Source organism: Dasypus novemcinctus, chromosome 1 (genome assembly GCF_030445035.2).
Source record: "Dasypus novemcinctus isolate mDasNov1 chromosome 1, mDasNov1.1.hap2, whole genome shotgun sequence".
Classification (NCBI taxonomy): Eukaryota; Metazoa; Chordata; class Mammalia; order Cingulata; family Dasypodidae; genus Dasypus; species Dasypus novemcinctus.
The window spans coordinates 152,833,982-152,906,070 of NC_080673.1; the positions used below are offsets into that span (position 1 = coordinate 152,833,982).

At 40.2% G+C, this 72,089-nt stretch overlaps 1 protein-coding gene across 1 annotated transcript; it reads left to right on the top strand.

The window, feature by feature from the left end:
• Positions 1-14,600: 14,600 nt before the first annotated feature.
• On the top strand, positions 14,601-60,166 carry KDR (kinase insert domain receptor). Its single transcript, XM_004460599.5, has 30 exons — positions 14,601-14,947; positions 18,339-18,432; positions 20,401-20,597; positions 23,552-23,682; positions 23,926-24,094; positions 25,098-25,237; positions 25,823-26,000; positions 27,378-27,492; positions 27,579-27,742; positions 30,042-30,198; positions 31,132-31,255; positions 31,797-31,905; positions 33,113-33,454; positions 35,574-35,720; positions 36,048-36,179; positions 38,946-39,052; positions 39,471-39,606; positions 39,955-40,059; positions 42,546-42,659; positions 43,800-43,888; positions 44,483-44,636; positions 45,964-46,061; positions 48,511-48,633; positions 48,786-48,897; positions 49,141-49,240; positions 49,665-49,770; positions 50,841-50,992; positions 55,889-55,988; positions 56,474-56,559; positions 58,291-60,166. Exons 1-30 carry the CDS (start codon positions 14,881-14,883, stop codon positions 58,511-58,513), a joined length of 4,071 nt encoding a protein of 1,356 aa, XP_004460656.1. The 5' UTR covers positions 14,601-14,880; the 3' UTR covers positions 58,514-60,166.
• The last annotated feature ends 11,923 nt before the right edge of the window (positions 60,167-72,089 follow it).

Consider the following 72,089-nt stretch of genomic DNA (forward strand, 5'->3'; position numbering starts at 1 on the left):
ATTTCCTGATCATTTCACAATTTCTATTTCTTTCAATTCAAGGACACATGTTTGTGAAGCCAGGAAGAGCTAGGTTTAAATCATGGCTCTTCTATTTACTAACAGTGTGACCTGTTAAAGATACACACATTTTCTGAGCCACTTAGTATTATTGTGAGGCCTCAATGAGATAAGATATAGGAAAACATTTTGTAGAATAGAAGCTTAATGCATTATATAGTTTTTATAATGAACTACGAGTGATAATTTGTGACTTTTCTGAGGTTAATTAACATTCAGCTTTAGCACTACCATGAAACACATGAGGAAGCAGGGGGTTTACAAAGCACTTGCTTCATGCTTTCTAAGTAGAAGAATGGTAAGCATTTCTGTTCAAACTCTCTTTTCCACCTGGGCAAGTGAAATATTAATAAAGACACCTTCAATTAGAGGATGAATATGGCCTTTGCTGGATTTTAAAAATTCAAAATTCATTACCATGTGTTTATTATTATTTAAATTATGCTTACAAGTTATAAATTATCAATGAAAATGTTCAAACAATATGAAGGAGTATAAAGTAATACTTGAGATCTCGTTCACCTTACACCCCCCTACCTTGGTCCGCAGAGGTATTTATTATTATTAAGTTTCATGTGTGTCCTTTGAGACTTTTTTTCCTAGGCATAAAAAGCATTATGTGATTCTTGTAGAACATTTAGTCAACCATAATTTTTCTCACCTAGGGATAATCACTGTTAAATTATGGCATCTATCTCTTTAGTTCATATTTTGTACACAAGCACACACACACAGATTTGTTTTTACTTTAAATATTTATTTAAATAATTTATTGGCTCTTTGTGATATTGCTGAAATGCTTTTGTTCACATTTCTTTGTTAGTAAAATTGAAGACCTGGAAAATGAAATTGAAGAGTCAAAAATTGCTTTTGACATGAAAAGTCTTGCATTAGACAGGTAGTTATTATATTAAATATAAACATTGCAAACTGATTGCAAAATGAGTTTGGGGGTAAAGTGAAGGAAATATATTAACTAATTCAAATTATTTAGTTCAGTGAAATAATGGCTGGATAATAGTCACACAAATTCTGATCCTTAGAGAAAATTTGCATCATTCATTGATATCTTCATTTGAAGATGTTGCATGTGATTATAAGGAAATTTCAACAAAGACAAGAGAAATAATGAGTTTAAAACCGTTCTTTGTTACAAAGGATTACATGGATTCATTTATTCCAGTAACTAATAATCTAGTAAGAGAAATGTCATCAAGGACTTAAATATTTTTAATTGTAGGTTTTGCATATGTGCTTCTGTGCCTGCTATATCTTAAATTTTGTTCTAGGTGCGGGTGTACTGCTGTTAACAAGATAAACAGTCTCTAATAGACTTCAGATTTGAATTAATAATTTCAAACAAATGACTTATAGTTACTCCCTTGTATTCTGGCCTTCCTGATGAATTTCTCCATATATTCAGTTGAAAGGTATTTAAAACAGCTATTGCTTCTAGCAGTGAAACTTCCCTCCTCATTTCATATTGCTGGCTGACCAAATCAATTACATTTTTAAATTAAAGTGATTAGAACTACTAAGATATCTCTTTTATTGAGTTAATTTTTTTTAAAAGCCTTAGATTACATAAATGTTACATCAGAAATATAGGGGATTTTCATATATCTCACTCCCTCCCCTTCCTACTCTTTTCCCCATTAACAACATCTTTCATTAGTGTGGTACATTTATTACAACTGATGAACATATATTGAAGCATTGCCACTAATCATGGACTATAGTTTACATTATAGTTTACACTTTGCATTACACAATTTTATAGGTTTTGACAAAATGTATAATGGCCTGTATCCATCATTGCAACGTTGTGCGGGACAATTCCAATGTCCCTAAAGTACCCCATGTTACACCTATTCTTCCCTCTCCTTTCCCTCAGAACTTCTGTCTTGCTTGAAATTGTAGATACTCTCTGTTTTTTGGGATGGATTTGTCCATCATCATCTTTTTGTTAGTTGTCCTGGGCAAGTCCAGTGAACCGGAGAGTAAGTGTTGCAACTCTTGCTGAGATTCAAGGCAAATTGAATTCACTGGGGCATATATTTAATGAATATAGTGCTAACTATAGGTTCAAATAAAAGGGGCAGAAGAGTTCTGTGTAAGGAACTTGCAAATGAGTATAACTGTGTTACATTGGGGTTCATATATTCCAAAGTAAGGCCCACAGACAGGGTGCTGAATTTCTGAGATTATCTGCCCTGCTTATAGTATCTAGATGTCTCTAGAGCCCTCAGGAGCCCTGCTGTTTTAGGTGTTGTTTACTGTGGCAGTATAAGTATAACCTCTGGAATGACCTCCTGACTCACTTTGATCTCTTAGCCATAAAAACTCTTTTGTATTTAATACTTAACCATTTTGATCAAGTCTTTTTCCAAAGCATCACTAGTTGGTGCTTGATAATAATCCCTTGGTGCCAAGGAGGCTCATCCCTGGGAGTCATGTCCCATGTGGGGGTTGGGGAAGGTAATGCATTTATATGCTGAGTTTGGTTTAAAGAGAGGCCGTGTTTGAGCAACAATGAACCTTTCAGAAGGTAACTCTTAGGCAATGTATAATACTAGGCTAAGAAATTTGAGAAAAATTTCATAAGTAGAAGTTTCAATACTGAGGACCTAGTGTAATGGTCTGTCCCCCTTCACTAAGCACTGTCCATGTATTTGGCAATTCTTGCTTCTCGTTAGAGAATGTAGCAGGACTTCCCAGGATGGAAACTCAATATTCTTAGGTTATTGTGTGGGTCTCCTCACACAGAGATAATGCCCCATAACCACTTGAACATATTCATATACTATAGAGGCATGCCCCAGGTTCCCCCCTCCCTACACATCCCCCCACCACTGACACCCCACACCAGTGATTCTCACCTGCCACCACTGTGACCCTTCTGTGATCCAAAACCTCCTCAAAAACGAAGACAGAAAAAATAATAATAATAATAGCAAATAAAATACAAAAAATAAAAATAAAAGAGGTAAAAGTAAAACCAAAAAAAAGTACAAGAAATTTTTTTCCTCACAGATTCTTTCATTACTGTAAGCTCTGTTATCTTTTATGTTCATTGACAATTTCTTCCATATGTCCCTCAGTGTCTTATTTTTTTTCACTTTATCTTCAAAGAAGCAATAGGTTACAGAAAAGTCACATAGAAGATTTGGGGATTCCCATAATCCCAACCCATTCCCACTCTCCCCCTCTCCCTTATTAATAACATTTACACAGGTATAGTACATTTGTTACAATTGATGTACAAATATTGAAGCATTGCTATTAACCATGGTCAATGGTTTATATTATTGTTTACATTTTGCACCATATACTTTTACAATTTTTTACAAATTTAAAATGGCCCATACGGACATTTTAAAACTTTTTGAAACACAAACTCATAAAGAATGTTAAGGATGGTTATACATTTTTTATTTTTTAAGCTTTTTTATTTTTAATTTATTACTCTCCCCTTCCCCCTTGCCCTGTTGGCTGCTCTCTGCGTCTGTTCACTGTGTCCTCTTGCATTCTTTGTCCTCTTGCATTCTTGTCAGTGGCACGAAGAATCTGTGTCTCTTTTTGTTGCGTCATCTTGCTGTGTCAGCTCTCCATGTGTGTGGTGCCACTCCTGGGCAGGCTGCACTTTTTTTGCATGGGGGTGGCTCTCATTGAGGGGTGCACTCCTTGTGCATGGGGCTCCCCTATGTGGGGGACACTCTTGCATGGCAAGGCACTCCTTGCACACATCAGCACTGCGTGTGGGCCAGTTTGAACCCTAGATCTCCTATGTGGGAGGCGGATGCTCTATCAGTTGAGCCAAATCCGCTTCCCAGGATGGTTATATTTTGAGAGCCTTATTTTAGACCTTGAAGAATTTTTTTAACTACATTTAAGAACTTGATTGGAATTTGGCTCTTAACTTCAGGAGTGAGGAAGGGTGAAAGATGACATTATATATGACACTGAGTTCATCAGTATTTCTGGGCCAGAGAAACTGATTTATATTATTCTTGAAACTCATTTTTGGTGTTTTACTCCCACCCAGCCTCCTCCAGCTTCCCATAAAGAATTCTTCTTTTTTTCAGTATAACTTCAACCAAATCATAACTCAGAAATGATGGAAGAGTTGCCTCAAAGACATAAAAAGCTTATTTTCTCTATGAAACTAAGACCTGTAATTCTTTCTATAGAAAGAAATTGTTGTTACTAGACTGTTGATTTTAGACTATTTTACTTCCTTGATATTTTTCTGTAGTAGTTAGAAACATTTCATGCTGCAAATATTGAATTATAATTTGAAATACTCATGGGTACTTGAAGACTTTTCTGTACTATATGTGCTCTACTTTTGGAGGACTTACCTTGAATTATGGCAAACATGTTAAAATGCACTTGCATTAAGTACATTTTTGGGTTGAAAAATATTTAAGAATATTTTAATAGCTTCCAGTTTATTAAGAATAAATTAAGAATAAAATTCTGAATGACACATTTTCATTTCTCCCCTTTTTTAGTGCTCATTAAAAAACTAACTGAGACTATAGTATCCAATGGGCAAAAGAGTTCTAGAGCTATAATGTTTTCATTTCAAAGTTTTGGAAGGCTCTTTTATGTTCCTATGAACGAAAGTTTAACATGATGTTTCTCTATTCTGCTGTACACTAAGATCATTTTGGAACACACACACACACACATACAACCTGGTGTCCAGGCTTCTTTCCCAAAGATTCTGATTTAATTGATGTAAGATGGGACCAGGTTACCAGAGTTTTTTCAAAACTTATGACCAGGAGGAATTCGGTTGGGCAGTCAAGATTAAGAACCACTGGTTTAACCTTAAAAAGTCTTTAGGAAAAAACAAGAATGGTACATTTAGTGTGTAGACAAAATTTTTAAAAAGTATTCTGATGCTGGTGTTTGCATAGGATGTGACATAATTACTTTGTCATTAAAGAGTGAATTAAAATGTACTCAATGAACTGAAGTTGCTCAGAAATCTTGCACTTGCATTCAAGGTGTAGACCTGTGGCACTGCAGCAGCTTCCTGGGTATAGAGTGGGGGATGAAACCTCTTGGTGTAAATACCTTGGGATAACTCTGACAGTCTCTGCAGGGATTATATCCAAGAGTGTTTTGGAGAATCCCTGTGTTTCGGGCTGGGTGAAGGGGCCTGATCCAGGGAAGGGCATTGGCTGGATGGGCAGGAGAGGATAGCATCATGAGTGTCAAGGGAAGACAGACCTTCAAGGAAGGGGTAGAAAATGGGGTTGACATATGGAGATGTTGGTCAGGGTCAAGGCTGGGAAGAAAATACTGTATTTGAAGAGAGAAGGTGAGGGATGACTTCTTGTCTTTTAAGAGCTTTTCTAATGAAGGGAACGAAAAAGTAACAGATAACTAAGTAGGGAGAATCAAGGTCAAGTTTTTTTTTAAGATAAGGAAATTTAATGGTGTTAGTATAAATCTAAAGATAATTTTAATGTCTAATATTTTTGATGTGGTGCTTTGTTACTAGACTCATTTTCTGCACATCTGGAACTTCTGTTTATTATGTGGTCCGATGCATGAAATGACTCCCTTATGGCCTTTCATCTGCCTGTAACCAGCCTGACCAATTTTTGGATGATTAGCAATTAGACCTGAAGTTCTATGTTTTATTTTATTTAAAAATTTCTTTCTGTGTGAGGTGTTCCTTTAGTGAGTTTTTTGGTTTTATTATGTGCACCAAGGCAGTGATGTATTAGAAATGAGTTCAAAAACGGTGTTAGCTCAAAGAGAATTTTTATTTGTGCCTCAAGAGACTACTCACCAATGTTTTGGAAACTCTGGGAACTCAATTTACATACAAAGAACATAAAACTTTTCTTTTGTTATTGACTACCTCTGAATGCTGGTGAGGCAACAATACTGGGAAACAATCTTTTTTTTTCTGTAAAAATGTGAATAGTACTACAAACTAAAACAACTAAAGTGGAAGTGTATAGATCCTTCTTGTAAGGAATTGGTTGCTACTAACATTTCTATGGGAAACAAAAGCATTTTCTTTTTGCACTATTTAGTTCTATGAAAACCTGATAAGCTTTTGAGAGAAAAGATGGTATCAATTCACTGGAAAATAGTTTCAATCTGCAAATGGCACAGATGTAAAATTCAAAAGTCACACATTTCTTGTATAGTACATGCAACTCCTATAGACTCTGTTTTACTTTCTTCATTACTCAAAAATTTTTAAAAAGTCTCTAGTCTTCACTGCTTAATAAATTAAGAACTCTGTGTTGCTCACTGCATCTACACTGGCATTGTATAGACCTATTTATTTCAAGTAAGGTACTCTCTGTAAAGAAAACTGTGGGAGCATACAATTCTCATTTGGGGGTGTGGTGAGGATGAGGAGCAAAGGAAAAATAAAGAGCACAGAAATGGAGATGATAAAAATAATTTGAATTTCATTAATTTATTGAAATGTGACTGCACAAGGGACTCTGTTAGTCACTTGGAATACAAGATGGAATGGTTTAGTCTGCTAAGCTGCTGACAACAATATACCAGAAATGGGCTTACAGCTCCAAGGCTGAGAAAAATGTCCAAATCAAGGCCTTATCAGGTGACACTTTCTTCCCAAAGACCAGTTGCTGGTGCTCCTGGACTCTCTGTCACATGGCAGGGCACATGGCCATGTCTGCTGGGCTTTCCCTTCTCTTCCCAGCTTCCTTGCCTTCAGCTTCCTGTTTCATTGGCTCTTTCTCTTTCTCTTGCTATTCAACCTTTTATAAAGGACTCCAGCAAAAGGATTTAGACCGACCCTGGGCCATGCCTTACTGAAGTAACCTAATCAAAAGTCCTAACTACAATAGGTCCATACTCACCAGAATGGATTAAATTTAAGAGCATGATTTTCTGGGGTTCATCCAGCTTTAAACCATCACAGTGAGTTAGGCTTTGTCCTTGCTTTTGAGGGAGAAACATTTGCATAAACATATGACTATGCTATCTATCCTACATTGTATCATAGAAGTGAAAAGGGTGTATAGGAAAAGGAAAGTCATTTCCTAGTTACATTAATAAAATAGTACATATTCATATGTGTAGGATAAAGTATAAATTCAGTGTAACTTTGGGTAAATTTTTAAATGTGTGATTATTGTTTTAAAGAGAATTTTACATATCTAGAGCATGTAATTTTTTCTTTATTAGAGAAATTATGGGTTTACAGAACCATCACGCATAAAATACAGGATTCCCACATAACACCTTAATTTTTGCACCTTGTAGTGGTAACATGCATAGCTATTACAATTGATCATAGCACTTTAAAAATTTATACTATTAACTATATCTGTGGTTTAACTTAGGGGTCACTGTTTCTATAGTGTAGTTCTATGGATTTCTTTTAAAATTTTTATTCTGTGACTATATATACATCTAACATTTCCCTTTTTAATCACATTCAGACATATATTTCAGTGCTGTTGTGTTCTTAGTATTATACTACCATTGCCACCATCCATTACCAAAACATTTCCATCATTCCAAATAGGTACTCTATACATTTTAAGCCTTAACTTTCCATTCACTAACCTTGCCTGGCAACCTATATTCTAGACTCTGACTCTATGAATTTACTTACTCTAATTATTTCAAATCAGTGAGTAGAACATGTAATTTTAACCCCACCTCATCTTTGGCAATAACTCTACATATCACAAATCTATAGTGTAAAACATTTTTTATTAAATAAGCATTACCATCATCATGTATTTCACTATTCTTATTCTAACTTAACAACCACCCTTCTAAACTCCAACTACCTGCTCAGGTAGATTCAGCCGTTGCCTGTTTCTTCTGGGAAGGTCTTAATTGAAGAAGAAAGCTGAATAAAAAACTAAAATAAATCACTTGGGAAGGACATTTGTGCTTGGCTTTGAAGGATGAGTAAAAGTTTTCCAGGATGACAAAGGCCAAAAAATAACCCATGCTTGAAATGAAATGGCCAAAGCATGTAATTAATTTTCCTTCTAGAAGCACTTGCTTTTCTTTGTAGGTGGTTGGGTAGAAGGTGAAGATCCAGTCTGGCTAAGATTCCTGGGATGGGGATGGGAGATCAAATGACCTACCATTCATTTTCCCTTGGTCCTCTATCCAGAGTGACTCTGGACTCTCCTACGCACCCTCAGTTTTCCATCTGCTTAGCAGAATGGAAATGATAGTCGCAATAGTCATGGGAAGGCAGAGGAAGCCAGTGGCATCAATTCATCCAGCCTTGTCCTTTGAAAGAGACCAGTCCTGGAAAAGGAACTGTTTGCCTGTGTTTGGAGGGGGCTGTCTTGGATGTTCAATAACTTTGATTTTAAATCCCGACTCTCCCACTTCAGTTATGGAATATTGAGCAAGTTACTTAAACCTTCTTTCCTGACCCTTTGTTTTATGGGAATAATTATAGTTTTTTTTCTTTATAAAGTTATTATGAGCATTAAATAAGAGCATCCAAGGAAAATATCTGGCACATAATAGGTGCTCTGAAAATCTACTTTCTTTTTACTAAAAGTTTTAACAGCTAAGAGTGCCTTGACTTTTGTTATACCTCAAATAATGGCATTCACTGTTTGCAAACAGATATAAGAATTTTTGGGGAGGAATTTTAAGAAGCAAAGGAGCATTTACTTAGATTGCTCCTTCTTTACTTAGATTGCTCTTCTTTACTGAGGGTTAATAATAGAGCTAATAGAGCTATGTCATGCAGCATTGTGAGGATTAAGGGAGCAATGAAGTAAGCATTTAGAAGAGTGCCTGCTCCAAGGAGGTGCTCAAAAAATGTTGGCTATTTTTCTTGTTTACAAGCATCCTTTTTTGGTGCTCTGTGGATTTACAACCAATTATTTAAATTTCCTGCATGCTTTATACAGTTTTAAAATCATTATATTTACCCTTATATGAGATAACTCAGAAACTATATGAGGGAATCTGGGGAGGGAATATATACATACTTATTTATAGTAATTGAGATTTTTTCCTCTGCAGTTGGTAAGTAATGAAGTTCTGTTTAATCTGTTTCACAGAAAGATGGGGAGTTTGTGGACAAAAATGTCAATTTAAAGGAAACTAGAGAATATCTAGGGTATGTGTAACAGTGATTTCGGTGGTGGATGAAGATTGTGGCTAAGAGTATAAATGTAAGAATGTTCTTTTACAAAGTGTTAAGGATATGGTGATACATGGGAAAATTACAACTAGTGTAATTTAGGGATGATAGTTAACAGTAATATCGTAATATTTTTACAGCAATGACAAAGAGCATATATCAATTCTAAGAAACAACTAGAGAGGGGCATCATAAGGCATGGGATTTTTCTCTATGGAGTAATTAAAATGTTCTAAAATTGATTAAGGTGATGATAGCATAACTCTGGGATGAAAATGAGAGCCACTGAGTTTACACTTTGAATGAACAGTATGAAACATGGGGCTTTTTAACACGGAATCCAGTGGTGGAAGATGGACTATGGTTAGCAATACAAATATGAGAACGTTCTCGCATAACCTCTAACAAATGTATACTACTAACACAGGGTGTTAATAGTAGGGTGGGTTGGCAGAAAATACAGTAAATGTAAGATATAGTTAATAGTTTGTTTTGTAAGGTCACAACTTTTACTATATACTTATTGTTTATGTATGTTCATGGATGAATGATATACTTCAATAAAAGCTTATTTAAAAAGATGGGGAGTTTGTTATATATTTATTAGAATTAAGACTTTATGAATAAAACCGAACACCGATGATAACATCCAAGGCAAGCCTGGCTTTGTGGCGACATAATCATGATTTCCTTTAACATAAAAATATTTTCTAAGTAAAAAATGTAAATCAAAAGGGAATGAAATAAACTTGAGTGTTTAGAGAAGATGGATAGTGAAAGAGAGTTGCCGCTCCTGATCCCTGAAGACACAGTAGACTTGAACATGGAGGAACTATGAAACTGAGCTGACACCTGCAAAGGTGGTTCCAGGCTCTGCCAAGTGAGGAAATGAACAAATATTGGAAACAAATTAACCAAAAGAAACATGAGAAAATAACATGCGAATATATCATCAATAAATGATAATACTTGAAAATATAAGTCACCAAAAAGAGAGTTGATCAGATTGGTATTTTTTTATATGTTAAAGTAATATGTTCTTGTTGAAAATTGTCCTAAGAATACATGATTTAAAAAGTACAAACTCCCATCCACCTGCCTCTCTGTCTTAACCATTTCCCAGAGGTAGGCATTTGTTTGGTGTGTTTTCTTCTAGATATTTTCTACAAAATTTTCTATTATGAATGATCTCTTCTCTAGTGATATGTATATCTCTATAGCTACATCTTTATGTCAAAGAAAGATAGGAAATACTTTTGAATGACTGATATTCTTAGGGCCAAAAATAATTTTTGGGTGATGGGAATGTATGTAGAAAACATAATCATCTGGCTAATTAAAGGCTTTGTAACTAGTGCTTCTAAGAAAGAGATTAAACAGCTATTAAGTAAATCTTTATCACCACCACTATGGGCATAAAGAATTTTACAATTTACAGAGCACTTTTATGAGATTATCTCATTTGATTCTCATAATAATCCTTGAGGTAGACAGGGTAATAATTCTTTTCATTTACAAATAAGGACAATAATGCCTGAAGTGATGAAAAGATTTGCTCAATATCACTACAAACCCATGTTTCACCATATCAAGACTGACACTGGGGGAAGCGGATTTGGCTCAACTGATAGAGCCTCCGCCTACCACATGAGAAGACCAGGGTTCAAACCCAGGGCCTCCTGACCTGTGTGGTGAGCTGGCCCACACGCAGTGCTGATGCGCGCAGGGAGTGCTGTGCCACGCAGGGGTGTCCCCCGTGTAGGGGAGCCCCATGCGCAAGGAATGTGCCCCATAAGGAGTGCTGCCCTGCGTGAAAAAAACGCAGCCCACACACGAGTGGCGCCACACACACGGAGAGCTGACGCAGCAAAATGACGCAACAAAAAGAGACACAGATTCCTGGTGCTGCTGACAAGAATCCAAGTGGACACAGAAGAACACACAACAAATGGACACAGCATTCAATTGGGGGGGGCCATGGGGGGCCGTGGGCGGGGTGAGAGAAATAAAAAAAAGAAATCTTTAAAAAAAGAAAGAAAAAAAAATGACACTGGAAAAGCCAGTGGTATTATACTAAAATGAACCATGCATCTCTTTGATTATAGTTCCTTAAAACAGAATTTTTTTTTATCATGGAAAGTATCAAACCTGCAAAAGTAGAAGGAATAGTAAAATGAGCCCCTATGTACCCATTATCCTGCCTCCGCTATTATTAATCATTTGCCAATCTTCATACTTATTTTTGTGCTTTGGTGATATAAGCAATGTATATTCTGTGCATTTAAGTCTAAAGATGTAGCTGGAGATACACAGTACTTTGTGATTATGTTAAATTTGGCCTAGCCCTTGTGATGGCAGCTCATTTATGCTCATATTGCCTTTATTTTCACCATTGTAACCCCAGTTCCTAGTACAGTGCTCAGCACATAGTAGGTGCTTAAAAACTGTTGAATGAATGAGCCTTATTTGCAGTTTTGATCTAGACAGCGTGAAAGAGGTCATGTATTGTATAATTAGTCTCTGCAGAATGCCTCCGAACATCAGGTGCTGATCAGAAGACAGGCTCCTGTGCTTACCAGGTGCTAGGTCGGATTGTAAGTGCCTCCCAGGCGGTAACGCATCTGCTTCTTTACAAAAACTCTGTGGAGAAAGTACCATTATGATCTTTTATGTTTTGTGGATAAGCAACCAGGAATTTTTTCAAGATCACCTGGATAGCAAGTGGAAGATCTGGGAGTCTAACTCCCGGCAGTGTGGCCCCAGAGTCTGTGCACTCAGGCACCTCTTTGTTGCTCCTCTGCATTGAAAACCCTGGGGTACTGGCTAGGTGGTGGCCATACCAACTCCCAAAATCACTCCTTGGCAGTGGTGCCAGAGAATGGGAGACAGTTGCACATGGAACAGACCTTTTAATTCATTTTAAACAGACTTTCTCATTTTTCATGAACACAAGGCACTTCTAAGTGCTGTGTAGGAGGGATTGTGGCAGAGTGATTTCATTGAGACCCTGCCAATTTCTGGTCTTGCAACCATCAAAGACGCATCATTTCCTTCAAGACTTCTAAAGGGGCTATTACCACGGGCCTGCAGGTTCTGGTTTGTATTCGGAGGAGACACTATCTTCTTAAGTGAGATGAGGAAGAGGAAGTGTCATGAATTGTAAATAAGGCCAAGGCGCTGAGAGAGAACAATTGTTTGTAGATAGAGATGGAGAAAAATTGCCTTCTTCAATCCAGGGTCTATCTCCCTCCCTCTTAACCAGTTCTTCCAGAGCCTGTCCGGTTTTATTTGCTAACTTTACAAGCAGGAAGAGAGGAGTTTCTCTAAGGATCTTCTTACCCATTCCCAGGCAACAAATAAACAAACAAAAATAAAAACAAAATTAAAAATTAAAAAAACCCTCCTAGAAGTTATCATATCTATATAGCGGAACGCTATGCTAGCATTTAAAAGAACGAGATGGAGCTCTAAGGGTTGAGGTAGAATGATCTCCAAGGTATATTTTAAGGTGAAAAGAGTCAAGGATCAAAACAGCACTTAGACCAAGGCTATCATTTATGGGAAAAGGAGGGTGATTAATATACGTATGCTTATATGTGCATGAAATAGGCTTGGAAAAAAGAAAACGGTTTTTAAAAAAAAGCTTGCCACTGCAGAAGGAAGGACTTTTTGCTCTAAACCTTTAGTATTTTTCAAAATATTTTTAACAATATGTACTAGTTATATTTTAAAAAGTTAAAATATTGCCATTGTCAACAGGGAAAAACAGAAGAGTAATCAAATATTTAAAGATAGTAAAAGAAAAGCAACACATTATGTTAATTGTGTATTTTAGGAGGAGGGGTTTGGACTAGATATAGGGGAGAATAATAATTCCACCAATTCATCTTGCTGAAGGATAGTCTTTTCAGTTTCCATTAAAAAGCACCTGAGAAACTGAGTCACGGAGTACACTGTTGGGCTGGATTGTACAGTTGTGGGAATGCATAACAGTGATGGAGGATGGACTGATTTACAGCACAAATGTGAGAACATTCTCCCATGAACTATACAAATACACAATACAATACATGGTGTTAATAATAGGACTGTTTGTGGGAAAAATACACCTAATGTAAACTATGGACTACAGGCAGCAGTTATATTTCAATGATGTTCTTTCATCATCATTTGTAACAAATGTTCCACAACAATACAAGGTGGTGGTGGGGTCATGTATGGGAATCCTGCATGGTCTGCATGACTGTTTTGTAAACTCACAACTTCTCTTAAAAAACAAACGGGGAGTGGGGGGGGAGGGGCGGGGAGGAAGGGAGACATTAATCCATCTAGGAAGTAAGAGATAAAGGGATTTGGAAGATCCCTGTTTAATGAAGTTAGGGCATTTGATGTTACTCCCCGGGGGTGGGGAGAAATGTATAGAAAACAAGGAGCATTGTGGTCCGAGAGGAGGAGTAGCTCCCCTCCATCCAGCCAAGAACTCTACATCCGTGGTGACAGCTGTGAAGTTTGTTCAGAGTGGGCTGGGTAGCTAAGGTCTAGGAGCTTTGGCTTCCTTGCTCTCAGCTTCAGTGTTTCTTGGCTGGAAGCTCATCCTTTGAAAAGGGGCCTATCCAAGGGCCCAACAAGACTCACTGGGGGCTCCTTGTCGGTCAACACGTGGACAAAAGCCCTTTCTCAAGGAGGGCCTCCTGCGAGGGACTCGAGCCCCGGGTCCCTCCAGCTCCCTTGTGCACTGATGTAGGTGTTTGGCCCCGAGCTAGGCAGGGCCAAACTCGATGTTTGCAAACCGAAATGTCTTTTGGGGCTAGGCAGTTAACTTCAAAATAATTGAAGTCACCAGGTATAAGGGGAAATGGCAGGAACGTCCACTGGGAAAGTGTATTTTCTGACTAAAGGCATTCAGATGCAGAACTTTTAAACAGTACGAGCGTGCTGGCCAAACAAAACCCTCGTCACTGGCAGGACTCACTGCCAGCGTGCGACCCCGCAGACGTCTCGGCGTACGACCCGCCTCTTGCGGGATGCTGCAACCGGTGCTGGTCCTCAGCTTGCCTCGCGGTCCTTTTAGACGCGCGCTGCGGCGAAGACGCCTGCAGATTTGACGCTCGGAGTCCGCTACTAGCTTCATTTTATTTTCACCAGAAATGGAGTTGTGGCGTCGGGGACCTTTGGTCCCAGGCGACTCGAGGCCGGGCGTAGTCCGGGGCAGCTTGGGAGGTGGGGAAGCGCGGGGGGCGTGGGGAGCGCGGGAGGCGGGCGGGGGAGCCGGGGAAGCACCAGACCCTGCGAGGGGAGGGGCGGGCCGGGCCGCAGAGGGGCGCCCCACCCCAGACCCCGCCCCTCACGGCCCCGCCCCCGCGCTCTAGAGTTTCGGCCTCAGCTCCCACCCGGCACTGAGTCCCCGAACTCCGGGAGAGCCGGCGGTGTCCGCGGCCGCGTTCCTTTTCCGCGCACGGGACAGCACTTCCGCGCTGGAAAAAGCTCAGAGCCGGTGCCACAGCCCGGATATTCTCTTGACCGAACCCGCACACGTTCCTCTAGCCGCGGCGGGGGCCGGGGCATCCTCGGCCGCAGCGCTTCTAAATTCTCCGCTGCCCCGCGCTTTCATTGCGGGTCAGGTCGGCGGAGGAAGAACCCGCTCCCGGGTTCTGGGCGCGGCGCCCGGTGCGAGGTGCAGGATGAAGAGCGAGGCCCTGCTGGCCATCGTGCTGTGGCTGTGCATGGAGACCCGGGCTGTCCCCGTGGGTAAGGAGCCCACTCCTTGGGAGGGAGCCGAGAGGTAGGGTGCGGATGCGGGGAGGATCTGGAGACCTGATCTAACTTGGAGTCAAAGAGCTGGCGAGTTGGCAGAAACTGACACTTGGTGCTCTTTCATTTACCAGTGGGGAAACTGAGACCAGAGGTTGGCCCAAAATTGCCCAGCGAGTCGGTGGTCTCTAGAGTCCTAGCGCGGTGCCTTTTCCACGGCTCAGGGCTCTGCCTGGGGCCCCGGCTGGAGCGTGTCCTCCGGAGCCGACGCACCCTAGGGCTCCCGGGAGGCGGGGTTGGGAAGGTCCCGGGGGCAGGCGGGTAGGAAGTACCCCCGCAGGCGGGAATGCCCTGTGAAAAGTTGTCCGGCTGCGCGCATCCTCCTGGCCCGGGCGCAGGCAGGCTCTCCAGCCGGGGAAGGCAGCCTTGCAGGGACGCAAGTCCTGCGGTGTGGACGCACTGCGCCCTCCGCTTTGCCTCGGCGGGAGTGAAATGCGGACACCAGCCTGCCTGCTCCCTCTGAGCTCTAACAGACTTGCACAGCCGCTGAATGAGGTGGGGTGTCCGGGAAGACGGAAATCTTTTTTCCTTCCTTGGTGCAGGACGCCGCTGTCCTTGCAGAGTGGTAGTAGTGGTGGTGGGGGATTGGGGGCTTGGTCCCGGACCGTGTCAGCTGCTCCCAGGTGACAACGTGACAATCACCTTCCTAGCTAAAACAGTATTAACGTCTTTCAAAGAATTTTGGAGCTTGGGTAAGCGCAGGGTCAGAAGATAAGCACTCTGGGACTTCGTCCCCAGATTTAGCGGCTCCTAAGCCACCTAACCTTGCTGTCCCCTTCAAGATTAGGAAGCACACGTGCTTGGTGCGATAGCTGTGTGTGTGTGTGTTTAAGATTCCCAGATAATATTCTTTCGCTATAGCCGTAGTTTGCTGATTCCCAGATTTGTTGCCTTGGAAGGGTGAGAAGGGGTAAGAGCGGAGAAAGAAAACGAAGTCAAATAATGTAGATGAAAAATTTCATGTAGAGATAGAAAAGGCCCACACATCTTAAAGAAGACACTTGCACCCACAGTACCAAGATCATCTGTCTGTGGTTATTGAATTTTCAAACGATGACTTAGTTCTCCAGTCCCGGCTCTGCCATGGGCCCTCATTTGTCTTTGACAAGGCCCCTCTCACTCTTTTTATGGAAAGAGAATGAAGGTCTGGAGCATGTAGTTATTCTGTATCCCACAAAGAAATGAGTTGCTTTTAAGCCTGGGATGTTTCACAGTGCAGCAGTAGTAACTGTAAAAGGGTAGCCCTGAATGTAATGTTGAGGTTGCCCTTTTGGAGTGTGTGACTTAATTGGATTGGGCTGTAATTAGTGCCATCAAATTGTAGAGACAGAGGCACTGTTGTTTTTCCTTTCTGTCTTTGAGCTTGGAAGGGTAACTGCACAAATTAATTAATATGAGTTATGGGATTTGAAGAGTTTTTTTTTTTAAATTGTTGTGGCATATATATCTTTTATAGTAATTTCTTCAACATTTTTTTCCTGAAGAGTAGAACTCAAATTTGCCAACAAAAAAACTGAATGAAGCGTAATGGAGAAAAAAAGAGTGTTGGTCTACAGATATGAATTTTAAGTTATCATTATTGATAGCCTTGTTGAATAGATTTTTGTTGTGGACATGTGTCTAGAACAGTATGGTGCTGTCTTGGCTTCCTTTGTGAAATCTCCCTGCAAACTTTAAAAAAAAAAATTCTATAGAGGAAAATGTGTCTAGAATATGAGATGATCTGTGGCAATAATATGTGAGAGATCTTTAAGATTCTCTTATTTTGTCAGGGGGCTTGGGCATGTCATAACTTATTTAGAGCCTAGTCATTTTACTACCATTTTGTTTGCACATGGATGTTTCCAGATGAATGATTTCTCATTAGATCATTATGCAAGTTGTATTAAGTTGTTTTCAATGTGTTTTTCAACGTAGTGTTTTCCAGGCAAGTTTGAAATCTGTGCTTATCCAAATGAATTGTTTTCATTTTCATTTTCTTAGGCATTTTCTTAGGCAAAGTGGGGTTCCATTATTGGGAGGCTTTTCTTTGGCTTTTAAACATTTGCTTTATTGCTTGCATACTTTGGGGCAGCTGTTTCTTTTGCATTGTTGTGTTATTGATCATCAATCCCACAGTTATGCCAGCCACCTATTCTGTACATCTTTGTGTGTATGCGAGAACATGGACGATCAAAGGTTTGCTTTGCTTGTGGTTCATCAAGCTGGGGTCCGCACATTCAGTGCATTGGATATGTGCACTGGCTATTTGCTCATCCTCTCTTTATTATCCTCTCACACACTTGCTCACATTTACTCATACTCTATTTTCCCAACAAGGTCAATGCCATTTTAGGCCTAGAGAGTCATTTGTTTTTAGATGGTGAGAGTTAGAGATCACATTAAGTTTGGATTTGGATGCTTGCCGAGCTCTAGTCACTTTTTAAGCTGGTGTTTTGAAGATCCTGGTATCAGTTAAGACCCTAGCATGGTGCTTTTCCAAGATCTGGCTAGTTAGTTGGCAGAGAACTTAGTTTTTTTTTTTTTCTGTGGAGAGGTTTTTAGTAGGGTATTTTTCTGGTTAAGCCTTTAGTATATACAGGTTTTCTTGTGTTCCAAGGTTCATATAGGGATGAATCCAGAATAATAACTTGAGCATTCCTCAATTGTAATTCATTAGCATTACAATTTTTAAGTCCTGTTCTCTGAGGTAAAATTATTTTAATATGTATATAATAAAAGATTGGAAAATGTTTCCTCTTCCTCAAATCCTCTCCCTCAGTTTTATAATCTTTCTGAGGCATTATTTCAATCTCAGCAGTTCACTTACCAGAGGAAATGCACTAGAAAATTGGTAAAGGGAAATGAGACAGGTCCATCGACATTTCCACCCCCTCCAGGGTGCATAGATGAACAATATAGAAATCTCTCTAAGTAGTATTCATTAATCAGCAATTTAGTTAAATGTGTGCATCCCATGTGTTATAAGAAATGTCAGTGGGTCCTTTCCCAAGGGAATGAGATCATCAGATGAAGGTTCATTTGGTTTCAATGTCCCATATCCTTTTGTGAGACCTTGAAGTTGGCAATGGGGGAAAACAGGAACTCCACCCTAGCTCCATGAATTGCAGAACTGTTGTGCTGGTTTATGACCATCTGCCCATTCTTCCTGTTATGACACAGCTTGTGAACTTTTACTGGGAATGGTGAAAAGTAAATTCACGGTTTTATACAATGAATTGCTGAAGAGGCCTTCTAAAAGTATAGCATGTGCATTGCTTATGGAAGGTGTTTCCTATTGGATCCAACTCAGTGGCAGTGACATTCAATTTATTTACTTTGTTTCTAGGTTTACCCAGTGTTTCTCCTGATTCACCCAGGCTCAGCATACAAAAAGGCATACTGACAATTATGGCTAATACAACTCTTCAAATTACTTGCAGGTAAGAGCTCATTTTAGAGTCACATTTCCTGTTTTAAATAACTCATCATTTATTGAGGGAAAAATATTTCCATTAAAGCAGAATTATAATATGGTTGTAGCAGTTATTTGTAAGTAGGTTTTTAAGAACTGATGTAATAATTTTAAAGATTTTATTATTATATATTAGATCGTATTTGTTATAATATTGTGTTACATATGTTATAAATTGCATTGTATATATGTTAAAATATTTTTATAGTATGTGTATTGTCTTCTTCCAGAAATTTTGTATGATTTTGCTTATATTTTTCTCCTCCTATCCTCAGTCAACACACACACACACACACAAATGACCTGCACAATAGTAGAGTAGACCCTCAATAAATACTGAATGACTACATGAAGTTGAGGATATACCCTTAAGGGGTAGAGTTGAAAAAGTCTTGGGCCATATTTATTGCAGTCAGAATGGTTCTCCAACATCTTTTAACCTTTTCCAAGAACTTTATTTCATGATAAATTTCTGGCAATTTAGTATTCAGTCATGGATAATGGACCCATGCTCTGTTTTGATGCCTTGGAATGCCTCTCTTTGCACTTTCCAGCAAAAAGACTAGCCATTGATTTTTGCTAACTGGGGAACCAGACCGATTTGATTAGAAGAAGGCATCTTTAAAATTTGTTTTCCAGCCCCTACCCTGGGAGGAAGGATGGAAGACCTGGGGTGCAATATAGTGCAATGTGTGAACAATCTGGATGCTTCTCAGGAAAAAGTATTTTTGACAGAGATTGTGGTGGGCAGAGGCAATGTTGCCCTTTCAGAAGAGTGGTGGAGATCCACAAAAACCTTGGGCAGCTTATTGTCATTGCTGCTTCCTATTTGATGAATAGCAAGTGTGCAATACAAAGACACAGGGATCCATTTTAGATTAGAGAGGGTAGGTCACCAACACCCAGCCCTTGGGAAGAAACACAGTAGCAGAGCTGTTTCTTTAGCTTCGGTAGTAGCTCAAGACACATTTCCCAGGAGCTTTTCTTCTTTCTCACCCTCAAAAACAAAGGTTATTTAAAATCTCCGAAGATTCTACCCTCCCTTTTTAAGCTTTGCATAGACTTTCTCATGTTCTGAAAAAACCATGTTAGACGAGTCTGAGAAGTCACTTCATTGGAGTAGCTGTAACTTCATGTAAATTTCAACTTCTTTGAAGGAAGCGTCAATAATGTTATACTCTTCTTGATGTTGACTACCTTCCTAGGGGCCTTGTTGAGAAATAGTGTAATAAAAGTAATTTATGTTTCAATATGGTAGTTACAGTGTCCTCTGAGGTCTTTATATAGTCGCATCCTCTTCCATCCTTCCCTCTCCTCTACTTGAAGCTCCTGCTCCATCTCTTCTTGCTTCCCTGGCTTCCTTGGTATTCCCCTAATACTCTAGATATATGCCACCTCAGGGCCTTTACACATGCTGTTCCCTCTCCCTGGCATACTGTTCCTTCTGATAGCCACCTAGCCAGCTTTATCAAGCTCCCTCCCTTCAGAACTCTTCGCTCTTCTTTATGTTTGCTATGTTTTCCTTATAAACCTTTTATATGATGAATTTTGCTTATTTTATTTTTGATTGCCTAACCTCTCAAATTAGACTGAGGTTACATAATGGCATTAATTTTTGTCTAATTTGCTCACTGCTGTGTTCCCGGTCCTTAAAAGCATCTGGCACATAGTAGATGCTCAGCGAATATTTGTTGAACACATGAATGAAGGAATTAATAGAAAACTTAGGAATCTCTGTAAGTGATTTCTAGAGCTGAGCCCAGGGCTTTTTGCCACAGGCTGATTCAAACCATCATCTTTGGTAGGTGGCTTTGAATCTGTTTGCTGAGAGGTTTGTATAATAGTTTGAGAAGCAGACCTTCTGCCTGTGGCTTCTGAGACCCAGCCTCATACTGTGACATTCCACATTGCTACCTCCCTGAAATTGATTTTTCAGGGGACAGAGGGACTTGGACTGGCTCTGGCCCAACAATCAGAACTGCTCTGAGAAAAGGGTGGAGGTTACTGAGTGCAGTGGCAGCTTCTTCTGTAAGACGCTCACAATTCCAAAAGTGATCGGAAATGATACTGGAGCCTACGAGTGCGTCTACCGTGACACTAACACATCCTCAGTCGTGTATGTCTACGTACAAGGTAAGTGGTTAAGTAGAATTCATTTCCCACGTTGATTTACCCGTTATGAAACACAATAGACCCAAAGAGGAATCAAATACAACAAAAGGCTCTCTCTAAGGGCTATTTGCCAACCGGAAAATACAAAATTCTCTCCCAAGTCTTCGTCTGAGAAAGGAGGCTCACCGATTTGCCTGGAGGCAGGCCCCGGTACACCTCTTTTGCCAGTTAGTTTGGTTCTGATCTTTGTTTCTAAGGTAACTGTTGTGTTCAGAATTGACTATGGAGAGTCTTAAAGAGCCTCAGATGTTTGAGGAAAAAAACCTGCAATCTTTGAAAAAGATTTGGGGGTGAATATGGAGAGGTTTCTGTGGAGAGATAGGCTATCTACACCAGGGGAGGAGATTTACCCAAGCATGCACAAAGAAACAGGCAAGGGCTGTGAAACTTTTTGTTGTCTCTTCCAACTTGTATTTTATAAAAACAATTCTTATACTCTTGTGCAATTGAAGACACTGCTTCAAAGAGCCTTCTGAGGATAGCATTTCCCTTGCTTGTGTGGTCCGAGATCTTGGATGATATGCCAAATCTTTCTAGTGTTTGTAATTTGGGCTTGACACCATGGAGGCAAAGTTAACACCCATGTGCTGTAAAATAGTGTCACACATAGCTAGTATTTGTAATATGAGTTATGCTTTTTTTTTTTGTATTTAAAAAATCCTATACTAGCTTAATTTTCCTGTGAAAACCTAATTTAATAATATAACTTTGAGGGATAAAAGAGTTGGAAGGTATTGCTAATAGTTTGCTTGGATATGCTAAATATTTTTCTTTTCAGTGAAGATGAGCTTTAAAAAGACAGCTTATTTACATATTTATATACCCCTTTACATACCAGAGGATTTGAGGCAGGTGAAGATTTCTAAAATTTTTTTTTTTCTGGAAGCATCCTTTTTAGAGAATAAGAATTTCACCAGCTTTGAGAAACACACTTTTATATCCCCACTTACATTTCAGTAGTGCAGTATAGTCAGCGTATTAGAGAAATAGAGACCACATCAAAATAATATGTCACTCCTGGATTGCTCAATGTTTGTGAATTATTTTTTGCCCGGGGTAAGCACAGTCCAAGACAGACTTCTGTGCCCTCCTCCTCCCCTAGGAAGAATTTGAAAGAGACAAGACTTAGATCTTTGAGAATTTCTGGCTCCTTTTGATCTGGCAGTCTTGGGAGATCAGGCTTTCTCAGAAGATTGCAAGGATTTCCTGCTTTCAGCCTGTCTGGAAATACTACAAGATGAACCTCTCCTATAATATTTAGTTATTTCCTTCTCCCCAAGTCAGGAAACCTGGAGATGTGAAAACTCATTTCAGGAGTTATAATAAATATTTTATTTTGAGAGGATGGGTGGTTGTTTGGGTTTCTTTTGTTTATTTCCCTTATTGGGACACTGAAATAGAATTGATTTTCCAAATAGCTTCGGACTTACGTCAAAGGGTTAATTTAGCTTCCTAAGGCTAGTTCTGTAAGCAAGCTATGTTATATTTTCATAACATGTGTATGAAAGGTAGTTAATATTAAGAAGTAGCAATCCCTAGCACTGTTTATTTGCATATTACCAGTCTTTGGGTATGCCATCAAATTCCGCTTCCTGTTTGAAGCATCATGTTCTGGCAGCTGAGCTGTCCAAGATTTTGGCCATGAAGTTTAACAATGGGAAAGAAAAATTGGAGTATTCCCTGTGGACAGTTCTTTAATGTCCCCTCTGGTCTCCACCTTGCTTCCTTAGTCTTCTGACCCCATTCCTTATAGTGGCTGGAGCCAGGAAGTAGGCCCCTGGCCCCATAAGATAATGGCTATGGCATGTGGTAAGCTAGATTGGCTTCCTTTTTGTACTTTCCAGCTGGGAAGGAAATCAGACCTTTTGCTCTTGCAGGGAATTGGCTGCCTTTCTCCCCCCTGGGTTTAATTAACTCTTTCTTCACTTTGATTGACCAGTATGAAGCCCTGTGAAAATGTTCCATCAGGTGTGTAGGGCATAGCAAAATGAACCATTATCTCTCAGACATGTAAGCATGACTCCAGAGCACATCATCTTTATCTTTGGGGAATGGAGTAGTGTCCCAGCAGAGTATTAGCATTGTATGAACAATGTTTGAACTACATTAAAGTCTCTTTGGTTTTCTTCTTAGTCTTCTGCATGGTGCCTTTTCAAATTTTTGTCACTGAAGATATTCAACTAAACGCAGTATCTTCTAAACATTATTTTATGAAGAGTCTGGTGCCTAGTTTTCACAATCTTAAATTCATTAAACTTTTTCTTGAATGATTGAATTAAAAGTTGATGTTTATGAGATGTATATGATTCAGCATTTTTTCACTTCTTCATTTTCTTCATTAACAAGGAGAACTTGATTATGTCATTTAACTAAACTGTGTTCTTCTGTGTATCTTTCTGAGCACTGGAGGAACAATTGAGTTAGTTTTAGGGATTAGATGAGATAAAAGTACCTGGACAGAACTTTTTTGGAGTAATGCTTCCATAACTTGTTGAGCTGCCTTTTGTCTGTCATTTTATTTCTTTATTTTGAAATAAAGTTTGAATTTAAAAGGTTGATGTTTATTTCCTATGCATTTTAAAGTTCCTTTATGGATCATTCCTTTATTTTTGCAGCATCCCATTTAATGACCAATCTCTTAAAATTTGGAACCTATAAAAATAGGCTGTATTTTTGACCATCCTTGTGAAAGAAGTTAGTCTCATCCTGGGAGTTTTTCTTTCAAATAATATCCCTTCTGTTACATATCCTTTGAGCCCGATCTCTATCAGCAGACAACCCGTGGGTGTCTTTGCCTTTTGTGAGGTGTCCTTCCTAACCGTTCATCTCTCCTGTTGGAGTTTATGAACATGAAGGCTAACCAAGCTTTTATGTAACTTCCATTAACTGACTGATGGAATTGAATTTTCTTCTAGATTACAGATCTCCATTTATTGCTTCTGTTAGTGACCAACATGATATTGTGTACATCACGGACAACAAGAACAAAACTGTGGTGATTCCATGTCTTGGCTCCATTTCAAACCTCAACGTGTCCCTTTGTGCTGTAAGTTATACCTTCTTCTCTTACCTCTAAGTTTTCATAATTTTAAACTGATGTTAAGAGGGGTGGCCTGTCTATAATATCAACAATGAGTTTTGAAGTAGGAAGGGTCAAAATGACAATGAATAAAATAAAAAACGATTTATATTCCTAAAAATAAGACTTTTTTTTCAATGAGCATCTTACATGGTATTTCCCTTTGGGTAGCACTTGACTGTATGTTTGATATTTCTTTTTACTACCCAGAGGTATCCAGAAAAGAGGTTTGTTCCTGATGGTAACAGAATTTTTTGGGACAGCAAGAAAGGTTTTACTATTCCCAGCTACATGATCAGCTATGCTGCCATGGTCTTCTGTGAAGCAAAAATTAATGATGAAAGCTACCAGTCTGTTATGTACATAGTTGCGGTTGTAGGTAAGAGGCAATTCCTTTCCACATCATTAATATTAGGCAATAAAGACTGGCTTCTTATGTATCAATCCTGAAGATTAAGGTATGGAGTGAATAAGAGATATTGAGGGAAGTGGATTTGGCCCAACAGGTAGGGCACCTGCCTACCACACAGGAGGTCCACAGTTCAAACCCAGGGCCTCCCGACTCATGTGATGAGCTGGCTCATGTGCAGTGCTGATGTGCGCAAGGAGTGCCATGCCATGCAGGGGTGTCCCCCACATAGGGGAGCCCCATGTGCAAGGAGTGTGCCCTGTAAGGAGAGCTGCCAGGTGTGAAAAAAGTGCAGCCTGGCTAGGAATGACACCGCACACACAGAGAGCTGATGCAACAAAATGACGCAACAACAACAAAAAAGAGACAAATTCTGGGTGCCGCTGACAAGAATATAAGCGAACACACAGCAAATGGACACAGAGAGCAGACAACTGGGGGAGGTGGGTAGGAAAGGGGTGAGAAATAAAAAAATTTAAAAAAAAATATTGACAGCTATATTAGCTCATGATATGGTTTTGGGCAATTCATCACATCTCTTCTTCATCACCAAATAAACCCATGTGCAATTGAGTTTTTCTCCTTTCTTGCCAAGACCAAGGATTAAAAAGAATGCTGTCATAGTAGCACATTTTCTGAAAAATTTAGTATTCGGAGCATTACTTAACACCAATTCTTTTAATTATACTTATTTTGTGGAAAATTCAGCAATTCCCTAAAGCAGACGCCATTGCTCCAGGGCTCTTGACCACTCAATGTTTACTGTTTCCATCCACTGGGCTTCCATATCTTTGAGGTCCCTGTAGGCAGTGCCTGGTAAAAATCTCCCTTAAGCCATTTTCCTGGGAGTTACCAGGTATAGGTGAGGACTTCAGGGAAAAATATGACACATTTTACAGTTTTGAAAAACATGCGCCAAGTTATAGATATGTTTTTCCACTCACTTTCTGTTTCTCCAATTTACTCGCTCCAGGGTACAGGATTTATGACGTGGTTCTGAGCCCTCCTCATGGGGTCGAGCTGTCTGTTGGAGAGAAGCTTGTCCTAAATTGTACAGCCAGGACTGAACTAAATGTGGCAATTGACTTCAACTGGGAATATCCTTCTTTGAAGGTAACACTAACAATTCAAAGCCAAACCTCTAAATGCTTCTATAGTAAACCCGAAGGCAGTAATGCCTGAGAGAGATAAGGTTCACTCTGGCCAGATAAAATGGAAGGGTCTTAACACACAGACACAAAGACACACACACTCCCCCCCACACACAAAGGGGATTGCAGAACATACAGCACCCATGGAAAAAAGGTGCAATGCCAAGAACTCTGTTCCTGTTGTGAACCTAATTTTCTGTAGGAAATTACATCTCTCCATGTTGTTTTATATTCCTGTTCTGCAAAGTCCTTGACCTATTTCTCTTTAAAAGACACATGTCTTGGATAGTGGTATCTTTGCTTAGGACTGCAGTTTTTAGTCACCTTATTCTCTCTATGTGAGATTTATAAAACCTTAATTTAATTGGTTACATTTATTTCTCCTGACACCAAATGCAGTTGTCATCAACATAATGTTAAAAATTCTGGAATCCCTGTTATTAGTATGAAATAAGGTTCGCCAAGAGCCAGGACACGATTTTGTCGCTATCTGAGTATCTGGGGAATGCTGTACTGGGCTTTGGAAATGAAGTAAATTCTTTTTCAGCATCAGCATAAGAAAATTATAATCCGGGACATAAAAACGCAGTCTGGCGTTGAGACGAAGACATTTTTGAGCACCTTAACAGTAGAGGGTGTAACGCGGAATGACCAAGGGTGGTACAGCTGTGCGGCGTCCAGCGGGCGAATGACCAGGAAGAACAGCACATTCGTCAGGGTCCATGGTAAGATAAGATCTCCTTTGGAATTACGATGTGCCTTGAAAAGTGAGGCAGCTTAAATAAATTTAGGTCAGCTAGTGATTCCTATTACATGCATTCAGCAGATATTTTTGGATCCTGCTGAGGAGCCCATATGACCTAGAACAAAGTTTTGGAGTCAGAGAGACATGGGTTCAAGATAAAATGAGCTAATATAATATGTGCTTACTTAGTATTAGTTGTTGTTGTTATTATGATTTCATAGGTATGGTAGTTTTTAAAATTTCATTTTGTTGCAAGGCTCTGTATGGGCTTTGCCATTGGGATACCAATTCAATTACTTGTTATGGGACTGTGTGCAAATCACTTTATTTCTCATTTATTCTCTTTTGTTTGTATAAGTGTTTCAGTTTAGTGGTCATTTATATGGCTCCCTACTTTCAGGCCTGGATAAGGATTTTGAAGTTCATAGAATGGGAAGGCATAGAAGGGTTTTGAGTAGAGGGCAACATGCTATGGCTAGCATTTTTATAGGATTGCTCTGTTTGCTATATGGAAAATACACTGTAGGGTAGTAAGGATAAAGATAGGGAAACCAGTTAGAAGGCTAATTGTGGTAATCCAGCTGAGAAGATTGTGGGTGGCTTGGAAAAGAGTGGTAGAGGTAGAGGGGGAAAGAACTGATCTGATTCTAGATATATTTTAAATGTAGAGCCAGCAGCATCTGCTGGTGGATTCACTGGCTGAGGGGTGAGAAGGAAAATGACTGAAGATGCCTTCTGAGTTTGGGCATGAACAGCTGGGTGAATGATGGTGCCATTTAACTCAGTTGGGAAAGATTGAAATTGGGGGAAACAGTGTTGAGTAGGTTTATTGGGAAATGCTCATTAGACGTTCAAGTGGAGATGTTTAATATGTAAACCTGGAATTCAGAGGAGTCAGGAGAGGAGATAGAAATTTGAGTGGTCTATAAATGGACTTTAAGCTTTGAGGCTAAAGGAAGGTATAGAGAGAAGAGTTCTAAGGCCTAAGCCTGGGACATGCCAGCCCATGGGAGGGTATATATTGGATGTCATGGGAGTAGAGGAGAAGGGGGGTACACAGGTGTCCCTGGGCAACTTAGAGAAAGCTTCACAGGGAAGCAGATGCTTGAATTGAGACTTGAGCAATGAGTGGGCCTGGGGGACCACACTTGGTGAGAGAGAAGAGCAAATGCAAAGACTGGAGCTGTGGGAAAAACTGGAATGTGACTTAGAGAAAGGTCATATGGGGAATGTCTGAGCTGTAGCAATTCAGACCCTGAAGGTATTTGAATTTTTCATTTGAACCGAAAAACTAAACCAAATGACCATATACAATACATTGACATTTATGAAAATAATTGCTTTTATTTTCTTACAGAAAAACCGTTTGTTGCTTTTGATAGCGGCATGGAGTCTTTGGTGGAAGCCACACTGGGAGACCGTGTCAGAGTCCCTGTGAAGTGTCTTGGTTACCCACCTCCTGAAATAAAATGGTAACTATTGAAGGTAAATGCAAAGCATTGTTTCATAGGAAAGAAAATCCTTAGATTATTCAAATTCCTGGGATTTATTTTTGTAGGTACAAAAATGGAAGACCCATTGAGTCCAATCACACAATTAAAGTGGGGCATGCACTGACGATTATGGAAGTGAGTGAAAAAGACACTGGAAATTACACAGTCATTCTTACCAATCCCATTTCAAAAGAGAAGCAGAGCCACGTGGTATCTCTGGTTGTGAATGGTGAGTCCACTCAGTTTTTCCTTTCTGTCCAAAATTTATTATGGGAGTATGAGTTTGTCTTCTTAAATAGCCAAGCCACCATTCCTTTGTCTCCTGATGCCCCCTTCTCACCATGAGTGGGGCTCCTATGTATATAAATGATCCAGGGCACTGAGGATGAAATGAGGTTTAGGGCAGTGTGGTGTGGACACATTTGCTTGAGTGGTCATATAAATGAGACATTTGGTCAAATGCAGAATTAAAGTAGATGGTACCCTTGATGGCTAACTTGTGAAATAAGAATGCCTACAGGAGCAGTTGTCAAGCCTATGTTGAACTGCCTTTATTTTCTCTTGTGGAATTGCACACCTGGTATGCAGATGTACAGAGGGAAGAAGCAAGGCTCGTCTCCTTGCATTTCATGAGTAACCTCTAGTTTTGTAGTTTGATGTACAGGTGGGCTACAACTCACAACTCAGAAGGCTTTTGCAGGTTTACACTGTTGGCTCAGTCAGAAACCTTTTTTTGGAGTCCAGGATCTGACTCTGAATCTGTAAAGGGAAGATAATACGTTTTATTTTGATTTAAGGATGGTTATTTGAACTTTGTTTTCCCAAATCGAAAGACATAAATAAATGTTCTTGGGGAGGACAAAGGGTGCCCTGGTCAAGTAAGTGTGGGAGGTGCTAAGTTCATGTAAATGCAGGTTTCTTGACTGTAGGATTTCTCAGGGCTTTTAATATGCAAATACATGCTACCATTCTATAGGAGGAGAGGCTTGGAGGACTCAGGGCTTAACAAAGTTATTTAATCAGAGCACCATCCCCCCACCACGTCCAGTAATGTCTTGCTCCAAACAGTTTGAAAAAATGCTTCTCAGTTGTAATTCTTTCTTCTCCCTACTGGCGTGACGTATTAAAATTTCAAGGTCTTTCCTCATGACATTAAGTTGGGCATCCCCCATGTGTCCTACTACCCCTCCATAGGTGTCATGAGCTTGGCTTTGTTTCTTTCCTGGGAGATTAGCTTCAGGAAATATTTATAGATAACAGGTTCCAGGAAGGCTGTTTAGGAGCAGAGCAGGAGTAAAGTATTTGGGAGGGGAGAGAAACTGGAAAGCTCATAAGTAGGATGGGGAGTAGGAAATGAATGAGAAAGACATAAAAATGGCTAGTGAGTAACTCCATCTCTTCAATTCATGAAGTCATTAAGCATTTGATTCTTTCCAGCATTTACCCTGGTATATGAAATTAACATGAAAAAGAGAGTCAGGAAAAAATATCATCGGAGAGTTTAGGTTGATAGTGATAAGAAAACAGTTTCACATGATTGATTTTGGTGCCAAAAAAGAAAGAAAAAAAGAAAAGAGGGAGGAAGGGTGGGGTGGAAAGAAAGAGAAAAAGGCAGCTAGTGGTGGTAGTGAGGCATTATATAATGATTTATACCTTCCTTTATAATGTGGTGGTGAGTGCTTAGGTTCGGAAGCCAGAGTGTCTATGTATGTTCCTGGTTCAGCTACTTATTAACTGAGTGACACAAGGCAAGTCATTTAACTTCTCTGTGTCTCATTTTTTTCACATGTAAAGTTAAAATAGAGGACAGTAGTATTTGTAAGGATTAAACTATGGGTGGATTCTTAGGGGAGCATTGCCCTCATCTTGTGAAACTGGGAGACAGGGTAGACAGACAAACTGAGGCAAGGGTTGCAACACTGGCACAAAGTTCCGCAACTGATTGGTAGGTAAACTATCCCACTAGAACTCAGGTCTCCTGTTCCTGGGTCTATATATTCTTTGAAAAAGAAAATGAGGGCAAAATCATATGTTTAAACAACCCAAGTGTCCATCAATGGATGAATGGACAAAAAAATGTGGTGTATGCATATAGTGGAATAATGTTCAGCCATAAAAAGGAAGGAAGTTCTGATACAACATGGATGAACCTCATGTTGAGTGAAATAAGCCAGACATGAAGGGACAGATATTGTATGACCTGACATCATTAGAATATGCAAATTCATAGAGTTCAGAATTAGAATACAGGTTACCAGGGCCAAGGGTGGTGAGTTAGTGCTAAATGGGTTCAGAGTTTCTGTTTGGGGTGATGGAAAAGTTTTGGTAATAGATGGTGATGATGGTAGCATAACTTTGTGAATGCAATTATTAATACCACTGAATTGTATACTTGAATGGGTTAAAATGGGAAATTTTAGATTGTGTATCTTACCACAACTAATTTTTTAAAAGTTGTATGCTTAAAAAACCCTCGACTTTCCATTCCTCAAAGCTGACTATTCACAAGTTGCTTTCCCCATGTATAGTCCCGCCACAGATTGGTGAGAAGTCTCTGATATCTCCCGTGGACTCCTACCAGTATGGCACCACGCAAACACTGACGTGCACGGTCTATGCCGTTCCTCCCCCGCGCCACGTCCACTGGTATTGGCAGTTGGAGGAAGACTGTGCCTCTGGCCCCGAGTGAGTAGTCATGTGCTCTTTTTTCCCATCGTTTTGCATTTCTTAGAGCCAAGCTGTGTTATGACTCCATTCTAAACCAGGAAGGCTATCTCTAAGAGAATTCTCTCTCAAGTGGAACCCTTCATCTTTCTTTGCCTCTTAAGTTTTAGGAGATGTCTTTGCACAGGGCACCCCACTTTGGGATTAGCTGGCCTCCTTTCCTTCGTGTCTCCTCTTGGGTCAGCCCCTATGTACACCTCACCAAATGCAAGCCTTTTGCTCAGTTTGCTAATTGCCAGTCTCTGGGTTTTCTCCTTTTATCCATCAACTGGTGAATGCCGCTTTGCTCCTTCTTATCTGTGAGAAGGTCCTTCTCTCAGAGGAAGTGCTGATGGATGTCAGGGAGCGATAGACCTAGCCTAGCCCTCAGAGTCTCAGACCCTGCTTATCAGGTCCTCACACAACTCCAGACATCCTTAGGGGAAAAAAACACAACAACAACCAACCCACCACCACCACCACCCTAAGCAGTCCACTTCCTGTTGTTGTTTTTGAAATGGCCACAACTAGTTTCTTCCTCAGCTGCTTGATCATTTCCTACACAAAGGCCACAGTCCCAGAGAAGTTTCTTTAAGAATCCCAGTGGCTTCTTAGTTTCCTTGTCTTCCTTTGAACTAAATTAACTTGAATTGTCTTGTCGATCCAATTTATGAATGGAAGTTTGTTCCCAGAATAGCGCCTTCCCTCCTGTATCCTGAAAGAATCTACCAAGAACCCTTTCCTTCATTGCTTCAGGGCTATTTTTATATAAATTGGCACAAAGTCTTGTTAACATGGTAGGCTGCATTGAAAGTTGTTTCTAGGAACATTAATAAGCAAAGACTTGACTGTTTAATATTGATTTGAATGAAAAAAACCTAAATCATAACATGATCTATTATCTCTTTATTATAGCGAGCCTTTCTTAATGGCAAACCTATATACTTGTAAAGGATGGAGAAATGTGGAGAACTATCATGGGGGGAATAAAATTGAAGTCACCAAAAATCAGTTTGCCCTAATTGAAGGAAAAAACAAAGTGAGTTTGAAGTTCTTTAATTTGAAAGTCCATGTCTCTCTCTTATTTCTTAAATGAAAGGATGATAGAGTAATATGGGAGGAATACTGGTGATTGGTAATCAAATAAATTAGATTATAAAATAGATTAGTAATCAAATAAACTAGATTATAAAATCCTAGCGTATTAAGTCAGTTTGAAAACACCATTGACTATAACACTATTATTAGCTTCTCATAGAAAAACAAAACACATATGCTATTAAGTCTATACGTCTCTTGTAAAGTGATTCTGATTTTATAAACATGAAAATGAGAAAATGTATATTATGTATTAAAATACATCACTTATTATCTATTTCCCAAAGCTCGTTTTGTGTGTGTGTGAGCTACATCAGCATATCATAATTGCATAGATTTGAGAGTGGTCAGTGTAGTTGTATGAGTTGAGTAGGGGGTAGCAGCAGTTGTGGGGACTGATGAATTTTAGTCTTAGTACATATACACAAATACAGCTTCCATTATTTATGGCCTGGGTTTGTTTTTTTTTTTTTTCCCCACAGACTGTAAGTAGCCTTGTTATTCAAGCAGCAAATGTGTCTGCATTGTACAAATGTGAAGCTGTCAACAAAGCCGGGAGAGGAGAGAGGGTGATCTCCTTCCACGTGACCAGTAAGTGCTCCAATCTGGTGGGATGGGCTGGGTCTCTCTCAGAGTGGGTGCTAAGCAGTGTGATCCTCTGGAGCCCTTGCCAGTCTCTCGTGAGTGGCATGGTGTCTAGGACAAGGACCTGGTAGCCTTTGGGCGTGCGTGAACTCACGACATCTGTCTTCAATGGAGAGAGAATACTTTCGCACATCCCGTTAAACCACATGTCCTGTGTCATATTTATGTCTACATAATCAGATTCTAGCACAATATTTGGCTTATTGGGTTCAAGGAGTTTTGATGGACTTGCTGAGGAATTGAAGAGGTTGGATTTTCTGGAGGTGATCGTAATGACACAGGAGCAGGACCCTCTCGGCACTACTGATTTATTTATTTATTTACTCATTCATTCATTCATTACACACACACACACACCCTTTGTCTGCTCTCTGTGTCCATTCGTTGTATGTTCTTCTGTGGCTGCTTCTATCCTTATCAGTGGCACCAGGAATCTGTGTCTCTTTTTGTTGCATCTTCTTGCTGTGTCAGCTCTCCATGTGTGCGGCACCATTTCTGGGAAGGCTCCACTTTCTTTTGCGCTGGGTGGCTCTCCTTATGGGGTGCACTCCTTGCGCGTGGGGCTCTCCTACGCAGGGGGCACCCCTACATGGCACGGCACTTCTCGCATGCATCAGCACTGCGTGTGGGCCAGCTCCACATGGGTCAAGGAGGCCCTGGGTTTGAACCTCCCATGTGTTAGGCAGATGCCCTAACCACTAGGCCAAGTCCGCTTCCCTACTGATTTTGCATTTTCATCTCAATTTTAAGGTTCTGTTTTTGCTGACTTGATTGGATAAAATATATTTGTCTGGGCTAATTAATTGCGTAAGTGTAGGTTTAATGCCACTGAGTGTTATATGTTAACGGGGAACTGATTTTTAAAATACCATGTTGTGATTAGATTTTGTGCTTTGGGTATGTTATTATCTTACAAACTGGGTTTAGGGCTCAACAAGGAGATTTGATAAATATCTGGGAAATTCAGGCCAAATAGTGCATTTTGTGACCTAAACTGTCTAGTTTGGTTTTCTCCTTGTGTTATATTGTCTGGGATGACCAGAGTTTCACTTCTCTTGGTACTTTATAGTCAAGGTCTGAAGGCAACAGGAAAACAATCATGTACTGCACAAAGTTAAATCGCCATTCTCTAACAATGGGTTTTTAATTTCAGGGGGTCCTGAAATTACTTTGCAACCTGTCTCCCAGCCAACTGAGCAGGAGAGTGTGTCTCTGTGGTGCACTGCCGACAGAACTATGTTTGAGAACCTCACGTGGTACAAGCTTGGCCCGCAAACTCTGCCAGTCCATGCGGGAGTATTGCCCACACCCGTTTGCAAGAATCTGAATGCTCTTTGGAAAATGGATGCCACCGTGTTCTCTAACAGCACAAGCGACATTTTGATCTTGGAGCTCCAGAATGCATCCTTACGGGACCAAGGGGACTACGTCTGCTTTGCTCAAGACAGGAAGACCAAGAAAAGACATTGTGTGGTCAGGCAGCTCACGGTCCTAGGTAGGGGAACAGCTCTGTCCAGAAGCAGTTGGAATGCCTTTAATGTTGTGCTGTGTGGTGCTGTGTGAAGGTTACTGTCCTCTAGGAGCTTGCCAAGTACACTCTTGAACATCTGTCTTCCCTGAAAGCCCCCTAGGCAGAAAGAAGGTAGCAGTGATGAAGTGATGTTTTAAAAAAAGAGAAAATGCCATGGTTCTTGCCAGCCCTGAGGGTAGGGTAATTCACTTGTGTCTGCAAGGGATTAGCCTGAACCTGGAAACTTTCTGTCTTGTTCACTTTATTCTTGGGCATTCATTTAATTAAATAGACACATATTTATATAATACCTGCTGTGAGCCTTGAGAGTTCCTAAATATCACAGTGTTGAACAAAATGGACAGGAAGTGGCTCCTGCCCTCAGAGCTCACAGAGAACAACCCACCGGGCAGCCAAAGCATATGAGATCTCTGTTGTCTATTCTGTGTCCTGCTGTAGCTCCCCTCCTAGAACATTCTCAGGCTGGGTGCTCAGTAAGCAATCTGCTGTATGAAGAGTGTGATGATGGGGTGAATTTAAGACTTACGAGAATCTACAGGCAGGGTACTGCATGCTGCTTGTGCCCCTGGCCTATAATATGTGGTCCAGCATGGCTCAAGGTCAATGAAACGATCATTTTAGTTAGCCGATGGCTTTGTAAATTCCACATAGAGCAATTGTCTATGTAACTTTCTTCCTTGCACAAAAGCTCTACAGCCACAGCTCTATATCTGGGGAAATGAGGCAAATTGAGAAGTTTCCATTTGTGACAGCTCTCTCCTTTTTCTCCTCCTTTCAGTGGTTTCTTCCCAGTTCCTACCCTGTCCTCTATTTTTCACTGTTAGGGAGGGGAGATACCCAGGTAAACTAATTTATATCAAATGTTAGAGGCATGACACCTTTAGTGGCCTTGGCATATTTTAAGAAGTTTCTTCAGACAGACACTTGCATAGATAGATATGCTAGTTTTAGGACTTCAGGTGTCAGAAGAAGAGATATTTTTGGGGAAAGTCATCCCCTGGGCCCTTCCATTCACACTCCATATATGCTGATATATTTTCTGTTGACATTGGTGGCTGGTCTGGCTTCAAGCTGACAGAAGAATTCAGGAAGAGATATGAAGGAAGCTCCTAGCCTTGCCATGCCCAGGAAATACATGCTCACAATTAGCTGGACTTCTTCCCTAAGGATCCCTAAGTTGTTTTCTAAAAATTATTCTTAGAAACAGACTGAAGACAGTACATTTGCTTAAACCCTAGTATAGTGCACTTTTGAGATAACCTCATTTTATTAAATATTGAAGTAGGATTCCATCAGCATGATTCTTATTGATAGTCAGTTGGTTTGAACAAGATATTTCCATAGCTTTTTGATGATTTGAAGGAAAAGGTTAAATCTAAAGTTTGACTGTACAAATGCCTAGAGGATTCATTTTCTTTAAACCCTTACTTTCCTTTGAATATTGTTTTGTTTGTGTTTTAGTAAAAATAGCATTCACCTGATCTTTTGGGTTAATCTATTAGTTGTTCAATAGTTTACTTAAGTTGTAGGAACTTGCACAAAACTTGGACAAGTTGTTTAACTCCCTGCACTGCAGTTATTTCACTTGCAAAATTAGGCTAATCCTCCTGTCCTGTCTGTCCTATAGGATGGCCAGCAAGTAATTGAAATAGCATAAATGAGTTTTGTAAAAACTGAGGTGCCAAATAAATATAAGGCATTCTTTGTGTGTGGAATTATCCCAAAGGTTGACACTTTCCAAGAGAAACATGGTGCGGAGTTAGTTCTAGGTGTCACTAGATAGAACTTCCATGGGAGGAGTTCCCTTGGGAAGCCATGTCTGATTAGAGGAAAAATCTATAAAGGTGACCCTGACCCTTTATTTTGTGATGTTAGAATAGCTAATATGAATGTTCAAAGAGATGCAGTAATCCGTATGAACTGTCTTGAATTAACTTAAATCATTTAACTCAGTGACCAATGCTACTTTCATCAACTTCAGCATATATATATTCAGTTTAGTAAATTACCAATAGTTTACTGATACTAAAACCATTTCAAGTTATAACTAAATGTTCTGTGATTTTCTTTTTTATGTGCATAGAACGTATAGCACCCATGATCACAGGAAACTTGGAGAATCAGACAACAAGTATTGGTGAAACCATTGAAGTGTCCTGCACAGCGTCTGGGAACCCCCCTCCACAGATTACATGGTTTAAAGATAACGAGACCCTTTTTGAAGACTCAGGTGAACAGAACTTTGTCTATCTATCTTTGATTGCAGAATTTTCCCAGAGATTGTATCTAAAACAGGTAATTTAAAAATTTGTTTTAGGTAGGAAAAACCATTGTACATGCCTGGCTCATTTCATGGACATGAAGTCAGAGGTCTCATAAGCTTTGTTGAATTTTCATGGAAGCCGGGGGAGATCAGTCAGCAGCTGATCCCACATGACTCTTAACAGTTAGATAATAGCCCAACATGAAGGGCAGCATTTCTATTTTAAAAATTTCTCCTGGAAAATCCCACCAGAGCTTATTGTAAATAAGAATAATGCCTTTCACCCTCTCTTAGGCATCGTATTGAAGGATGGAAATCGGAACCTAACTATCCGCAGGGTGAGGAAGGAGGACGAAGGTCTCTACACCTGCCAGGCTTGCAGTCTTCTTGGATGTGCAAAAGCAGAGGTCTTCTTCATAGTAGAAGGTCAGTGAGAATTCATAGACACGTCAAGTGGTTTTTGAAAACTGGCCTGTGTCTCATATATACCCATATATTCTGGGTGGGAGAAATCTAGGTAACTTTTATGTTCTTTGTACTTTGTAAGTTTTCTTACATATTATTTTAACCAGAAAATATAACTAATGTTATTTTAATTCTCCTTGTATCACTTTTCTTATCTCTGGAGTTCTTACTGAGGAAAAAGTAGCAAGGTAGGCTGAATAGCCTCCTCTCCTTGATCCTTTCTTTATTTGCATGCCTCACTTAACTTGTGGCAGAAAGGATGCCTCTGTGTTTATTTGGGAAAATATTAGAATTGCTCTGTAATCAAAACTATCAAGATAGTCACAAAGGTTCATAGTTTTCACTGGACTAATGATAATTAAGATTCATTGTAAACAATAGACCATTGCTTTTCTCTTTTTTTAAAGATTTATTTATTTCCCCCTCTCCTACCCCGCTGGTTTTGCTGTCTGTGTCCATTTGCTGTGTGATCTTCTGTCTCTATTTCTCTTTTTTGTGTTCTCTTTATCTTTCTCCTCTAGGATTCAGAGGGATTCGATCCTGGGGACCTCTGATGTGGAAAGAGGTTTCCTGTCAATTGTGCCACCTCAGTTTCTGGTCTCTGCTGTGCTACACTTTGACTCTCCCCTTCATTTCTCTTTTTGTTGAGTCATCATCTTGCTGTGTTTGCACGGGTACTGGTCACCATGTGGGCATTGGCTCACCACGCAGGCACTCACATGGGCACTTAACTCACCACGCAGGCACTTGTGCAGGCACTTGACTCACTGTGTGGGCACTGGCTCACCACACAGGCATGCGCTTTCTCTTCTTTTTCACCAGGAGGTCCCAGGGATCAAACCTGGGTCCTCCCATATGATAGGTGGAAGCCTTATCACTTGAGCCACATCTGCTTCCTGATTGCTTTTCTGAAATAAAAAAAAAATTGGTTCTCATCTAAATGTGAAAGAAAACTTGTAGGTGCATGTGGGAGTGATGTGAATCTGGCATCTTCCCAGATAAGAAAGGTAATGGATGACAGAATATTTTTTCTTAGAGAAGTATATTCCTAGGTCTTTCTTATAACCCACCAGGGGAACAATGAAACTGTATTGTGTGGGTGAAGGAATGGCATGCTAGGAGAAGAAAGGATGGTGATAGATTAGGAATTGATGGGTTTCTATGAACTCATCAAAACTTGTCTCTCAAAGTCTAGATTTTAGTCCTTTGTTAAAATCTATGTTGCCAAGTATTGCATTTCGATACCTTGACATGTTTTCACATCTGTAGCCTTATTACCATTTCATAAACTGCACTTGCAAATAAAGATTTCATTGGATATGATGGTTTTGTCACTCCCAAAGGAATTTGTTTCAGGGCAAATCACAGGAAGGGCTTCCAGATTCTCTCTGGCACTCTGCCTCATCCCTATTAGCTGTCTGCAGCTGGTTACAGATATCCAACTAGGTAATATTGGCAAGGAGATTATGTTTACTTCTCACTTGGAGAATACTAAGAGAAGGACAGGTAGATCTTTGATATCCTGCTAGATTCCCAAATGTTAATATGGGAATATTAATACACCAACTGATATAGATAATTCCCAATTTTTAAACTTTCCACTCCCTGTGTATAAATGGTTTTTTAAGTCTCTGTGTATAAACAGAGAATTACTTCAGGAGGACAACCAAAGAAACAAAATCCACTCCCAAGCTTATTTGGTGCTTGTCTCTCAACTATTAACAACTCTTATTTTGCTAACTAATTAATTGTCTTCTCCCTTCTTGAGGCTGTGGTGCCTCACAGCTTGTAGTCCTGTTTGATTCATTGATGGGTAGACCTGGGGTGATAATTGCTCTTTTTCACCTCTTGCCTAATCACTCTCAGTTGAAAGCCTCTCAAACATTTAATTTCTCCCACTCAAAGCTGTCCTCTGGAGCCCTGAGCAACTTTCCTCTCAGACCTCCAGCTTTTCCTCTTCTCTTCCCTTTTATGGGTGGTTTTAAATTCCTCTTGTCAGGCTATGTGTGACATGCTCATCTTAGTTGTCTCTGCTTCACTCAGGCTCCTGCCATACAGAAGCAGGGTAGTAATAATGGCTAGTTGGTATCAGACAGACTTTGTTCAATTTCTGACCAAGTCACTGATGAGTTGTGTGCCCTAAATCAAGTTGCTTAACCTCTCTGAGTTTTGATTTCATCATCTGATTTCATCATCTGAGGATTGTTGAGAAGATTATGTGGGATGACATATCTAAAGTGGTAACTACATAGTAGGTGCATGGTCACCAGGAGTTTTCTGGCCAAAGGACTCCATTTATTTCCCTACTTGGTTTCTCAAACAATCCTTTGTTAAATGCCACACTGATCAAAACATTGACTATTCATGTAAAACCAGACTTATTTTCCCCAAATAAAAATACTTTCTTCTTCATACAATATGATCCATTTTCTTTCCATCTAAGACTTTTCTTTGAAACACTTTCTCTCTTTATCTTTTAGGATATTAATAATTCTATCCTGAGTCACTTTAGAATTTTATTGCTGAAAATTTTCATGAGCAATGCTTTTTAAGCTTTAAATTTTCCATTAAGAAAATTGTAGATGCCATCCAAGTTAGAGGCTTGTGACTATTTTCTTCTATGGTTTTTCCAAGTTGGTAAGCTTGTTTTAGCATTGAACTTTGCCATCTTACATCAAAAAGCCTGAGTTGCCAACTGTTGGTGTTCATCCAATTGTGTGTTTCCAGGTGCCCAGGAAAAAACAAACTTGGAAGTCATTATCCTAGTAGGCACTGCAGTGATTGCCATGTTCTTCTGGCTTCTTCTTGTCATCATCCTTCGGACCGTTAAACGGGTAACAGAATAATTTCCCTTCGTCCCATGCATGTTGGTTTTCATGATTAATGAAAGCTGACTGGGGTTCTTTGAGTTATTTCTTCCCATTGTTCTTGGTTCAATGGGCACATTTTTCTTTCAATATAATAACATTCTTGCCCACTTTCTTGTGGCTGGGCCACTGGGCTTTAATTGATAGAAGCCACTAGAGGGGAAAAAGGGACTATCCAGTATAATTAAGGTTTAAGAATGTAATTCTGAGCTCATTTGGGAGATAAGGGGACACTGGAAGCAGGACTATAATGGAACTCCTCTCAGACTCCAAGAGTTATATGGAAAAGGGAGACTTCAAGATTGAGCTTTCTACAAACAACAGCAGGCACAGAAAACAACCAAACAACAGGGTGTATGTGACTGGAAGGATTGATGTTTTCCAGGCCAATGAAGGAGAACTGAAGACAGGCTACTTGTCCATCGTCATGGATCCGGATGAACTCCCCTTGGACGAACGCTGTGAACGCCTGCCTTACGATGCCAACAAATGGGAATTCCCCAGAGACAGGCTAAAACTAGGTGTGATTTCTTGTGCTTTTAATTAGATATTGGTTTCCCAGGCCGTCTCTTCCTCCTTTGGGATTATGACATATCTAGTCTATTCAGATGTCAGATTTTGGTTCAGAAATATTCATTCCGTCTCTTGAATTTGGCTAATCATCCATTTAGTCACTTAGAAATAGGGTCAGGGCATCTGGAGAGTGAAAGGTGAGCCAGTAAATAATGAAGTGAAGACAAAGGAGTACACTGAACTGTACCTGTTAAACTAGGCTGCATGATCACCCATCTAGTGGGGTCCTCTGCACATCACTTTGATGTTGTAATAATCCAAGTCTGTTTCATTGTTACTGTTACTGTTGATTCTAGGTAAGCCTCTTGGCCGTGGTGCCTTTGGCCAAGTGATTGAAGCAGATGCCTTTGGAATCGACAAGACAGCAACTTGCAAGACAGTGGCTGTCAAGATGTTGAAAGGTAAAAACAAAATTATATGGTGATAAATCCCTCTGTTTGTTTCATCCAGTCTTTAAACATGATGGCAAGGCTTGTTTCAGTGGCTTCATGGTTAGGTGCACCCACTAGCCAAAAATGCGGTTTATATGGTGCACGGCCTGGAAGGCAAAATTGGGACTGAATTTAGCCGCCTGTTTCCACACCTTTCCTGGGAACACTTGTGCTGGGCATAACTTACACCATGGTACTTAGTGATCTTGGCCATAGGACAAAAAGTACCACAGTTATACTAAAATTACTTCTTAATAAATTATAGTGCATTAGTAAGATAATTATAGATTATCTAGAAAAATGGAAAAGAATTTGATATAATAAATAAAAACAATAGAATGCTAAAACACATTCCCTAGAACTGGAATATGTAAAAGTCCTTCACATATAAAGGGTAACAGGCAGAAATAAGAATGGTTGTGCTGGGAGCGGATGTATTTCAAGTGGTTGAGCACCTGTTTGCCATGAATGAGGTCCCTGGTTCAATCCCCAGTACCTCCTAAAAAAAATAAACAAATGAAAAAACCAACTCTCATTGGGGAGCAGATGCAGCTCAGTGGTTGAGTGCCTGCTTCCCATGTACAATATCTTGGGTTCTATCCCTGGTACCTGCTTAAAAAAAAATGATTGTGCTAAGAATGGATAATTTTTCTAAAAAAATTCAAAGCTTTACAAATTGTTGCTCTTTACTTAAGAAAAAAATTTAGAGTCTTTCCAGCTTGTGAACAGAGGGCCCAAAAATTTGAGGGTGTTCAGATCATATATTTTGCAGCCTAATAGAAATGTTGGGCAAAGTTAATCCTAATTTTAATGGAATTTTGATGTTACCATTTTAATTTGGAGAGGTGATGTGCACAAAGCACTTTGCACCAATTATGATGTGCTGTCTTTCATTGAGGAAGACAATGAATGCTACTGACTCTTGCCCCTTCTCCCTTATGGCCAGGGTGGTAGGTATTTTTGAGTTGGCTTATCAGGGGCTGGGGTGCAACTGTGTCTGTGAATTGGAAGGAAGTATACCAGTCCATATCAATATCAAACTCGCAGCCTTAGCTGTTAATCCCAGGTGCCAACTGGCCTTGCCAGCTGGCCCTTCTTTAGTTTCCTGCTCAATGCATACCGGCTGGAGCTTCAGCATAGCCCCTAATACTGAGGATATTTAATACATGGCTTTACTTCCTTATGAAGACACACTGAAATAATCAGGCCCTAAGAAGTATAGTAAACCTGATGTATGAAAATCCAGTTTGGTAAAAGAAGAAAATCTGGGCGTGATTTCATTTGCAGATGTATTTTCCACTTTGCAAAAGACTTCACAATGGATTCCTTTAAATATCTGGGTGCACTCAGAGTAAAAATTTGATTTAGAATTTTTAGTAGAAAATTTAGTTTACACTTGACTTTTAGGGAAACACACATATTTTATAAATTAGGTGACAGTTGTATTATCTTTGGAGGAAAAGTTGCATAGTTGTATGCAGTGCCAAGAAGGGCGTCAGTTGTCTTGAAGTGTTTTTGTTTAGTAGAGCTGCGGCAACAAATGACCGCAAACTACAGAAATTACTTGTCTCACGGTTCTGGAGGCCAGAAGTCTGAAATCAAGGAGTCGCCAGGTCCATGCTCCCTCTGAAACCTAGAGGGGAGAATCCTTCCTTGTCTCTTCCAGCTTTTGGTGTTTTTTGGCTTTCAGATGCATCTGACTTCAACTTCATAGTGTCCTTCTCCCCTGTCTGTTTGTGTCCAAATTTCCTCTTTTTATATAAAGGACACCAGTCATTATAAAATGATGGTGGATTAAGGTGGATTGGGACCCACCTTAATTCAATTTGGTCCCCTCTTAATTGTTCATATCTTTAAAGACCTGTTTCAGTTGTCAAGGCTCTCAAGCAAATACCATACAATGGGTTGCCTTAAATGATGAAAATTACAGTTTTGAGGCTAAAAGAAAGTCCAAATCAAGATGTCATCAAGGCGATGAATTCTTCCCTGAGAAGAAAGCTGGTTGCTGGCAATCCTTGGCTCCTCTTCACATGCCCAGGCACATGGAGATGTCTCCTGGTCTTGCATTTCTCTTCTGTGTTGTTTTGGTTTCAGCTTCTTACTTCCTATGGCTTTCTCTCTCTCTATATATGAATTTTATTCTCTTATAAAGGACTCCAGTAATAGGATTAAGACCTATCCTGACTGAGGTGGGCTACTTCTTAACTGAAGTAACCTCATCAGAATGTCTTATTTACAAAGGATTCACACCCACAGGGATTGATTAAATTTAAGAACACTTTTTTTTCTGGAGTACATAAAACTTCAATCCACCACAAGAACCTATTTCCAAATAAGGTCACATTAACTAGACCAAGGGTTAGGACTTCAACATGACTTGATGGGAAATACAGTTCAACTCATACCATAAAACAATGCCCATATTTATGATTTCCCTTTTTGTCCTTTATTTGTAGAAGGAGCAACACACAGTGAACACCGAGCCCTCATGTCTGAACTCAAGATCCTCATTCATATTGGCCACCATCTCAATGTAGTCAACCTTCTAGGTGCTTGTACCAAGCCAGGAGGTGAGTATCTATGGATCCTTAGAGCAACTGTAAGTGGAAAAATCATGCAGGAAGTGCAGAGTTCCCATAGGCCCCCCACACGCAGTTTTCCTTATTGACAATTTGCATTAGTGTGGTACCTTTGTTGCAATTGATGAAACATTATCATTATAATTTTTCTATTAACCATAGTCCATAGTTAACATTAGGGTTCACTAGCAATTCTGTTTTTTGTTTGTTTGTTTTTACTATAAAATTTTTATTTTGATAATGCATATACAACCTAAAATTTCTCTTTTAACCAAATTCAAATATAAATTCTATGCTATTAATTATATTCACAATGTTACAGCACCATCACCATCTTGCATTACCAAAATTTTTCTATCACTCCAAACAGAAACTCCATACTGATTAAATATTGACTCCCCATTCCCTACCCCTACCCAGCCACTTGTAACCTTTATTCTAGTTTCTGACTATGAATTTGCATATTTTAATTATTTCATATAAGTGAGATCATAGAATATTTGTCCTTTTGTGTCTGGCTTATTTCACTTGATATGGTATCGTTAAGGTTTATCCATGCTATTGCAGGCATCAGTGTCATTCCTTCCAGTTGCCTAATTTTGACACATGCTTTTCTCTGCTGGTACTTGGGGACAAACCACTGAATTCCATGGCCTTGATTTCCTTAATATAGGATAATTTGCCAGACTCCTAGATAGAAATTTATTTCATGTAGGTTTAAGAGGCACTATGATTATTCTAAAACTTCTTACAGATTCATAAATGCCACATCACTATGATGTAATTTCTAATAAATGTTCAGAGGAGAAAAGTAAATTTCCTAAAAAACGTAAAAGCAAAAGACCGTACAAGTATCTGCCCACCAAATCAAGAAATGTAGTCATCCTGGATGATTGTATTAAAAAGCCAGAGGGTGGTTTTTCTCCTGAAACTTCAGTCTTGCTATGAAATTGCCTTTTTTGGGGAAAAAAGCTACAAAATAAGGCAGTTGGGACCAGCTCATTTCTAAGATCCTGTCCCAACCAAAGGTTGTAGCTGTCCAAGATATTTCGGGGCTCATCAAAATATTAGGCACTTAACAAAACAGGAGTAAAACACTTTTCCTTCTTTGACATGCTGTGCTATCTGTAGGGCCGCTCATGGTAATAGTGGAATTCTGCAAGTTCGGAAACCTTTCAACTTATTTAAGGAGCAAGAGAAATGAATTTGTCCCCTATAAGGTATGTATGTCATTTCCTAACTCAACTCTGGTCACATTGAAAAATGGGGGAAAACTCAAAAGTGGTACATGGTGATTGTCTAGCTGAAATTCTATGAAAAATTTGTGAGCAGTCTTCTCACAACACCTCTTGGGCTGTCCTAGCTTAACTTTTTTTTTTTTTTTTTTCAGTTTCTGGGGGAATTATGCTTTCCATGGTTGTTTTGTTGTTGATCTTGATATACTGACCCACCATGGATGGTAGCCGCGGAGGGTAGAAGGCAGGTGTGATGAAAGAAAGGGAAGATCTACCCTAGCCATATTTAGCCCCACGGAGTGTAAATCTGTCTGTAAAGGACACCCTAATGTTGGAAGTTTATCTCAGTGCAACTTGAAATACCACATTTGTCTCTTTAAGTTAAGAAAGAAGCTAGGCTTTATGGAAGAAAATCTATTATGTAGGAAACTTGTGCCAAATTTCAGCCTAGAGACTATGTAAGCCCGGGATTGATGTCTTTCATGTCTGTGTTTCAGTAGTTTCAATTGTTTCCACATGTTCCTATATTTTAGAGATCTATTTTGTAGTCACAGAGTTTATTCACTTTTTTCCTTAAAGACCAAAGGGACACGATTCCGTCAAGGGAAAGACTATGTTGGGGAAGTCCCTGTGGATCTGAAACGCCGCCTGGACAGTATCACCAGTAGCCAGAGCTCAGCCAGTTCTGGATTTGTGGAGGAGAAATCCCTCAGTGATGTGGAGGAAGAGGAAGGTACCCGCTATCGCCTCCTCTTTGCTTAACCCATACTCTCGTAGGAATAGACAAGGCGATAAGGTGTTACAAGGAGTTTTGTAATGTGAAGGGTCCTACACTACTTAATCATTAAGAGACCTGACTTTCTAGACTGTCTTCATTCAGTCTCCCCAAAGGTGGAAGCCCTAAGGAAGCAGCAGGCTAGGTTATGGGACATAGCAGGGCTAGCCTGAGATAGATGGGCACCCCAAATGGACTAACCAGTTGGCAACAATCAAACCGATGTTCTTAAAATATAGGTTCAGCATTTTTTAACAGGAGAGGCTAAGTACCATGTTCTGGAAGGCCAGAGAAGGAAGCTCTCTGGTGATCGATTAGCCTCCCCATTGTTCTAAGCAGTTTTTGCTCCCCTTTGCTTACTTCACCAGCACCACAAAAGTCTTTCAGTTAGTCATACCCCACCTTCTCCCAGGCAGCCTAAGGGCTCTCAATTCACTAATTGTTGCCGAGCCCTAAGCATAACAAGTCATTGAGAAAAAGACTCTCTGCTTTTTAAATGTTATAAGTTTATCATTACAACTGAGTTGTCATTTACTCTGGTATTTGTTTCCAGGAAAGAGGCCATAAGTCCTATTTTATCTGACCAAACTTGAGATGATTTTGAAAACACCCATCAATGTCTTAATGTTTATTTGTACCAGTCACAGGGATGTAAATACCACCAATTTACGTAAATTCATCTTTTTCTCCAGGTTCCTGTTATCTCTCATGCATATCCTTGAAGGAACTAGTGTCCTTCCAGGCTAGATTTGATGTGTTTACAGCACTTTTTTAGCCTGAAAGTGAAAGAAGTAAAATATATTTCTGATATTTTTAGTTATCCGTTGTAGATTATAGTTTGACCTTTGACCTTTGTCCCAGGACAAAGTCTGGAGAGAAAAAAATTCAATGACCTTGAATATTATTGTTTTATTTTTAAAGTTTGTGATATGAAACTATTGTTTATCCCTCTGGGTACATGAAAAAAAAAACAGTTTGAAACAGCAAATTTGAAAAAGTCTCTTTATTCCCATTTTCTATGCCAATTTTATTTCCATTCTGCCTTCTGGGTTTGCCGTTTTAATTTGGCTAAAATGGAAAAACCATTATTTTTTCCAAGATATATGATAAAGGTTAATAATACTGGGATTCAGCAAATTTCCAGACGATAGACATTTTCTCCTTGCTTCTGGTTCTTGAAATTTAACTTCCAACTCTAAAAACTGTCATAACTCTAACAAACTTAGAAACAAATATTACTGACTTTTGGAAATACTGACCTCCATCATCTTGCCTCTTCTGACAGCTCCAGAAGAGCTCTACAAGAACTTCCTGACCTTGGAGCATCTCATTTGTTACAGCTTCCAAGTGGCTAAGGGCATGGAGTTTTTGGCATCACGGAAGGTAAGACAGCTCAAGGGGAAGTAAACTATCTCTTCAGTTCACAGGTTTGGAAATAGGGTACCCAATGCTGACTACGGGTGTTCATTTGGGGCTTTAATTATTCACCATTGCTAGGACTATTTAAAGAGCTCTTTTAGAGAAGCGGACTTGGCCCAGTGGTTAGGGTGTCTGTCTACCACATGGGAGGTCCGCAGTTCAAACCCGGGGCCTCCTTGACCCGTGTGGAGCTGGCCCATGCGCAGTGCTGATGCACACAAGGAGTGCCCTGCCACGCAGGGGTGTTCCCCACGTAGGGGAGCCCCAAGTGCAAGGAGTGCGCCCTGTAAGGAGAGCCGCCCAGAGCGAAAGAAAGTGCAGCCTGCCCAGGAATGGCACTGCCCACATGGAGAGCTGACACAACAAAAGACAGGACAAAAAGAAACAAAGATTCCTGTGCCGCTGACAACAACAGAAGCAGACAAAGAAGACGCAGCAAACAGACACAGAGAGCAGACAACTGGGGTGGGGGAAAAGGGGGAGAGAAATAAATTAAATCTTTAAAAAATAAATAAAGAGCTCTGCTAGGAAGACCTGTTTCAGCTAATTAAGGGCATGGAAGGATTTCATAAAATTAAGTCATAGGGCAAATGCTTGTTGAGCATCTATGAAGGGGTAGGCAGTATTCCAAGTACTGAGGACACTAGCTGTGGTGGACAAACAGACAAAACTCCTTCATGGAGTTTACATTCTAGTGGATGGAACAAACAATAAACAATATAAATAAGCAAAATACACAGTAGGTTGGATGGGAATAAATGCTTGGGGGAAAATAAAGCAGGAAAAGGTTATAGGGAGTGCATGGTGTGTGTACATGCTTCTCTGTGTGTGTATATTCATTTTAAACAAAGTGGACAAGGAAGTTTCTGCTAAGAATGTGACATTTAAACAATGACCTGAAAGGTGAGAGGCTGAGCCTTGCATATATCTTGGCCTATGAGAATCTATTTTTAATTTATTTTACATTCATCACCATCCATCAAAAAGTATTTGTTAGGCCTATAAATAGAAACCAGGAAGGACAGGCTTCAGATGAAAGCGATTAAATGAGCCAAAATTAGAAAAGTAGGCCAAACAAAGGCTGAGGTGGGGACGTGACAAGTTACAAATATTTCAAAAATTGTGAACACCACATGGGTGGGAGGGGGACTTGAGGTTGGTTGAAGTCACCTCTCCAGAAAGGGTAAAATGGATGATTTTACCTTAAACAAGGAAAATTCAAATTGAATTTCAGGAAAAGTTGTCAGTTGATAAGATGTGTTTGCCACAGATCCTGGGGCAAAGAAGATTTAAGAGCCAACTCTTATGACTGCCCCACCCCACCTACATTAAAATAAAATCCCTAACCCATTAGTTTTTCTGAAGTTTAGAGCTTCACAGCATTCATGGCCTCAGGATCTCAGATATTTCTGTTGGGTAGCACTTGTGTTCTCTTCCTCAAGGGGGTGAGAGGGCACTGGGGTCTTGGAAGGTTTCCCTTCTATATGCTAGGTGATTTCTTGAAGACACCTGGTTGTTGGACTAAAAAAGGAAGCTCTCTGACGGGGCGGGAATCTAAAAAGTACTCTTTGTGGGAATTCCCTGTGTTGCTCAATCATGCTAAACAATGTGCTCCTGAAAATGCCTTGTCCAAAGGTAAGTGCCATACAGATGGTGCGGCAAGGGTCAGCTGGCCAACGCCCTGGTTCACAGAATCACATAATCACAGGATCACTGACTTAAGAATGCTTATCTAAGTCCTTCGTTCATTTTTAAATGTCCCTGAATTTCTTATGCTCTCTCTCTTTGGGACAAAGGACAAGCCAAGGTGAATTCGGTTTTATTTTCTTGTGCACTAGATAATCACTGTGTTCTAGGTTAAAATTATGTTAGTAGACCTTAATAATAATCCACTCCTTTATGATAATCTTTGAAAACAGAATGACCCCAACTAGGAATTACTTATAGAGCCAGTCCAGCTTCACTTACGTGTGGAACTGGGAAATCAACAAAGAGCATCAAACCAATGAGAGTCCTCCATATCTGATTTCCAGTCATTCACTTAAATCCCATTCCGAGGCCTCCTTAGAATAACACGCTTTAACCATATATGGTGTCAGGCAAAGGTTGTGTGTGGATGTGATCAGAAACACATTCTTCATTGTGTCCAAGAGAAATCTATTTATGACTCCGTCATCATACTATAACTTAATTCTTCCATTCCAAAAGCTGGGATTGTTTATGGAATAAGCAGATGTGTGCTTCAACAAAGCTCACAGGCTTTTTTCCTGAAGTGTTGATAAAAGATATTAACCCGGTCCTTGTTAATCAGTTGGTTTTCTGATGTGGGTTTCTCTTTTTTTAGTGTGAGATCACAACAGATGTAGAAGAGATCAGCTGTGCCGAGACCTAATGCACACAATTCTCTTTGCAGTGTATCCACAGGGACCTGGCGGCACGAAATATCCTCTTGTCGGAGAAAAACGTGGTTAAAATCTGTGACTTTGGCTTGGCTCGGGATATTTACAAAGACCCAGATTATGTCAGAAAAGGAGATGTAAGTTTCAAAGATGAGTTCAGTGATTTACTAAATTGGAGAATTAAAAGTCCTGATAGCAAATGTCAGGACGTGTGTTCAGTAACAAAGAAAATTTTTTCTTTAGATATTTGCTCACTTGGATTCTGAGTCCTTGTCTTCTGCCCCTTTAGGCACGCCTCCCTTTGAAATGGATGGCCCCTGAAACTATTTTTGACAGAGTGTACACAATTCAGAGTGACGTGTGGTCTTTTGGTGTTTTGCTCTGGGAAATATTTTCTTTAGGTAAGTCACTTCTCTTTCCCCCCTCATCCAGACCCTAAGTAAAAGGATAAAAAGCTGGTGGCCCCCAAATTCCTTTACCTCTCACCACCTTTAATGAATGAAATTTACTTGGAAACTTTGGATTATCAAATCTTAAAAAACAAAAACAAAAACAATAGAGGTAAGGATGTGCAAGAATCAGACTTAGGACTTTCCATAAGAGAAAATCAAATCAAAGAATGTCCCATTCATATTATATTCTAGGAGCTTCTCCATATCCTGGGGTAAAGATTGATGAGGAATTTTGTAGACGATTGAAAGAAGGAACCAGAATGAGGGCTCCTGATTATACCACACCAGAAATGTAAGAATTTAAAAGTGTCTTTCTGTCCTCTTCCTTCACTCACACATTCTCCTGCCTGGGAGGCTTTGTCTTTTATAATCTCCTTCCTTCATGGCCCACTTTGCATCCTCCCTCCCTCTTGATGCTTCCTTGACAGTCTCAAGCTCAGGGTCCTCTCTTTATTCTCAAAACAACAGCACTTTCTTATCTATACCAACCAGTTTTTAAAAATTTTTTAAATTAGATGTTGATTTGCAATCCTTTCTTTTTCTATGCACAGTTTTGCTCCTCCGAGCATAGGGATGTGTGGCAGTTTTGTGTCCCCTCTGAGTATCTCTGCCCATGGCGGGTTCCTTATAAATGTTCAGTTATTCAACTGCTTATCTGCAGCATTAGATCCAGGAGGAAAGAGGCAGTTAATGAAATCAGTGTTTTGCCTCTCTAGGTACCAGACCATGCTTGACTGCTGGAACGGGGAGCCCAATCAGAGACCCACGTTTTCAGAATTGGTGGAACATTTGGGAAATCTTTTGCAAGCTAATGCCCAGCAGGTTTGTAGCCTCCATCCAAGAAACTCCTACAAAAGGTATTTTAGGTGTCAAGGGCTCCCCTACCACATGAGTCTTCTCATGGCCACTGTGCTTTCCTCTCAGCTACTGAATAAGGAGCCGTATTCTTTCAGATCCTAGCAATGATGTTCTTCTAAAATCGATAATTACTCTTTTAGACAGATGAGGTCCTAATTCATAACCTAGGAACAGACCATTCTTACTCCTCCCTATTTATCCTCAGATACTCGTCCATAGTAAAAAAAAAAAAAAAAGGAAAAGTCTGATGACTACAGAGTATCAACAATGAAAGGAATTTTAAATAAATTCTGCAGGCAAAAACTAATGCAAAATAGATGGCTTTTCTCTTGGTAAAACCCCAGGATCCCAAAACTTTCACTGGAGGATTTTAGAATTGTAACCTTTATCATTAGAAAGTTATTTAATCTCCAGTCAATGCCACTTACTATAATGGAAGCCAATTTCCCCCAGCTTTTCTTTTGAAGAACTGGGGAACAGTAGTCAAACCTGTTTTTATCAATAAATTTTCCAAATAGTTGAAGGTACTGAATAGCATTTTCTTTCTCTGAACTATAAAGCTAAATTGTGTAACATTTTCTCAGAAGACCCATTTTTCTCTCCATGTATGGCTTTTCCTTTGACTTTCCTCAGTTTTTCCATTGCCTCAGAATGTAGAGACTAGAATTGTGACCTGCTTTTGAAAGGACCTGTCTTGTGTAGTTAGGGCTTTATGAAGCAATGATTTCTCAGCTCTGTGTAGGAAGTGTCTCCCGTCACGTCCACAGCCAGCCTTGTCATCGTTGTCACCAGTGTTCAATCCTCCTACGCATCTTGGTGGTTTTAGTTAGTTCCTTCAATATAGTTTCATAGGCACATCCCTTTCAAGTGCCCTCTCATTTTAGATGAGCTGTTTTTAAAGCTGTCCCATTTCTACATTCAGATATGAAAGCAAAGTGCCCCATAGCCAAGAAGCCCCCGTGGCTTTGTTGTTCATGAAAAAGCTCTTGAAGGCCAGCAGCCATGACAATAGCCTTCTATGTTTATTGTTTCAGGATGGCAAAGACTACATTATTCTTCCCATATCAGAGACTTTGAGCATGGAAGAGGATTCTGGGCTCTCTTTGCCTACCTCACCTGTTTCCTGTATGGAGGAAGAGGAAGTGTGTGACCCCAAATTCCATTATGACAACACAGCAGGAATCAGGTACTGTATGTGGCCAACATCCCCTCAGGGGGCTTCAAGGCCATCTTGGGAAGGGGAGTGGAAGGAAGATATTTTATAAAGCTGCTGCATCTCACTTCCACATTTAACCTTAGCCCTGAGATGAACGTAAAGGGCAGCGCTCTTTGAACAGGGCCTGGGTAGGTGAGTTTCCTCCCATCTGTAGCCCACGTTATTGCCACAGCTTTTCCTTTCAGAATTCCAAGCCCTGCAGCTGCAAATAGCTGGAATGCCACAGTTTGTTAATCTCCAGAAAAAGAGACCAATTTCACAAAGACATCTGTACGTTTTCATTAAGTGGCTTAGGAAGGTTCCGGAAGGAAGAGTTTCTGTACATATATGAAAGCACACTTAGGCCTTCCTGGCCAGGATACAGTATACCGCGGGGATGTGGCCTGAATTAGATTCGGCGCCCCGTCTTCAGAAACCTCCCCCAGTTTGATTTTTAGTGTTGTATTTACATAATGGGAGTTCTGGGCTTATTTGAAGCACATGCATTACAGTTTCTCCTGATCTGTAAGCAGGTTCTGAAAGCAGCTTTTCTTTTTTCACTCTCCGAGCCCCTTGTGCGTTAGAGTTGATAATAGTTTTCTACAATGTGATAGTAAAATTGCCTTTCACTAAGCCTGGAGACTCCTTCACTTTTCTTTGTTTCTTTCCCAACCCCTTTGACTATTTTCGTCTTTTAACTCTGGAGTCACTGGCGCCCCTGCCCTGGGCCCAGCCGACCCTCCTGAGTGAACTGAGGCTGTGGGGAGAGGGGTCCGGTTACATACCTGGCACTCTGCTAGGTTGCCAGGTCATAAGTGATGCTGAGAAGGCACACGTAGACCTTTTACCCCAGGGAACCCCTGCAGGCAGAAGAAACAGTGTAGATGAGAAAGAAGACAGCTTAGAGTTGTTAGAAGGCAACAGGTGAGCTGCCCAAACCATTTATGTCAAGAATTTTGGGTATTTTTCAAAAGAATTAGTCCATATGTTATCTGATTTTGCCTACATGACAACTCAAAAAGTTAGGCAAGGTAGAAACTATTATCTTTTAGAATGTAGATGTTGAACTTGAGGCTCAGAGAGATTAAATGGAGGTAATACAATCTTGTAGTTAAAAAGATTTAGATTTTGGAGTTTGATAGAACTGAGTTGGATTTAGAACTGGAGAGTAGCTGCATGACCTGTGACAAATCATTTAACCTCTCCCTCAATTTCCTTACCTGCCTAATGAGGCAGTGTCACTGCATTGTTCACGAATGGTTGTTTTGAGGATTATGTGATATAATGTATTTCGAAGTGCCTGGCTCTTTGAAAGCACTCAATAAATGATAGCTATTAAATGATCTGCGTAAACTCACAAACTGAGATGAATCCAGTTCCTCGGATACCAAACTCAGGACTTTTTTCTCCCCTACCAAGAAGGACCCCTTAGGGAGAAAGAGTTTGCAAATCCCCAGTTCAAGTTCAGCAGGCCTTCTCATGTGAAAAGTGTTCCTGCAACACTTGCCTTCTCCTTTCTCAAAAAGCCATTTGGTCATGAACTATATTCCTTGTCTTTTTCTGTGACCAAGTGGGGTGAGGATCCAACTGGCAGCCTCTTGGCTCACTCTGGCGCTTTGCATATGGTGCTGAGAAGGAGATGAAGTCATGTTTGTGTTAATGGAAGCGCCGAGCACGATGCTGGATCTAAAAAAGGGCTGCTAACATTTATCCCCAGAAGCGCGGACAAATGTGACACCATGCTCTGAACACAGGCCTGGCTCCTATTTTCTGTCTGTGATTTTTGAATTGGTCTTTCCAGCCCAGTTTCTCTTTTATCTAGCCATAATTTGAGAACGAAAATGGAGATTGGAATCTTTTGTCTCCATCCCCTCCTACCCCCTTCCACGCTTTTTCCTTTTATAAAAATAAGACTCCATGGTCACATTTTAATCATCTGGGTTAAAAGAAAGGCAGAATAGAAACATCTGCACGCTTCATTTTGATGCTCCCTTGAGGTTCCGCCTCCCTGGGGAGAAGGAGATGAGGCTGGGGTAACCGCCCAGGGGGCTTGTTCTTTCCTTTTTCACATTTCCAGCCAAGTAGGAAAGGCGAGGAGTCATTCTCACTTGCACCCCCCTGATAATTTTCAAGTCCATTACATTATAAATAGAGCTGAGCAGAGACATCTCTGGGGGGGCCAGTGTCATGATTCGTTGTCTCTTTAAACTGCTTTAAAAATACTTGTTCTGCATTTATTTAGTGAGGAGACTGAGGGATGTGTGGGGGAAGCGTTGAAGGGGAAGGACCACTCATCTCTAGGCTTAGCTTTGTGTATTAACTTCCCTGGCCCCAGATTTGCACAGACATTGTGTTTTGGTGACCATCTGTAGTTACTTCATTGTTTCCTCTTGGAACTTTCACCTCTGCCTCCAAGCGGCTTATCAAAGGTTTCTTAAAAGTTTTGGTACGTAATTTTTTTTTTTTTTTGTCTCATTTGGACAAAATTTTAGGTAATTTCTAGTGATTAAAAGTCCCTTGTAGATTACTGCCTGGGGCAGTCTCCTGGCCAGATTGTTCCTGAATCTGCCTCTGATATTAGATTGCTTGAAGTGGGATTTCCATTTCTCTATCTTTCTTATATCTTGTCCCTTGCCCTCCATTAGTACATGTGAGGCACCTAGAATAGCGCTGTGCACATACTAAGTGCTTAATCAAGGTTTGAACGATTGTGTGCATTGCTCTCTTCTTCCTTTTCCTTTCTTATACTTTCTCAAGAGAGAAAATGTGGAATGGGCGGGGAACCTGCATGAGTTTTGGAGTCTGAAGATGCCAAAGCTTGAGTTCAAGTCTTGATTCTTTCCTCTTCTAGCCTTTTCCTTCTAGACCCTCAGCTTCTTTATCTTGAAGGGGGAAATACAAAAAAGATCTATTTCATAGTTTTGTGAGGGGTAAATGCAACAATGCTGGTGAAAGTGCTTTGTCTCCTATGAAAGGTCTTTCAGTTTTTAAAATTATTAGACTCAGAAACCGAGGAACTATTCTTTCTCTGACAGTTGCAGTTATTGCCCAAGCCAGTATCCTAGGAGTCCTTACTGACATTCTTGTCTTGTCTCACACCGTGCATCTCCAATCAATTACCATCTATAGTTGTTTATGTCCCAAATATCTCTGGAATCTGTCCTTTTCTCCAAACCCCGTGGGCATTACCTTTTTTCAGGCTGTTCTTCTTTCTCTTAGATGAGTCTAACGTCCCCCTAGTTGGTCTCTCTGCTTCTGGTTTTACCCTCCTCATTCCATTCTCTACCTAATAAATAGCCAGAATCATCTTTCTAAAGGGCATATCTGACCTTGTCAACCCCATGCTTTAAAAAACGCTTCAGTGGCTCATCATTGTCCTCAAAATAATAATCCAAATATTGGGAATGTGTGATTTTGACAATTCCCTGAACCTTTCTATGCCTCAGTTTCTCACCTAAAAAGTTGGGATAATAATCCCTCCCCTAGAGAGGTATCATTGTGAAGATTCCATGAAATAAAGGTTGAAGAGCATTTAGCACAGTGCCTGGCATGTGATAGAAACTCTACAAGGGCTTCCTGAATGAGTGAATGAATGAATGATTCACTACTGTACTGTAGTTATTGGTAACTAACAGTTTTAGGGACTGGGCATAGGTGAAAGTAGACTTTACTCACTCGTGATATATCATGTCCTCTTTTTTGTGGAGTTACTCCAGTGAGAAAGTCACTGGTAAACCCAATTCTCTCTTCTCTGTAAGGGGAGAAACTGGCTTCCTAGAGTAGGGAAGGGAGACTCAGCTTCCATTCTTCTCCTGTAGCCCAAGGTCACTATGCAACATGTCCCGAAGGCAGATTGTGGTGGGTAGACTGCAGTGGAATAGTGTACTTGCCTGTTTCATAGGTCCCTTCCTATGAAAAGGTCTTCCTTTCCCTCTACTTGAATTGTCAATGGTTTTGACAGGATCACCCAGATTTGCTCAAAGCGATGTGGTAGGAAAGGGCCACCCCCAGAGGACAGGGGTTCTGTTGTCTGACAATTCTTATTCTTTGGATTCCTGGAATACTCTTTGGAATCCAAAGGAGAAAAACAAGTTTTGGGAGGTAGAGCATCATCCTTCATAACAACCCTAAACTTAGTGTTACTACTGCCTTATTCATCTTCCTAATATTCCCATGAGCTAGGGGGTGACAGCTCTTGCCAATACATTTCTAAGATGGGAAAATCAGAAGCCCAGAAATATTTGTGATTTTCTCAAGTTTGTACAGTCACTGGCAGACTCTGAAATGGACAAAATATCTCATAATGCTCAAACCACTGCCCTTTCCTAAGACCAGCAACCTTAGGGGCTGAAAATAGGAGATGGTGAGACTCAGCCCACTTCCCCTGAGTGGACTACGAACTGTGGAAGGAGGAGATTGTCTTCAGATAACTGCTGGGTCCAGCAACATTGAATTGTTGCTCTATAAACCTTATCTAGAAAAATGTTCCTAGGAGATGGCCAGAAATACGTGAAACACTTGGTAATGTCATGGCTCAGTGGAGGAATTGCAGGCAACCAGGAAGCCAAGAAGAGGGCAGCTGATCTCTCAGTCTGCTGTTATTGTCTTTAGTCCAGCCCGGGACCTCAGAAGTACGATTCAAAGGAATAAGGGCTCATCTAAGCCCCTCAGTTATATTATACTTTTAAATGGACTTTAACAGGAAGTTAAGCCTCTAATGTGTGCTAGCAGAGAAAGATTTTGTTTTGTTTTGTTTTTCTTTTTCCAGAGGATGTTTTGAAGGTCACTATTAAGCTTGTGATTGAAAGATAATGAACTTAGGTATCACTTGTGGTAACTGCAGCCAAATATACCACCACTAAAATATAAATATTTGTTCTTTTGCAGTCAGTATCTGCAGAACAGTAAGCGAAAGAGCCGGCCTGTGAGTGTAAAAACATTTGAAGATATCCCATTGGAAGAACCAGAAGTAAAAGTAATCCCAGATGTAAGTACATCTTTTAAAAATAGTCTTAGAAATAATACAAAAGATGAAACATTAGCTAGATAAATATTAGTCCAAGAATCACATCTTGGAGTCCTTGAGGATATATGTTATGCGATCATTATGGGGATGGAATTTATGGGACCCCTTTGGTTTTTCCATAAGTAAAGCCCCTAGTCCAAGGTTCAAGATAGTCTAGCTTTATCCTGAATTTCACTCAAGAACAAATAGAACCATTGTTAAAAGAGGTATGGTAAAGGTCCTCCTCAACTTCTTCCTAAATTCTTTTCTTGATCATCCAGGCCTAGGTCATCTACAAAACAGCTCCCTTCTTTTGCAGCCTGTGCAATTTCTTGCTATGATACCCTTACCTCCCTCTGCAGGGCATTTGAGCATGTTGTCTGGTAGATGGTTAAGAAATCAACTTAAATAAATAGTTGGTTAGTGTACATTCTTAATCAACTGGGACATTTCCTTCTCTCTAAAAGGACAGCCAGACGGACAGTGGTATGGTTCTTGCGTCAGAAGAGCTGAAGACATTGGAAGACAGAACCAAATTAATTCCATCTTTTAGGTAAGACTCAGCCTGATAGAAAAGACAGATTTTAATAGGAATTTTGGGAAGGAATTTACAATTTTCAATGTAGATGCAGAATTTTTCCTTTTACTGTTTTTGTTGGCTGGACAAACTGCCATCAACCTATTAAAGAACTGAAACAAACCAAACAAAGAAATTAAGTGGCAAGTCTAAAATATAATCTGAAATAAATTCATGGATTTGATTGTTTTTTATGAGAATGTATGAATACCAGAGAATTTCTGAGCATCTTTGCTACAGTTAGTAGTTTGTATGGTGCTGGCTTGATAACAAAGAGGTCATTATATGTGATCAAAAAATCTATTTAGATGATTAAAATCTTGGTGGACTCTGAAAAATTTTCAAACCTGTACATGCATCTGCACTTAAGGATTATGATATAGAAATAAACCAACATCTGTTTGCTTAACTCACTTAAATATTATTGGCTGAATTATTATTATTATTTGTAGGAAAAGTATTATATGTGGTTTTAAATACAGTTTCCCCCTATATAGTTGAGTAGGAAAGTATAGTTGCTTTGAATAAGTGTACCTACTTTTAGCACAACAAAAGAAAAGCAGTATTTATAAAAACAATAGTATACAAAGTAGTTTTTTATTTGCTAGAAGGTTCACTTAGATAAAAGCAGAAAAGATTTTGATCTGCTTATTCTCTCTATTATATAAAATGGGAACACTCACGGATTATTGAGTGATGCTCATGTAAAAGAAACATGAAAATGAGCTATCACATGATTTTATTGTTTGCCATAAGACCCAAGATGAGAAATTGTGAGAACCAATCATGCATTTTATTTTATTCATTGATTTGAAAAAAGATTTATTGAGCAATTAACATGTGCGAGGCACCATAGCATTGCTAAAGACACTAAACTAGTGTTATTGGAGTTGGACTGATTGAAAAATTACCTTTCTAGTTATTTGAAATAACTTTTTTAACTCATATGTAAGCACGGAATAAAATCCTATTTGCAGTTTTTAAAATGAATAATTTGGGTAAAACACCTCTTAAGGGAAAAAATGCACCTTGAGAAAGCGCAAATTTTGCAGTTTTAGATCAACACACTCTACATTTCTAAGCTTTGACATGATTACCATCTGTCAGGATTCCATGCCATTGAAAATATTCTCTAGCTGCTGCTGAGTGATCTGGGTGCTCAGTCCTTCCAAAGAATGTGGTTTTGATGAGTGAAAAACAGTTTTTGACATGTCTGGCTTGATTGTACACACACTTGGAGTTATTAACATTTAAAGTTTCTCAAGAACTTTATTAACAGCAGACATTTGCCTTGACTAATTGACAGTGTAGGGAGAACACAAGCATACTTTCAGAACATCCCGATTTCCTTTAATATCATGAGTCTCTTTGGCTCGTGTCATTGTATACAAACGTGTCAGTCTGCAAGGCCATAAAAATGTTCCATTGGTTGGAGCCTTTGCACAACTCAAGAGAACTGTCTTTTATCTCATCTGAGCCTTGAAAGGCTTGGACCTGAAGAAGAGGATTTATCTGCAACTACTAATTTATGCTTGTTCCTACAAATAGACATTGTCCGAGTAAACATGATACATTAACAACTGGGAGATTTAGGCAGCTGGTGTTTCTCGGGAGATTACAGCCCACACGGTTTTGGGAATGGGTTAGAGTTAAAGCCAAGGAATTGTCTTCTTTCCGCCAACTCATTGGTTGCCATCTCTTCCACAGTGGGCTGATGCCCAGCAAAAGCAAGGAGTCTGTGGCATCTGAAGGCTCAAACCAGACAAGCGGCTACCAGTCTGGGTATCACTCCGACGACACGGATACCACTGTATACTCCAGTGAGGAGGCAGAACTCTTAAAGCTGGTGGAGCTTGGCCCACAAACCGGTGGGGCAGGCCAGATTCTCCAGCCTGGCTCTGGGACCACACTGAGCTCTCCTCCTGTTTAAAAGGAGACACTCACATCCCCCAATACTGGAAATCACATGAGAGGTGCTGCTCAGATTTTCAAGTGTTGTTCTTTCCACCACCCGGAAATAGCCACATTTGATTTTCATTTTAAAAAGAGGACCTCAGACTGCAGGGAGCCAGCCCCCCCACCCTCCCCCAGGCATTTCCTGAGAAGATGCTTGTGACCTAAGAATGTTTATGTGTCTTCTCCCGGTGTGGACCTATTCTCTTTTTCATTCATTTAAAAAGCATTTACGATGCCCCTTACTGTGGGTCTCACCACAGGTTATAACAAAAGAAGCTCAAGAAATGGCTCCATCTTCAAAGAAGTAGCAGTCTACCTGGGGAGTTGACACCTCTGTAAAACTAAAAGTAAACCAAGCAATGTAGATACTTCAGGTCTTGAGGATGGCAAAGACCAGACCTTTATGGGCTGAGGTCCATCTAAGAAGCTTTGTTTAGGATATGGGTCCTGAGCCAAGTCTTAAGCATAGGATTTGGGTTGGTAGAAAAGAAGATGTTAGCTTGCTGAGAGGGTCCCGGACCCTGCAAATACAGTGTGCTGACTCTGATGCTGGAGGACATGTGGTCTGTTAGGAAATGTAAAGGCCACAGATGAGGTTACTGGTTTTAGAACCTTGCGTGCTCTTCCCAGTTGGGTTAAATGAGAGTTCCTTGTGCTGTTTCCGACTCCTAATGAGAGTTCCTTCCGGACCTTTTCTCGTCTCCTGGCCAAGCCCCAGGAAGGAAATGATGCAGCTCTGGCTCCTTGTCTCCCAAGCTGATCCTTTATTCAGAACACCACAAAGAAAGGACTTTCAGACAAGGCTCCCTGTCGTGTTGAAGAGTTCTGACTGCAAAAACCAGCCTCTGGTTTTTTCGGGATGAATACCCACATATCTTTTGTGATGTGATATGCCCGAGACTGAATACAGTAGGTTCCATGTCAAGCCGTGGTGTCAAAACTTCAAGAAGGATTTCTTCATTTTGTTTCTCAACCCCACCCCTGTCCCCTCTCTGTCAGTATTTTTGTATTTGGCATCTTACACTTCAGTAAAAGCTGATTTGGTTTGTTCAGTCTCTGAATGATTATTAGCCAGATTTAAAAATTATTGTATAGCCAAAGTTCTAACATCTATTGTGTTATTTAGACTTTTAACATGTAGAGCTTTTTCTACTGTTTTTTCCCCCTTGTTCTTTCCCTTTCAGAAAAGAAAATGTATTTTTTCCTCTTTGGTACCATCGTGTGAGATGCTGGGAACCATGACTATAAAACATGCTATGGCACATATATTTATAGTCTGTTTATGTAGAAACAAATGTAATATATTAAAACCTTATATATAATGAACTTTGTATTATTCACCTTTTGTATCAGTATTATGTAGCATAATGAAGGTCATAATGCTTTCAGCAATTGATGTCATTTTATTAAAGAGACATTGAAAAACTTGAAGAAATCCCTTTGCAAGGTGGTGTAAACTGTACCTTAACCATTTTTCTTCTAAAATGGGAGGGTAGGGGGAAATCAGACATAATTTTCATGTGGTTTTCCATTTTTATGTGTTCTTTTCTTTTTACAAAAGGATATTTTGATAAAATGTTTATATACTTTATACATCAATAAATGTATTCATAGTGAAAAATACAAAGGTATGATATTATCACAACTATTTTGAGGATAAGTACTTCTGGCTTGATGTATAATTGCTTCTTCCCTTCCTCTCCTCCATTACACAAATAATTCCTGGACGTACGCATTTTCGTCATACCCTGGGCACTTTAAAAATTGTTGAAATATGGACTAAAGATACATGATAAGTACTCTAAATCCTGTGTCTGTGAGAATAGCCAACCGTGAAAAGGAAGGGTAAGAGATCCTGGGACAGGTGGCCAGACCCAGACTGTGCAGGGCAGCACGGAGCTTATTCACAGTTTTCAAGAATATTTATTCTGTGCTTACGGCATTAGATCGTCAAATCTAATATCACCATTTTGAATGTTTGCTTTTGTGTGCATTCAGTGAGTGTGATTATCTAGCAAATCACGGGCATCAACTAGTGGCCTAATTCTGAGGTATTTTTTTAATGCAAGATTTTGAAATGTGTATCTAGTCAAATATAGTTATCCCCTTTTTTTTTTTTTAAGGTTTTTACATTTCTTATGTTATTTAGGAAGATCTCCCTAATCCAAAAATAATGAAAATATTCTAAATTTTCTTCTTTCATTACATTTAAAGCCATTTGGGGCTTATTCTTGTTTATGGAGTGAGATAGGGGTCTAGCTTTGTTTTCTTGAAACTGGTTGTACCAAGCCTGGCAGCTCAATTTGCTAAATAAACCTCTCTTCCTCTGTGTTGGGGAAATATATATCATTTTTTCCAACACTCCCATTTGAGGCATTTTGCACACCGGTACGATGGAGAAGAGGCTAGCCATGGGTGTGTGTGCTTCCCAAGGACAAAATTTATGGATGGGGTATTTAGCTGGGATTGGTGCATCTTAATAAGCCATAGATGAGGCTTGGCCCTGAAGAGAGTTTCTTGTCTGTTCCAGTTATGACAGCCCCTTCTGGCAAATGAATAAGAAGAGTCTAAGCTTTTCAGAATGGAGAAGACCTCATGTAAAAACACAGGTTTTTCTTCGCTTTAGGAAAAAAGAGTATTTTGGTTCTCATAAGCACCGCTGATAGTATTTCCAAAGCCAGGAAGTCAGATTCAGCTAAAACTTCACACTTTATAAATGCTTTTGGTGCCTTGAGTAGAGTGAGATTTGGCGCTCTCTTTCCTCTCTCCTCTGTCTTCCATGGCCCTCGTTCCTAGCTCCTTTTCTCTCCCCATTTGCCCCAGTATTGCGGAAAAATATGTGGCTGTTTAAAGTGCTTCTCGAATGGTCTTTATTTTCAAAGCTTTAATTTGAGGCATTTGGTATATTTTAGATGAGGCCATGCTTTGTCTCTTGGCTCCTGCCCTCCTCCGTTCCTCCTTCCCTCCCTCTCTTTACTTGCTTTGTTTTTTTCCCCCCCTTGACATCATTCCACTAACTGTCCTCTTCTCTGTCTACCTCCCCCACCCACCTCCCTAGCTTTCTCCACAACTGCATCAAAGGATAGGATGAGGGTTGTGGGGGAGATTTAAGTTCATTATCCCTGGACTCTGTTTTCCTATCAATGCACATTCCTTTGTCCTCTTCAATGAAAGGAAAGAAAAAAAGCAAAAACCTCAAACCCACAACTTCGTGGTTGCTAACTTTAACTCAGTTTTCTATCTCCCCATAGCTTGCACTTTCTATCTCTCACTGATACTTATCACCAAGATGATGAAATGTAGGCAAGCTTAGAAAGCTAAAGCCTTAGAGAAAATAGCTTTTCATACATTCTCTTCACATTTGCATGTCCCTTCTCCCTTAGGTATAATGAACATATATAATGGACATGTCCATGCTTCCTTAGGTATGGAGTGGGCACTTCTCAAAACTGGGGTTCTTATTTGTTTTTTGTTGCATTTTCTAAGTGAATCTCTACATGTCAAGGTTTAGACATAAGTGAAAATTGGCAAAGTCTTTGTGAAAGCAATTTTAAGTCCAATTTTTTGAAAAGTTTCAGACTGTTTCTCGTGATAAGGAGTTTTAAAAAGTAAAATAAAGACCTTTACCCTGTCTTTGATTGGAATGGAGAGACGTGGAGGAATCTGAGAGAAGCAACCAAGAGACATTTAACAGCCACACTGGTCTGAAGTTTTGGAGCTAAAGCTGCAGGACATACCAGCCCTATGAGAGGTCTGACTCAGAGATAAGGACTGTGAGTTAGGAAAAAAGTATTCTAATGAAGACTAAGAAGACTACTGATAAGACAAGGATTACAGTAAACTGTGATTGATATCAAGTGAATGGTAGTGAGAAGACATCCAATTGTACTTTAGTTTTTATTTTCTTTACAATACCACATGTGACCTTTTTTTTTTTTTTTTTTAAAGATTTATTTATTTATTTAATTTCCCCCCCTCCCCTGGTTGTCTGTTCTTGGTGTCTATTTGCTGCGTCTTGTTTCTTTGTCCGCTTCTGTTGTCAGCGGCACGGGAAGTGTGGGCAGCGCCATTCCTGGGCAGGCTGCTCTTTCTTTTCACGCTGGGCGGCTTTCCTCACGGGCGCACTCCTTGCGCGTGGGGCTCCCCCACGCGGGGGACACCCTTGCGTTGCGTGGCACGGCACTCCTTGCGTGCATCAGCACTGCGCATGGCCAGCTCCACACGGGTCAAGGAGGCCCGGGGTTTGAACCGCGGACCTCCCATATGGTAGACGGACGCCCTAACCACTGGGCCAAAGTCCGTTTCCCACCACATGTGACCTTTTTTTTTTTTTTTTTTTTTTTTTTTTAAAGATTTTATTTATTTATTTAATTTCCCCCCCTCCCCTGGCTGTCTGTTCTTGGTGTCTATTTGCTGCGTCTTGTTTCTTTGTCCGCTTCTGTTGTCGTCAGCGGCACGGGAAGTGTGGGCGGCGCCATTCCTGGGCAGGCTGCACTTTCTTTTCACGCTGGGCGGCTTTCCTCACGGGTGCACTCCTTGCGCGTGGGGCTCCCCCACGCGGGGGACACCCTTGCGTGGCACGGCACTCCTTGCGTGCATCAGCGCTGCGCATGGCCAGCTCCACACGGGTCAAGGAGGCCCGGGGTTTGAACCGTGGACCTCCCATATGGTAGACGGACGCCCTAACCACTGGGCCAAAGTCCGTTTCCCCCTCACATGTGACCTTAATGAAATATTTTGACACCTGTAAAACATTAAATATGGCAGTTTCATTAAAATACTTTTCTTTTGATTAAAAATAAAAGAAGGTAGAGAAAATACTTGGTTTTAATTTTTATCTTAGCCTCACCTATAGTCAATGCCAAGTACTTTACAATATATGATCAGTGTACTTGCCAGTAACTGTGGCAGCAGCATGCCCTCCTGCCTTAATGATTTGAAGCACTCAGCTTTTAAGGTACAATGCAGCAGGAAAATGGCAGGCATAAGAAAACCAGGTTTTGCTCAAGTTTTGTTCGGGTTTTGCTCTATTTAAGAAGTAAGATTTGGGGGGAATAAATTCAAGAAAGTGTGCTGTGTTCGGTGTTGGAGCATAACAAGATTCACCAGGAGCCTCTGAGCTACTGTCCCAGGAGAGGATGAGTGGGATCTTGGAGCTATGCACCAAAAGATCTCGTTTGAGCAAAAATAACCTTTTCCTGCTATGCACCAAAAGATCTCTGTTAAGCAGAAATCACCTTTCCTGCCAAAGGAATTGAAATTGAAAACCTTCCATTCATTGCCACAGACAGGAAATAACTAGGAATAAGAACCCACATGTAAGGCAGAGAGCTCAGACTAGAAATATAGACAGTGGCAGTATCCCACCATCATTCCCAGACAACTTTAAAATTAGCAGACGGTATCCTACAGCACATCTTGGGGAAAGAAAAGCCTTCCCGAGAAATCAAGCATCAAAGATTGAGGCCTTATTACTGAACTTGAAGTAATTTTATGTGTGCTTGTTTATATTTAATAACACCTATAAAATAGTCTTACAATGTGCCAGGTACTCTTTTTTTTTTTTTTTTAAGATTTATTTATTTATTTCTCTCCCCTTCTCCCCCCTGCCCCAGTTGTCCATTCTCTGTGTCTATTTGCTGTGTCTTCGTCTGCTTCTGTTGTTGTCAGCGGCACGGGAATCTGTGTTTCTTTTTGTTGCATCATCTTGTGTCAGCTCTCCATGTGTGCAGCGCCATTCCTGGGCAGGCTGAACTTTCTTTCATTTAAATAATGAGGACCCCAAAGGAAGATGCAGACATCACAGTGTAGACCAGGTGATCAGCCAGAGTAGGATACACAAAAGGAGCTTTCCTGATGGTTTCCAGGGTATTTGTTAGAACGTACTATGTGCCACATGTTCTACCAGGCAGTGTTCAAAACTATATCCTAAGCTATGTGGGTTAAGGGTTATCAACAGAATAACCCTTGTTATTCTGGAGGAGGAGCTCCAGTCTTATTCCATGACCCTCTACATATCCTCATAGTCTCATCTTTAATGAGGTGAGCATCCTTCTCATTATTGGCTCAGTCATTCTTAAATAAAGTTCTGAGTTCAGTAATCCCTCTAGATATGATTAGCAGTGCATAGATAAGAATGTTTTCCTCTAAAACAGAACAAATGTATGTTAATGTTACACAATGTTAATATCAGGGTGTTATTCTGGCAAAAATACAACCAAAGCAAACCATGGACAGTATTGTAAAGTAATATATTAATAACCTTCCATGGTAAAAAATGGTAAAAAAAAAAAAAAAAAGGAAGTATGTATGCTAAGTGAAAGAAATTAGACAAAAAATAGTATATCTTGTTTGGGGCTGATTAAAATTTCACCCCAGAGAATGCAAACTCAATGAAGTCAGGGTGGTGTTTTAGAGATTATTGTCTCTCCTCCCACACTACGTGTTGTTTGACATCATCTATACAAAATGTAAAGAGAAATAAATTACAGAAACAGAAATAGATTAGCAGTTTATATGGCAGGAGTTTAGAAAGATTGAGAGGTAGTAAGGGGAAGGGTGCTTTTGTTGTTTTTTTCTGCTTGTTTGGTTTTTTGGGGGTGGGTTTTTCTTCTTTTTGTGTGGGGAGTAATGAAAATGCTTTAATATTGATTGAAGTAATGAATGCACAACTCTGTGATTATACCAAATGCCATTGATTGTATACTTTTTCCCCTTCCCCTTCTCCCGCTCCTTCCCTCTCCCTCCCCCTGCTGTTTTTGCTGTCTGTGCATCCACTCTCTGAGTGATCTTCTTTGTCTACTTCTTTTTGTCTTCTCTTCTTGTTTTCTCCTCTAGAATTCACTGGGATTTGATCCTGGAGACCTCTGATGTGGAGAGAGGTTACCTGTCACTTGTACCACCTGGTTTCTGTTGTGTCTCTCTGACTATCCCCTTCATCTCTCATTTTGTTGTGTCATCATCTTGCTGTGTGGCTCACTGCATGGGCACGCCTTTACCAGGAGGTCCTGAGGATTGAACCTGGGTCCTCCCAGATGGTAGACGGAAGCCCAGTCACTTGAGCCACATCCACTTCCCTGATTGTACACTTTAGATGGATTGTAAATTTATGAATATGTTTCAGTAAAATTGATTAAAAAAAAAAAGAATCATTCTAGGTCTTGTTATATATAGCTGCTTCAATGGGTGGACCCAACCTGACACTGGAGTCAAGATACTCATGGAAAAAAACAAAACAAAACAGGATAAGAAGGTATCTTACAGAAAGCTGATGAAAGTAGGTTTATTTACGTCTGGTTTGCATTTCACTTGTAAAGCAAGGTGAGATTCCCGAAAGAATTACATGTTGGTAGGCATTGTATGGCAATGGAGAAGGGATCTTTGGTATTATCATAAGTAACACTGTGTTGCCTTTTGTACCACTGTCTTGCATTTTAAGTTTTCTAGTGGATGAAAATCTAAAGTACAGAAAGAATAAATTCCATCATTGTCATTAGTTTTACAAAGAATTCAATAGGGATTGTTTTATATAGTGATTTTCCCTTGGGCATTAAAAAATATTATCAGCTAACACTCAGCTTTTCATAATTAGACCTGTTTTACAACACAACACGTACTCATAATATAAACCACCTTGAGAATCTTTTAAGCACCCAGTAGTTGAAATCAATAGAAATGAATTTCCCTTTAGTTTAATCATTGAGGATATATCATGACATACTGCTGTGCCTTTCTCTCTCTCCTTTGTGTAATATGGTTGGAAAATTGCCTTGAGGACCTGTCATGAAGAGAGAAAAAATGATCCTTATTCTTGTCTTATCACCTTATTCATCAGTGAATTTCAGTGTTCTGCCCAGTTTTTCATTTCTGTAGCCTTTTGTGCTAAAGGAGAGCTTATTGCTTCTTTGACCAGAATACATTCCTGAGCTGAATAATGCAGAGACAGAAAATAATGCTCATTTTAAAAAAAGAGAAAAGAAAAAAAAGGCACCAGTGATAATTGTGGACAACATATATGTTAAAGTAATTATAATCACAGTATAACAGAATTTTTAGATAAATATATGTTACAGATTTAACTTTCATTTTGTTTCTGTCTTTCATTGTGATAGACATTTTAAATAGCTCTGCAGTCACTCAGACCTCAGCAGCTTGAAGAGCAGGCAACTAATGTTGACGGTCTACCACATGCCAGTCACTGAGCTCTGTGCTCCTCACCTATTATCTTCTTTAATCCTTGCAATGAGCCCTTGTGTTTGTGTTTAGCCCCTATGTTGGGTGTTATCACCACATTACACGTGAAGAGAGATGGTTATGGATTTTTTTTTGTTTTTTTTTTAAGAAGACACTGGGGATTGAACCCAGGACCTCATATATGGGAAGCAGGTGCTCAACTATAGAGCTACCTCTGTCCATTCCTAGTTAAGGTTTTGAAACTTCAGTAGAGAAGGTCATGCCAGGATTGAGTCCATTTTACTGACAGCCAGGAATATGTTTTTATGTGAGATAGGAATCAGGATGGGATCTTCTCTTTCAACGGAAGACAGAGAGTGGACTCATCCTAAGATAAAACAACCAACCAAATGAAAGGTACATGTTTAAGTGAGCTGTTATATTTAAGTTTTTAGTTAATATATGTTGGTTTCAACATTCTCAGCTTTCAAGGAGCCCTAATAAGATAAATCCACTAGGCAATAACGAAACAAAAAAGTTTTGGGGAAGCGGACTTGGCTCAACTGATAGAGTGTCCGCCTACCATATAGGAGGTCCAGGGTTCAATACCCAGGGCCTTCTGGCCTGTGTGGTGAGCTGGCCCATGTGCAGTGCTGCCACGTGCAAGGAGTGCTGTGCCACGCAAGGGTACCCCCCTGCAAAAGGGTGCCCTATGCGCAAGGAATGAGCCCTGCAAGGAAAGCAGCCCTGTGTGAAAAACACAGCCCGCCCAGGAGTGGAGCGACATACATGGAGAACTGTCACAGCAATATGACGCAACAAAAAAGAGACAGATTCCCATTGCTGCCTGACAAGAATGTAAGCAGACGCAGAAGAACACACAGCAAATGGACACAGAGAGCAGATAATGGATGGGGTGGGGGGGAGGGGAAAGAAAGAAATGAAATAAATCTTTAAAAAAAAAAGTTAGGTGTGTCAATAAACGTCTGCCAGAGGAAAGATGGTGTGTTATTTACTAGCTATGTGGCCTTAGACAAGTTAAACTCTTTGAATCTTACTTTCCTCATCTAGATGAAGATTAAATGAAATGATATGTGTCTAGCACACAGCACACTGCCTGATGGGTGGGAAGAATTGATTTGTTATTGTTATATTACTGTGATGAAGCTGCCAGGAGTTAAATTAGGAAGATTTATAACTTCTTGAAGAATAGTTCTCAAAGATTATTAATGAACGTACCATCAACAAACTGGATGAAGGTCTCCAAGAACCATAGAGCTCTCCCTGGGTAATTTGTATTAAAGACTTGCATCAGTAGTTTCATGGTATGGTAAACAAATTATATCCCTGGGAAGGTTACAGTGTGATGGTGCCAGGATTCAGAAAAGAGTCACTAGTCAGGATATGAGGTCAAATCAAATGAGTTAACTTGATACCCAGAGGAAGGTAATCAGGTTGGTCTTACATAAAGAATGATTGAAGAATTGGAAATAAATGGGAGAAAATTTGAGGGGTATGCATATGTTCTCTTTCAATATATGAAGACCCTTCCATGAAAAGTACTCTGGCTTTCTTTTGTCATCTCAAAGGGCAAAATTAGATCAATGGATAGAAACCAAAAGAGTGGCAAACCCTGGATTATCTGATTTCCAATCACATGTTCTTTCTTTTATGCCTCATGGAGTAAGTAGAAATTGTTTTGTAAGGTTGTTGAGGAGGAATTAAACAGTTGGACCAGGTGACTTCCAAATTTCTGTTCAGTCCAGCATATTAGAGACCAAGAAAATGGATTCTGGAGTCAGACCTGTCTTTGGGTCCTTGCTCCACTACTTACTAGCTGTGTGTTCATGTGAAAGTTCCTTGAACTCTCTGAAACATGGTGTTCTCATTCTTAAATGGTGATGATAATAGTACATAAAGTAGTTGTAAGGTATTAAAAGGGATTAAAAATAAGTGATGTAAAACACTTCATGCAAGGTATGGCACTTAATAAGCACTCAATAAATACCTTACTTATTATTATAGTTCTATGAAAAGAAATGTACTATGCCTAGCTCTCTTCTTTCAAGAGATTAGCTAAGATTTTAGTCTCAAATTGTTAAAGCAGGCACTTCTAAGAGCCCAACAAGTTCTTCTGAGGGCAGGGATGTTATTTATTTTTTGTTTTCAAAATAGCTGCTTCTACAGATGACGCCCTAATATATATACAAAACTTCAGTCTTGACCGTGGACTCCAGACTCCTGCTTTGTTCAGGGGTCTGGGTGGACTGGAGACAGGAAGAGGAGCTGAGACACAGTGGCCGAGGAGCTGGAGCCCAGGCTAAGTTAAACAGGGAAGTGGCCCGGTGAGTCACAGGCTGGAAAGCTACAGTGGTGCTCCTCCAGCTCCTGGGATCTTCTGACATTTCCTGCTCTTTTCACTACCTTCCTCCCTTCCCTCACCCCCCTCATTCCTTACTGCACACACAAGTTTCTTAAGACAAGGTCTTTGATTGAATTGTTATAATCCGAGGGAATGTGAGCTTTTAGTGTCTGTCAAGGTCGAGAATCTGTCAGGCTTTGTAAAAATTGAGTTGTGCAGCTGGTTGGTTCCCCTTTTGGGATCTCCCTTGCCATCTTGATAAAGTGGAGCTAGAAGCAATGACTAGCTTCTTTGAGAGTGGAAGGGATTTCGCTAGACTGTGTGTTAAAAAGCCGAAGAAAGTCATACCCTTGAAACTTGAAACACAGTATCTCTACCAAAATAGTTCTCCTTGGAAAAGGCAAATACTTTGCTTTGCTTTCACTAAAGTTGTCCCTGGGTTTCACATACCGAAATTCCATATAACGTGGCACAGAGGTTGATTTAGGGAATGCTGGTCACCTCGAAAGAGAAGCTGATGTGGGAATCATCTTGGTCCAGACCCTCAGCCTTTGACAGGTTTATGGAGGACAGAAGGCAGGGAAGAAAATCCCCCGCCCCTCCCTTGGCTTTGGCCTCCCCAGGCAGGTTCAGGTTAGGCTGCCTGGACAGGCCACTCCTCTGGCAGGCAGACTGATTAGGCCCCAAAGGCTTTCCTGGGGTCATTTGGAAACTGAACAGGCCCTCTAACATATGGCACTGATAAGGATCTCACTCTTAGAGATAAGGAGCTGTTTAAGGGAATCTGAGGAAGTTGGGGGGTTTTGTTTCCATAAAGCTGGATAATGTAAAGTGTAATCCCTATACAGATGTAATTAGCTGTTAAGCACATTAAATCTGAGAGGAAGGGGTACTCTACTGGTTCATAAATTACTGGGAGTCTTCCCCAGGAGAACCCAGGGCAGGTATCTTTTCCTGCCAGATCATTCAAAGGGCAACTGATGATGGATCAGGAGGCTGAGCTTACTGTAGTTTCTGCAACCCAAGGAGTGCTAAAGAAGAAGGACATGGGGAAACCACAGCCACAAATGACCAAGAACCCTTGAGCCCTTTGTTTCCCTGATACTGGGAAGGAGAGACGAGTCATCTTTGATGGAGACTTTGAAAAAAGACAGAATGAGGCTCAAGATGATAGCTGGCTCACTTGGTGTTTCTAGGTAACTTTTGGGTTTGCACTATGCTGTTAGGGTGTTAGGGTGTCCATAAGTGCCAGGTGACCTTGAAGAAAGCTGACTTCCCACTTCAGAACTATTACTGGCAAAGTCATTAAAGCTGCAGTTTTGTAGGGGGTTAGCCGTCTGTTTGAAGGAAGGACACTCCAAGTTTCATTATGGCCAAGTAACTACTAAATGGCCCTCAACATCATGTGCCAATGACACAACCACATTACTTTCACTGATTTCATATACATGATAATAATAACAATAACAATAACAATTGCCAATTACTAAAAGTTTGTGCTAGGCAAAATACTAAGCATGTATACAGCTGTTCTCTAATTTATTTCTCACAACCAGCTCTATGAGCTAAGTACTATTGTTAGCAGAATGCTCTCGGTTTTGGGTTTCTAGGTTCTTGGCTTATGTCACATAAAAGAATTTAAGGACATGCCATAGAGTAGGCAAGAGAGTAAGGACCTTATTAAGAAGCAAGAAAAGAAAAACAGTTCATAATCTGAGACATAGATTGAGGATGTGTATATCCTCATTGAGACATAGGGTGAGATGTGTATGTGGGATCCTCGATTAGGCCTTTTAAAGACTTTTATTCCTCCCCTTTCATAATGTTGGGGAGGGCCCCCAGCTGTTTGCTGTTCTGATTGTTTGCCTCACAATCCCTGCCTGTTAGTTCTCAGAGGCCCAATGAAGAGGTGTGCTTGGGGTTATCTTGGGCTTTTCTTTGACCAAGTGCCAAATGGGACCTCGTGGCCAGGGTCTCATGGGGCCTTTCTGGTTTTGTTCTTTAGTAGCAGTCTTCCCCTCAGGAGGTTTATGGGTGAGGTCTCATGACCATATGTCTGCCAGCCATGTTCTCTGCTGGGTCTCAGTCACCTTCCCTCTTTCACTACATTAACAACTTCCCCCTTAGAGAGTTTACACCCTTATTCTTAAAGGGGGTGCTGAAGGGTGATGGTCATTCTTCATTACCTGTTTCTTGCATGTTAGGGGCAGTCATCCCTGCCTAATAGAGTACAAACCCTCTGGCCATTCCATTGAGGTTGAAGGAAGATGGGTCCAGCATGGTGGTTGGAGCTTGAAGAAATCCCTGCATGACTAATACCTTGTTCTGGAAGGCATTGATTCTGGAAGAAATAAACTTAGAATTTTGAAGATATATGGTCCTACTAAAAGGATTAAGAAGATGGTGGTAAGCAGGCCCAAAAAAGGGGCCAACTATGACATACTGGACCACAGGAGTGAGAAAGGCCAGGTGCCTCCAGAAGCTGCATCCTCTCAAAGTTGATGGGAAACAGCAATCTTCCTAGTGTTCTTTTATGCTGTTGGTTAACTCTAGGGAGAGATTGTGGTAGCTCTTTTGAATTTGGTATAAACTGTTAATTCCAGTTCCCATGGCAGGGGTTATGCTTAGGACAGCTAGGAGAGGTGTGAAGAAAGGACTGCACTAGACATAAACTCACAAAGATGGTATAGGCAACAACAAGGCAAATGAGAAAAAAAAAGACAGTATTTAAGAGAGCCATTAATTATTTTATGGGCACATTCATTAACTACTTAGAAAATGAATTACATTTACCAGGATTTTTAACATGTTCAATTTCCCTCTGCATATCATCTAGATAGAAGAGACATTATCATATTTATCAGGCATATAGGTACAATACTTAATCCTAATCAATGTACAAATTCCTCTTTGAGCTGCAGTTAAAAGACCTAAGCTCCAGGTTTGCAAAACGTCTGTCCATGGGAGCAAGCCATAGTGCCAATTGTGTTTAAGTTCTACTCACATTACTCAGGTA

Bases quoted from the DNA above. Each gene is read 5' to 3' on its own strand.
- KDR (XM_004460599.5), top strand. From the start codon at position 14,881: ATGAAGAGCGAGGCCCTGCTGGCCATCGTGCTGTGGCTGTGCATGGAG. The intron at 44,637-45,963 runs GTACCCGCTATC...CTCTTCTGACAG, and splicing joins TGATGTGGAGGAAGAGGAAG to CTCCAGAAGAGCTCTACAAG. The intron at 49,771-50,840 runs GTTTGTAGCCTC...TTATTGTTTCAG, and splicing joins TGCAAGCTAATGCCCAGCAG to GATGGCAAAGACTACATTAT.